Source organism: Rattus norvegicus, chromosome Y, assembly GCF_021556685.1.
Source record: "Rattus norvegicus strain SHRSP/BbbUtx chromosome Y, alternate assembly SHRSP_T2T, whole genome shotgun sequence".
Lineage (NCBI taxonomy): Eukaryota > Metazoa > Chordata > Mammalia > Rodentia > Muridae > Rattus > Rattus norvegicus.
This window is the reverse complement of record NC_141555.1, coordinates 6,679,918-6,752,006: the sequence shown is the minus strand read 5'-3', so window position 1 is coordinate 6,752,006 and position 72,089 is coordinate 6,679,918. Positions and strand designations below refer to the sequence as shown.

The 72,089-nt window shown below is 38.2% G+C and overlaps 1 long non-coding RNA gene and 1 pseudogene across 1 annotated transcript; both read left to right on the top strand.

The window, feature by feature from the left end:
* Window positions 6,955-9,441, top strand: LOC108353378 (glutaredoxin-1 pseudogene; annotated as a pseudogene).
* Window positions 23,847-38,394, top strand: LOC147997951 (uncharacterized). Its single transcript, XR_015647408.1, has 3 exons — window positions 23,847-23,985; window positions 37,493-37,638; window positions 38,005-38,394. It is a non-coding gene; the product is annotated as an uncharacterized LOC147997951 (long non-coding RNA).
* The last annotated feature ends 33,695 nt before the right edge of the window (window positions 38,395-72,089 follow it).

The window sequence follows — 72,089 nt, the reverse complement described above, 5'->3', positions numbered from 1 at the left end:
TCTCTCTTAGTTACTAGTATTTATAGGTAGTCCTTCATACCTTGCTTCTAGATTCAAAAATTATTTTTAGCTTCATATACACAAGGCATATTCTTTCATGATCTCTCTGGGTATGTGTCTTTCTCTGTCTCTCTGTCTCATCTCTCTTTCTCTGTCTGTCTGCCTCTCTGTCCTATTTTTACTATTTGCTACAGCAGTCTTTAGTAATAATAACATAATTCATGCCAGTTTATGCACTTTCTTATCTCATAAACCCCAGTGTGATCTGAACTTGGTGTCCTCTGGAGTACCACAATTAGAAATAGAGTTGACATCCAACTCTATTAGGCTAGAACTTTAAGAACTGAGAAGATGTAAAATATTCAACAATTCCCAAAAAGGCTAGGGTTTAATAAGCATGTATGGAAAGTAAATTTTCAGAGATCCAAGAAATGCATGGCATGCTGACCATGGGCTGGCTTCTCTTTGCTGAGACTGCCAGCATCAGTAGAAATATAACATGGGGATTTAATAAACCTGTATAGTTTAAGAAAATTTAGTCTCTACTCTTACTTTACCATTCCCTGTCTGTATGTTCCTAATGGATGTTGTCCAGAAATGTAGTAGTGACTGTGCCTTTCAAGCATATAGAAGTTGCCACATGTGGCACCCAACAGAAGAATTTGACTTTTTATCCCTGGTTGAAGATCCTTACCAAAGATCTACAACATCTTTTCCCCTATGACTGCTGCTTTGTGGTGTGTGTGTGTGTGTGTGTGTGTGTGTGTGTGTGTGTGTGTGTGTGTGTGTGTCTTTCTGCCTCTCTGTGTGTCTTTCTGTCTTTGTCTTGGACTGTCTGTTTCCTCCACATGATTCCTCTCTATACTTCAGCTTGACTTCTTAATTGCTCATTCCAAGATTGGCCCATCATGCTTTCTGTGAGTGTTTGGTTTTGATGACTCAAATTGTACCTGTAGTCAGAACTGTGAACAGCTGATCACATCACTAACACCCTCATGGATAAATTAAGTTATTTTTGAGGCTCTGAGAGAAGTTTTTATCAGAATTTATGGAAGATTTCTTTATGTTTTACTCCCCCATACAAACTGTACTACTCTGCGGAACTTACTCAAGTCTTTGCCTAATTGTATTTATTCATGTACCTGGCCTGGTGGGAAGGCAACATCACAACCCTCCAATATCAACTATCAGGATCAATGGATGAGGAATTAGAAGAAATTGGACATTTAGCTTCAGAAGATGTCCCCTGAGATGGATTAACTGTGTGGAAGCATTGCCTCACTGACAATCATCCTGACCTAAGTTGTCAGATTCCTTTCTGCCTTGTCATTTTGTGTGTGCTACATAAGGTGGGGAGGAACCATTTCTGGGGTGGTTTTGAAAATTGAGTCTTCAATATTCAGGCATGAGGTTGGAAAATTTTCAATAAATCAGTGATATCTCTTGGTTAGAAGAGAGAGTGATTGAAAGTCTTCCCTTGTGTCGCAGGCAAAGCTTTTGGAAATGGCAACTTTGCTTGTTGATTTGGAGAAGATCTAGTTATTGGGTAGTTATGTGCTGTTGAAGGGGATACTCTAATGTATGCTCCAATTTCCATGGTATTCTCTGTGATGTCACTAATGTTACAGAAATAGAAACTGCCCTTGTGGCATTTAGCTAGTGCTTAATGGTTTCCCCAGAGACAATGTTTCAGGGTGATCAAGCTATTAACAGAGAAAACAGAGAGCATGGAGAGAAGAGAGAGAGAGAGGAAGAAGAAACTGGGATTTCTTTTTTGTTATAAAAGTGCAAAAAAATGATCTGGTGGAAAGCAGAGTGAGTAAGTCCTGTGCTGGTACTGGGGAGCTTCCTGGAGGAGGTGGTCTAGGCTCAGGACTTCTAGGAGTAGAATTTTTGATCTGAAGCCTCTGCTTCCTAAAGAAGAAATCCAGAGACAAGAATATCTGATGAATGTTTGTCAGAGAGCAGTTGGACTAGTATGAACTCTTCAATTTCATTCTGAATGAGAAAGAATACCAATAAGATCATTAAATTTCATCTTCAGAGGATTCCTGGATATGTGATTGGAATTTTTTGACAAGAACTGAGAGGGCTACTCCCCTGGACATTTTTCAAGGTCTCTGACTCTTTGTCTTGAAAATACATTATTAAGGTTTGTGATCCTGAGCACTATGGACCCCAGGACTTATCTGCATCACATCAGATAGGAACTGAAAATGTCCTCCATTTCTTCATGTCTTGGCCAGCTCTTGCTGTTTAGGGCCAGGGGGACTACAGAAATGAGTAAGGCATATGTCTACCAATCATGGTGAGTAGCAGGAAAATAGCTAATAGATCCAGGTTGAAGAGAGCTTTCCTCCTCTTTCAATGCCTCAAAGTGTCTGTAGATTTCCCCTTTCATCCTGCTTTATTGGGGGACTCAGCATATTCTCTCCTGTGCCTGGGCCATTACTATGCATCGTCCCTTGTGTTTATCTACAGGATCTGCTGGGAAGGCATCATCCCAACCGGCCACCATCAGTGAGCTAGTACAGCCGACTTAGAAATTGTAGAAACTGACTAATGAGCTCCAGAAATGACCTGTGTTTTGGGTAAACTCTCAGGAATACTGACCAATTGTACCAACAGGATTTGAACAAAAGATAGTTATTATGCCCAGTTCTTTGTTGGCTGTCTTGACCCCACTGTGTTAACCCGTTTTCTCACATCAAAAGAAACAGCATTTCCAATGTCCCCATGCATAATTTAATTTTATCATGTGCCTCTCAGTGGAAGAACATGAAGACAGGATAGGAGTGTGATGGGAAACTATTTCATTTCTCAGAATAGCAGAAGCTATGGTTTGAATAGCAGTCTTTAGATATGGCAAGTAGTTTGTGAGCTCTTGTCATCGATTTAAATAAACATAGAATGCATTTTCTGTCCTCAGAGGAACAAAGAAAGCAGGTCAGAAACAGTAGTACAGTAACTTAGTCTTAGATAGGTAAAGTTTTATTTATTTATTTTTATCTATTTATTTATTTACTTTAAAGTTTATTTTATTTACTTAATATGAGAATATTGTAGCTGTCAAACACACCAGAAGTGGGCATCAGATGCCATTATAGACGGTTGTATGCCACGATGTTTTTGCTGGGAATTAAACTCATGACCTATGGAAAAGCAGTCAGTGCTATTAAATGCTGAGTCATCTTACCAGTCTAAATTACTTTTGATGGTGATGGTGATTGTATTGATGATGATGATGGTGATGATGGTGATGATGATGATGATGATTACTATTATTATTATTATTATTATTATTATTATTATTATTATTATTATTATTATTCTGCAGCCCTAAACAAATCAAGACTTATCCTTCTCCAATGCTCTTCCCCCTCCCCTGTCTCAAGAAGTACTTACAATAAAGAAGACACCATCAGAGCTGCTCTTCCCTCAACACTAAAAGAGAGAAAAGTTTTACTTTGTTTTGGTTATGGAGATTTTTCTTGTTGACTGGACTCATGGCTTCAGAGTTGAAGCCAGGTAGACTATGGAAATGTGTACTCCTTTTGGAGAAATCTGCTTACCTTGGAGGAACTGGGAAACAGTGAACAAGGGTAAGATGTTGGTTCATCACTTTATCCCTTGTTGAGAACAAAGTCTCCTCTTCACAGACTGGGTATGCAAGGTAAGCAGGCACGGCTAACAACTCAAACCAGGTGGGTAAACATTTGTCCATTAGGTATACAGGGGGAACATTTCATTGACTAAGCTGAATGTATATCCTGTCCACGATGTTCTAAAACCATGCAAGGAAATTTTGTGGATTTTGTCTATCCTGTGGGCCAACAAGTGTGTTTCACATTCTTTGTGCAGTTTCTTCATTGATATGAACCTTAAGATAATGGAGGGAGCCACGGAAAGTCACACCAATGTCATTCTACATTCTGGAAGATCAAGGACTTCTCATAAAAAAAATCCTTGTAGCTGTGAATTCAGAAGTGAGGTAAATTGTAACCAACCTCTGGTCACGCCGCTGATATCTGGTACACAGACCTGTTGACTAAATATTGTGTTGGGGAAAAAAGCATCAAAATTAGCATTTGATAAAAAAAACTTAAAAATGAGTCAGAACTCTGTCACCTAGCAGTAAGTGGTCCCAGTGAGGGTGACAAATAACATGAAGGGTATTTTGTTGAGCAAAACCTACTATGCTGGAGTACTCAGATGTTCATATGTACTTGAAAATCTGTCGCTGGAGACTGTATCGATATCATACTCTAGTCCAGGCAGATAATACCCAAAAGTATATTATTCCTTCTGCACTAAAGTGGTGAAACTACTTCACATCACACATTTTCATATGAGACTGAAATTAATATTCTACATAGATGAAAGCATTGCCTCAATTCTTGTCTTAGTAATTTTTTTTAATTTGAAAAATGTTTGTGTGTTCTTCAGTTCCACACCTGAACTGAAGTGACTGCTTCTCACAATCTATACATAGAAGACAATGAGTAGAAGTTGACATTTTTAGCCAGGGTAGTCTCCACATGGGTCTGTTTGGGCCTGAATAAGCATGCATAAACATACTTTAGCTAAGGGAATCATGTAGTAGCCGAAACATTACAGAATCAATGTGCTGTAAATATTTTTCTTTTACACAGTCCAAGGACTGTGTTTCAAAGTCTGTGTATAAAAAGGTTGTACATATTGCACCATCCATAGATGATAATATATAAAGAAGACGCCCTTAGGGCTACACAAATTGATCAAGGAACTCCTAGACAATTCTAAGCCAGGAGGGACAAGAAATCACTTTGCTTGGAAACTTACAATAATATGATGCTGTGGAGCTATGTGGAGTGTTGATAGATAATGGGAAACCACCTAAAAAGCACATGCATTTATAAAAGATGCTATTCAAAAATTATCCAGTGGCAGTTTGGAAACCTACTTAAAGCACAAAGAGATTGATTCCCCTCTTCACAGATTCTGATCAGATCCATTGAGAATTAAGAAAACTACATGAGAACTCACTTGTGTATCACATGTCTGTATAACTAGGGAGTCACAGCATACATGACATTCAGGATGCATAACCTGAACTTGTCAACAGTGGAGGGAGAGCACATAGTGGATGAAATTTTGGCATGAAACTCAAAAGTCCAAAGTACCAGTTAGATTTGAGTTTAGAGGACAATAAATACTTAATTGAGATTTTCGGTAAATATATGAATCTAAAGACGCCAAACATTATATATCATTCAGCTCTGTATACCTATGTAGAGATTAATGGTGGATATTATGAGTTTAATCTGTACCTCAGAGGTATAAATAAATGTTGCAATTTGAAGTGATTAGATATGTTAAGGAGGCTTTCAAAACTAAGGAGGCCACGGTATCCTTGAACAAGTGTGCTTCTTCAAAACGTAGCATGAGTTACTGTGGAATGACCTAGAAACACACACACACACACACACACACACACACACACACACACATATCCTACAAATAATTGACTTGCTCTGTGCTGTGTGTGGCATGCTGGATTTATCCAAGTTATGAGGTGTATACTCCGCAAGTAAGTTAAATCAAATGTCAAAAAATTCAGAATTCCTCTTCTTTCTTGAGATAGCATTCTGTGCATGAGTCATGCTTACATTTTAAATTTAAGGGGATGACTTGAAAAAACTGAATCCTACTTTTAAAACAGCATTTGAAAGATGTCTAGGGGTTGGGGATTTAGCTCAGCGGTAGAGCGCTTGCCTAGCGAGCGCAAGGCCCTGGGTTCGGTCCCCAGCTCCGAAAAAAAAAAAAAAAAAAAAAAAAGGAAAGATGTCTAGTGATTCAATTTTGATTTTATGGACCTGTAGTTGCTCAGTTCTCATGATTGTAGGATTGAACCAGGTCATTACTAGACATATCTGTGTAGGGACAGTAAGAACTTTCACAATTCATCAAGTTGAAAACCTAAGAAACCATACTGGCAACAGCTTAATTCAAAATGGAGAAACTTGTGCTTGGGTAAAGTCCAGTACCTAAGACTGAGCAGCTGGTTCAAAGCCAAGGAGAAACATTGTGTCTAAACAAGCACTACTGGGTACAGAACGTGTTACTAAAATGAAGAAAGCTAAGGGCTTCAGGAAATAAGCATGAGGAAGACTTTGAATGGTCGATAATATATGCTATAAATGTAGTGGTTCACATGAGAGTATGAATTGTAAAAATGATTATCTCCTTAGGAGTTTGAATACTCAGGCTGAGTAAATGATGCAGCCTAGGTAGAAAAGTGAAGTGAGTTTCCGTTCAGACACTGGAATTCCCTTCATGCTTAGCATGAACATGGGAGGGTTTCAAAGAAGTACTGAAGGAAACCAAGAGCTGCTGTCTATCCAGGAGGAGTGTCAGAGGATTAATTCGTTCTTGTTATGAGGGATTTCCAAATTTCTTATTGGAAATAACTCAAGAGAAATTTAAAGCCTTGAAACCAAATTCTGTACATCCTCATCTTAGCTTTGGAAGACCTTGACCTGTAAAGGCCCCAAAGACGGATAGCTTGATTCATCTTTAAATCTGTATTACACTTGGTGACTGACTGCCTTCCCGCTATGTAGCCAAAGCCAGCCACAGGGTAAGACTGTGGTCCTAAACCTTCAGCAAGAGAATGCTGAGTAGCTTAATTACTGTGTTTTGTTTCTGGTTTGAGTTTTGTTTTCTTCAGGTATTAGATTTGTTCAGTTTGGTTGCAACTTTTCTTATTGATTCTTTAATTTTTGTTCTTGTGGATTTGCAGTACGGTTAAGGTCATGAACTTTATATTATGATTGTATCATTTAAGGACTTTTTCAAACAAGTTAATATATATTTTTAAGAATAAATTGTGTTTTTCAACTCTTAAGAAACTTGTTTTTTTTTTGTTTTGTTTTTTTTTAATGTGTGCTGTAGCCATCCTGTAACCCCAGAAACCATGTGCAAAAATAGAGCACTGAAACTTACAGGGGGCTTGGGATTGATAATTTGTTCACAGAAAGCCAGAGGTAATGTGGATGGGACTTTGAATGCGCCTAATGTGGCCTAATGTGGATACCAAGTTCATGATTGGAAAGGTATTCATGATGCATCCGTGTGGTCATATATTTAGGTACTCCTAAAATGTAGTACTCTAGGGATGATCATATAGAACAAACTAGTGTGAAACTCAATAGTTTTGCTCTAAAGACTCTCAGGAAATGAAAACATTCACCAATGGAGTAAAAATAAAAATCAGGAAAATCAGACCTAATCTGTCTCTGGTTTCTTGAAATATAGTCTCAGTGGGAACCACACAGAAGAGATAATGTATTCCACATTTATAAAAACCTTTTTTTATACTCAGTTTTTATGTTGTGGGCCTTGAATATGGTGCCTTTTTGGATACTTTGTTTCAGTTTATTATCATTATCATTATTATTACTATTATTTCTTTTAAATATGTGTTTTGCTTGATGTAATTGCTATGCACCACATACATGTAATTCCCACAGAATCCATTCAAGGTCAGTGAAATCCACCTGAAACTGGGTTATCTTTTTGTTTCTATGTTAAGCAAATGCGAAAAATGAAGGAGCTATCTCTCTAGCCCCTTCCTATGACTTTATCCTTCCTTTTATTCTGTATCAGTTTAACGGAACAAACTCAACCAAAGAAAGAAGTTTTGTGAGAATGAATGGAAAACATATATCGGATAGGCATTCTTAATGTCTAAACTGCCAGTCATCCATGAGGGCATTAGTGGATACAGCATCATACCTCAGCATCTCTTATTGTAAGGGTTGGAGCAGAACTATCAAATCTCATCCTGTGTTAAGATGTAGATTAGACTCATCAGATTAAATTAAGAATTGAAAAACTCTCATGGGGTTGAAAGTGGTAAGAAAATCATGCTGATGTATCATACATGCAGTGCTAAAAGCAGGATTCAAACTAGTCTGGGGGGATGAAGCCTGCAGCAGGGACCACAGATCTTTGGTGGAGAATGATTCAGTTCAAAACTTGGAAGGGAGAAGGATGGTTGATATTGATCTAGTAGATCTCACAACATTTAAAAATTGTTTCTTCCAGATCAATGAATGATTCTTGTAAAGCAACTCCTGGAATGAACTTCTGAGACTAACTATCAGGCTGAGAATTAATGTGTGAAAGAAGAAATTCTGTGTCTCTCAAAACTGTTGCTTTCAAAGCAAGAGCCAAAAGTGCCCATCCTATGAATGATACATATATGTACACATTATAGCAGGATGGATACAGAGTTTCTTCAGGTTCATGAATGACGTATTCAGCAGGTGACCTCGCTCAGAAATTAAGGAAATTTGTGCGAACTCTTGAGACCTGAGCTCCTTCCCTCTGAGCCCCATGATTGAAGAAAAAACAAACTTGAGACAACTTGTCTCAGATTTTTATGTAGTTAGGCTTTCCAGGTCTTGGTCCACAGAAGGAAAGAAATCAAGTTTTCCAATTCTTGTTTATCCTATAATTCTTCCTGATGCACTCATGGAAATATATTACTGTGCATCTCATTGATAGGTTACATTTGCTATTTGAATTCTGTTGCCAATAACTGTAGGAAATAAAAGCAGTAAATCAAAGGATCATATGAAAATCATGCTAAGGGAATGGGGCCATTGGTAATTTGTAACTGAGCTGAAACTCATACTAGACACAAACTGCTGTAAAAGGTCTTCTCTAGATCCCTGGTGTAGAAGCCGCTGTTCCCTAACAGAGATTAGAGGATGAATCTCTTTGTACAGAGTAAAAGGATTTATCACAATGATCACAGGCTATGGACCACATAATTTAACAATGGATGGATATTTGGAAAGTCCAAGAATCCAGTAGTTGATCAGTCCACAAGCCTAGATGTCTCATCTGGTAATTATATGGTTAAATCCTCAGTAAGAAGGTTCTATTTTCTGTGAGGGTTTGGTAGCTATATGAGTGCAAGCTAGAAAAAGTAAAAGCTTCTCTCTTCCATGTTTTCTATGGGCTTCAAGTAAAATGCATTGTTAAGAATACATAGAGATTGCCATTTTTCAATAGACTAGTACCTTAAACTGAACGTTCTTTTCAGGGAAACTGCAGCCTCACAGCACGGCTCAGGAGTATGGGAACTGCAAGACCGAGTCTGGGAAGATGTTCTTGTTCATCGAGCCCACCTTCCAGTATTGCAGAAATACCCAAGAAATCCTCAACCAACTCCCTTTCAAACATGATCTTCTGGGATTTGTAGACATCACAGCCACTAACAACACCAATTCAATTCAAGATTACTTACAACAGCTCACTGGAATGAGAATAGTTCCTTGGGTCTTTATAGGTAATCAAAGACTTCATAGGCAGACGCAGTGATCTAATCTTCCTGCAACAGAACGGGGAGCTGAAGACGTGTCTGTAGCTGATTGGAGCTCTGCTTTTATGAAAAGGGTGGCAGTAAATCCCATACTGACAGCTGTCATCCAGGCATGCTGAAGGCCAGCGCACCTGAGAGTTGCTGTGCGGCATGCGGAGGACAGTATTTTCTTCTGACTTGGATTTTTAAAAATTGGCTTTTATTCTATTCCTCAGTGCTTAAATATGATGCTTTTTTCATGAAACCATGGGGTATGGAAGCTTAACAGGTAACACAGAATTGATTATCCATACTTCATGTACTGACATGTCTCTACCTCTAAGCCCATATTTAAGAATCCAGTGCATCTAAGTCTCCAGTGAATCAGTTACTGTTTTTCTACCATGCTGATCTGCTGATGCATTTTGCAGAAGTCCACTGGATAATGATTATTAAAACAATGAATATTGTGATCTACACACAGGCCTTTCCCACTTCTGCATTTACAGCTCTCAAATGGTGTTTTCAAAATTTTTCTCCAACACCAACAGAAGTTCACAATGGTATGAGGATGCTGTTTGAAAAATCAGATGAAATGTTTTAGCATAGTTGTTCCTCACTGTAGCAATATTAACGTAGATGGAAGAGCATATGATGAATTCAGCTCTGTTCACAAACAGGTTAATTGCCAAGAAAATCCCAAAAAGTTGTGAGGAGATTCTAGAATCAGTCCCAGAAAACTCATATATGAGATACAAGATTTCAGAGCTGTCCTTCAAAGACTGTCTATGAAAGAAGTTGCTTGCAAAACACTGTCATAAAATATTTATTCCATTCAAACTTTTACATTTTGCTTCGATATTTTGCAATGAAGTTTATTAATCATGGAACTTCAGGTCTCTTTTCTGTTTTCTAGATCAGATTAGAAGTAGATATGACATATATATATATATATATATATATATATATATATATATATATACATACATACATACATATATATATGTGCATGTGTGTGTTTGTTTGTGTGTGTGTGTTAAATCAGACTTGTATATCTGTATTTTGAAATGCTAACCTGGTTGAAGATTATTTTTAATGTCGTCTTGAAACTGTTCACAAGGATTTTATTGAGAATATGTGTGTATTGGTGTAAATTAGTAATACTCAGTCTTCCTCTCTTTCTGTCAGTCTTCTGTAATTCTTTCTCCCTCTCTCTGTACCTTTCTGTTCACCTCATTTTTCCCCCTACCTCACTCTCTCTCTTTTGTTTTCTGTCAATTGTTGGATAATACCAGATTCAAAATAGAATTTTAATATATTCAATCCTTTTTTCTATTTTATGAAATAGTCTAAGAATATTTCAAAGCTTTTTAAAAGTATAATAAAAAATTTTCAACTAAAAGTCATCAAAAAAGATAAGGAAGGACACTTCATATTCATCAAAGGAAAAATCCACCAAGATGAACTATCAATCCTAAATATCTATGCCCCAAATACAAGGGCACATACATATGTAAAAGAAACCTTACTAAAGCTCAAAACACACATTGCAGCTCACACAATAATAGTGGGAGATTTCAACATCCCACTCTCATCAATGGACAGATCATGGAAACAGAAATTAAACAGAGATGTAGACAGACTAAGAGAAGTCATGAGCCAAGTGGACTTAACGGATATTTATACAACATTCTATCCTAAAGCAAAAGGATATACCTTCTTCTCAGCTCCTCATGGTACTTTCTCCAACATTGACCATATAATTGGTCAAAAAATGGGCCTCAAAAGGTACAGAAAGATAGAAATAATCCCATGCGTGCTATCGCACCACCACGGCCTAAAACTGGTCTTCAATAACAATCAAGGGAGAATGCCCACATATACTTGGAAATTGAACAATGCTCTACTCAATGATAACCTGGTCAAGGAAGAAATAAGGAAAGAAATTCAAAACTTTTTAGAATTTAATGAAAATGAAGGTACAACATACCCAAACTTATGGGACACAATGAAAGCTGTGCGAAGAGGAAAACTCATAGCGCCGAGTGCCTGCAGAAAGAAACAGGAAAGAGCATATGTCAGCAGCTTGACAGCACACCTAAAAGATCTAGAACAAAAAGAAGCAAATACACCCAGGAGGAGTAGAAGGCAGGAAATAATCAAACTCAGAGCGGAAATCAACCAAGTAGAAACAAAAAGGACTATAGAAAGAATCAAAAGAACCAAAAGTTGGTTCTTTGAGAAAATCAACAAGATAGATAAACCCTCAGCCAGACTAACGAGAGGACACAGAGAGTGCGTCCAAATTAACAAAATCAGAAATGAAAAGGGAGACATAACAACAGAATCAGAGGAAATTCAAAAAATCAACAGATCTTACTATAAAAACCTATATTCAACAAAACTTGAAAATCTTCAGGAAATGGACAATTTCCTAGACCAGATACCAGGTACCGAATTTAAATCAGGAACAGATAAACCAGTTAAACAACCCCATAACTCCTAAGGAAATAGAAGCAGTCATTAAAGGTCTCCCAACCAAAAAGAGCCCAGGTCCAGACGGGTTTAGTGCAGAATTCTATCAAACCTTCATAGAAGACCTCATACCAATATTATCCAAACTATTTCACAAAATTGAAACAGATGGATCACTACCGAATACCTTCTACGAAGCCACAATTACTCTTATACCTAAACCACACAAAGACACAACAAAGAAAGAGAACTTCAGACCAATTTCCCTTATGAATATCGACGAAAAAATACTCAACAAAATTCTGGCAAACCGAATCCAAGAGCACATCAAAACAATCATCCACCATGACCAAGTTGGCTTCATCCCAGGCATGCAGTGATGGTTTAATATACGGAAAACCATCAACGTGATCCATTATATAAACCAACTGAAAGAACAAAACCACATGATCATTCCATTAGACGCTGAGAAAGCATTTCACAAAAATCAACACCCCTTCATGATAAAAGTCCTGGAAAGAATAGGAATTCAAGGCCCATACCTAAACGTAGTAAAAGCCATATACAGCAAACCAGTTGCTAACATTAAACTAAATGGAGAGAAACGTGAAGCAATCCCACTAAAATCAGGGACTAGACAAGGCTGCCCACTCTCTCCCTACTTATTCAATATAGTTCTTGAATTTCTAGCCAGAGCAATCAGACAACAAAAGGAGGTCAAGGGGATACAGATCGGAAAAGAAAAAGTCAAAATATCACTATTTGCAGATGATATGATAGTATATTTAAGTGATCCAAAAAGTTCCACCAGAGAACTACTAAAGCTGATAAACAACTTCAGCAAAGTGGCTGGGTATAAAATTAAATTAAATAAATAAGTTGCCTTCCTCTATAAAAAGGAGAAACAAGCCGAGAAAGAAATTAGGGAAACGACACGGTTCATAATAGACCCAAATAATGTAAAGTACCTCGGTGTGACTTTAACAAAGCAAGTAAAAGATCTGTACAATAAGAACTTCAAGACACTTAAGAAGGAAATTGAAGAAGACCTGAGAAGATAGAAAGATCTCCCATGCTCATGGATTGGCAGGATTAATATAGTAAAAATGGCCATTTTACCAAAAGCAATCTACAGATTCAATGCAATCCCCATCAAAATACCAATCCAATTCTTCAAAGAGTTAGACAGAACAATTTGCAAATTCATCTGGAATAACAAAAAACCCAGGATAGCTAAAGCTATCCTCAACAATAAAAGGACTTCAGGGGGAATCACTATCCCTGAACTCAAGCAGTATTACAGAGCAATAGTGATAAAAACTGCATGGTATTGGTACAGAGACAGACAGATAGACCAATGGAATAGAATTGAAGACCCAGAAATGAACCCACACACCTATGGTCACTTGATTTTTGACAAAGGGGCCAAAAACAACAAGTGGAAAAAAGATAGCATTTTCAGCAAATGGTGTTGGTTCAACTGGAGGTCAACATGTAGAAGAATGCAGGTCAATCCATGCTTATCACCCTGTACAAAACTAAAGTCCAAGTGGATCAAGGACCTCCACATCAAACCAGACACACTCAAACTAATAGAAGAAAAACTAGGGAAGCATCTGGAACACATGGGCACTGGAAAAATTTCCTAAACAAAATACCAATGGCTTACGCTCTAACATAAAGAATCGACAAATATGATCTCATAAAACTGCAAAGCTTCTGTAAGGCAAAGGACACTGTGGTTAGGACAAAATGGCAACCAACAGATTGGGAAAAGATCTTTACCAATCCTACAACAGATAGAGGCCTTATATCCAAAATATACAAAGAACTCAAGAAGTTAGACCACAAGGAAACAAATAACACTATTAAAAATGGGGTTCAGAGCTAAAGAAAAATTCACAGCTGAGGAATGCCAAATGGCTGAGAAACACCTAAAGAAATGTTCAACATCTTTAGTCATAAGGGAAATGCAAATCAAAAGAACACTGAGATTTCACCTCACACCAGTGAGAATGGCTAAGATCAAAAACTCAGGGGACAACAGATGCTGGCGAGGATGTGGAGAAAGAGGAACCCTCCTCCATTGTTGGTGGGATTGTAAACTGGTACAACCGTTCTGGAAATCAGTCTGGAGGATCCTCAGAAAATTGGACATTGAACTGCCTGAGGATCCAGCTATACCTCTCTTGGGCATATACCCAAAAGATGCCCCAACATATAAAAAAGACACGTGCTCCACTATGTTCATTGCAGCCTTATTTATAATAGCCAGAAGCTGGAAAGAATCCAGATTCCTTCAACAGAGGAATGGACACAGAAAATGTGGTACATCTACACAATGGAATATTACTCAGCTATCAAAAACAATGAGTTTATGAAATTCGTAGGCAAATGGTTGGAACTGGAAAACATCATCCTGAGTGCGCTTACCCAATCACAGAAAGACATACATGGTATGTACTCATTGATAAGTGGCTATTAGCCCAAATGCTTGAATTACCCTAGATGTTAGAACAAATGAAACTCAAGACGGATGATCAAAATGTGAATGCTTCACTCCTTCTTAAAAAGGGGAACAAGAATACCCTTGGCAGGGAAGGGAGAGGCAAAGATTAAAACAGAGACTGAAGGAACACCCATTCAGAGCCTGCCCCACATGTGGCCCATACATATACAGCCATCCAATTAGACAAGATGGATGAAGCAAAGAAGTGCAGACCGACAGGAGCTGGATGTAGATCGCTCCTGAGAGGCACAGCCAGAATACAGCAAATACAGAGGTGATTGCCAGCAGCAAACCACTGAACTTATAATAGGACCCCCGTTGAAGGAATCAGAGAAAGAACTGAAAGAGCTTGAAGGGGCTCGAGACCCCATATGTACAACAATGCCAAACAACCGGAGCTTCCAGGGACTAAGCCACTACCTAAAGACTATACATGGACTGACCCTGGACTCTGACCTCATAGGTAGCAATGAATATCCTAGTAAGAGCACCAGTGGAAGGGGAAGCACTGGGTCCTGCTAAGACTGAACCCCCAGTGAACTAGTCTGGTGGGGGTAGGGCGGCAATGGGGGGAGGGTTAGGAGGGGAACATCCATAAGGAAGGGGAGGGGGAAGGGTGATGTTTGCCCGGATACCGGGAAAGGGAATAACACTCGAAATGTATATAAGAAATACTCAAGTTAATAAAAAAAAATGTAAATAAGAAATACTCAAGTTATTAAAAAAAAGACATGTTAACTTAGGAAAAAAAACAAATCCTGTAGGAAAGTCACTGAAAAAAAAAGTTAAACTGAATAGATATGGTACTATGATATTTTAGGAAGGATATATTAAAAGCCCGACTCTGTATCATTTTTCAGCATAGTGCTGTTTAAATTATGCATATTGATGTGATTTAATTTTGGTATATCCAATATCCAGTAAATCATTAATGGATAAAAAAAAATTCTATATTTGGGACTGTAAATATAAAAAGTGTTTCCTGCACCTCTCATCTCTTATCTTTAATTTTGTAAATTATACAGTTTCTTTAACTAACTTGGCCAGAGGCTTAGACAATCTTGTTAATACTTTCCACGAATGAACTCTTCCTTTCATTGATTATATTGTTGTCCTCATTTTATTGTTTTCAGCCATGATGAGTTGGATATACATGTTATACCCCTTCCACACGGCTCAAAGGACACCCTGAAATAAGGTGCAAAAAGACTGTAGTTGCTCAAAATGTGGGGGTGATCATAGGGAAATTGTGTCTTCAGGATACACAGAGTGCTCACCTCATGACACAAAGCAGCTGTGGTTCCCTGCACAGCTTCAAGCCAGTCAACAATCCAGAAGGCTGTGTAAATGCCTGAAAGCTGTTACTCCTAACTGACACACTATGGACAGTTAGTGTCTTCTGTTGGAGGGTTGAACGGTTTTTGTAAGGGATCATCATGTGATTATTAGGCAGTATTTTAATGTAGAAGATATACAAAGGTAGGATTCAAAGAAATATAGTGATGCAGGTAAAATAAATGGGAAAATTATCATCGAAACATTTTGGTGGAAATTCGCAAAAAAAAAATAAATCAATTAAAGTATATTCCTCAATATTATGTACATAGAAAATCTTTCATAAAATGACCTTAATGAATTCTGTTAGTAACAACAGATCTGCCAATTCTGTGAGTTTTTTTCTGCATATTATATGATTTGACCTTAGTAAAATTTAAGTGGCTATTTTCAAATATAGTAAGCGTTTTTTCCATGTACACGTACAACAATGGGCTTCTATAAATCATAATGAAAAGACTAAAACACTGTACATCCAGATAAAATAATTAATTGGGAACATATCTCAAAAAATATTCACAATTGAAGAAACTAAAATGACGAAGAATCTAATGCAAAATATACATCATCCTTATACATTATAGAAATGCAAATCAAAATTATTCTGACATTTTTTATCCCTCTCAGAAATAATAGTTTAATAACAAATGAGTCAACTTATCTTTACTGTGTTATGGAGAGAGGAGAACATTGCTATTCTCCTGGTGTGAATGCAAACTTCTACATCAACTTTAGAAATAAGTATGATGTTTCTTCAAGAATGTAGAAAAGGATACGTCTAAAGATAAAACTCGAGGACATACATCCATTTGTTGATTTATTCTAGTACAGAGACCCTTGATAATTTGCAAATATTCAAGTTGTTCTTTAACAAATGAATGCATAAAGAAAATGTGGTGCATTGACAAATAAGAAAATTAGAAAAAGGAAAGCATGTAATTTTCATGACAGTGAATGCATTTTGTGAAAGTCATCATAGATGACTTAACCCAGATAAAAAATGGAAAATTGGATACTTATTTTCTTTAATCTGAATGTTAATTCAGCAAACTGTGTATCTGTATGATCAGTTCAGTGTGTGCTGTCCTCATTTTGGGAAGTACAAGTGTACTTATGAATTGCTGAGGGACACTGTCAGGAACAGGAATGTCAAATGTGAAGAGACAGGGAAGAGGGTGACAATGGGGGGAATATAGAGATGTACAGCTAAAACTGAGTGAAATTTCAGTCATAGAATGGATACTTAATGGAGTAGAAACCCTTTTATAAATTTTTATCAAGGCTATAACGATTTTAATAGGTACAGGGACAGAAGATAAAATATTGATTGGGTTTATCTATGTACATTTTCAATAAATACATCTAAAAAATTATGGGTTTCAGCTTGCAGTAAACCTGTAGAACAGATAATGACTGTATAGTCCTTAAGGAGTGAGTTGTGAATGTCTCTGTTGAAAACATAAATGTATTATATTATAAACATTATATGTGTACAATTATCTATTCCTTTGTTTACATTTCAAATGTCATTTCCCCAATTTGTCTTTCTTTCTTGATTCACCCAAGCCATTCTGATCCTCTTTCTTTCTAAGATGGTGCTCCCCCATCTCCATGCCCACTCCAATTTAGTCCTCTACCATCCCCCTTCTCTGTGATATGACGTCTCCACAGGACCAATTGACTCCCTTCTCAGAGATGGAGGATGAGGCAGTGGTCTTCTCCTTATGCTCTACGTTTTAAGAGGCAGAAGCCTTGGACTGGTCCCAGTATATACTTGTTTGTGGTAAATTTCCTGAGCCTCTGAAGGGTAAACTTAATTGATAGTGTTTTTCTTCATATTGGGCTCCAATCCCCTTCAGATCCTTCAGGCAATTCCCTAACCATCCTTTTCTGGCTCTCAGTTTCTGTCAAATGGTTGTCTGTATGTGAATCTGTCACAGTCAGGTGATGGCAGAGCCCCTCAGATGACAGACTTATTGGGGTCTTATCTGCAAGCACATCTTGACATCAGGAATCGTCTGAGGATTTGGAGTCTGTGGATGAAATTGTTCTTATGGTCGGGTGGTCTCTGGATTGCCTTTCCTTCAGTCTCTGCTCATTTTTTGTCTTTGCATTTTTTTTAGACTTTGGACATTTATAGGTTAAAGATTTTGAACTGTGTGGGCATCACCTGCTCTTCACAGGTAGGCATGTGTAGCTACAGAAGGCAGATTCTTGTGGTTCTATCTCTTTGCTGCTTAGTATTTCAACTACCATCATCCCAGGAAATTTATGGGACTCTCTTGCATCCCTGGCATCTGCGACTTTCCTGGGGATACCCAAGTTCACCATCCACCACTGATGCTTATTGTTATTTTTTCCACTTTTCCTCTAGATTTCTCTTTCTCTTTATATTGTTTCTACTCCCCCCATTTTGTCCATCCTTCTCTACTTGTAGCAAGGTCCCTCCATCCGTCTATCTTCCATTATCATTTTGTGCTCACTTCTAAGTGGATTGCAAGAATATACATTTTGGCTTTCTAAAATTTTACCCTCCATGTGATAAAACATTTTTGTATTGGGTATACTGATCTTTGGGTTCAATATCCACTTCTCACTAAGTACATCCCATGTTATGTCCTTTTCAATCTCTGTTACTTCACTAATTTCCAGGTCCATCCCTTTGCCTACAAAGTTCGTGGTTTCCTCATTTTTAATACCTGAGTACTATTTCTTTGTTTAAATATAGCACACTTTCTGTATTTATTCCTCAGTTGAGTTGACATATATCATGGTTGTTTCCAGCATTTGACTAATATAAGTATGGCTGCCATGAACATGTTCAATCACATGTCACTGTTATCTGTGGATCATGTTTGAGTATTTGCGTTGAAGTGAGTGATATTCCTTCAGTACCTCTACTTTACTAATTGACCTCTAATTAAGAGCAAACATCAATTTGGGAGGGTGAAGATATCAGAAATGGGGAGAATGAAGGAAGCTGGCCTTCTGTCTTTGTATAAAAAAAGGAAGAAATATGTGTTCTTTGATACAGCTCAGTGAGTACTTGTTAGGGATTTAGTGGGATTCCTAAAGGGATAGCCTTAATCTGAGCCTCCCACCTACAGAAATCAGGAGCTGGTAGCCTCTCAGGAGCAACTGGACTTCCCTGTTCTTATGGTTCCTGGAAATCTGAGAGTTTATATCATTAATTTCTTTATTCCAAAAGCCAAGTGTTGAGAAGGGCACATTTGTTTTCCAGAGAGCTCATAGCCTTTACTCTTTTTGACAAGAAGAAAAAGGTCCTAAGGAAAATGGGAGATACAGGTATTGTGTCCCTAGCTCAGAGAAAACTCCTCCATGTTTTGGATATCTATAGTGCAGTCTGGAAAGCAGCAGTGCTATGAGGTAACTTCATCATCTCAGTCTTTCCATTAATATTTCCACTGACTACCACTTTATTTTTCTGAGTCAATAGTTATGAATAGCTGTTACTTTTCTCTTTTATTTCTTTCATTTTTTATGTTTTAGCAATTTTTATTGCTTTTTTTAACTTGATGTTTCTATATTTACATTTAATGTTATTTTGTTTCCCATTTTCCTGCCTATAAGATTCCTACCCATATCCTTGCCCTTCTTCTCTAACACCCCTAGACTGCCTTCACATTCCCTTGAAGTGGGAGACAGTCATAGAGAGGACCAATAGCTTCTGCTTCCATTCGAGATGAACAAGGTCATCCTCTGACTCCTGGAGTTTGAGCCATAGCTCTGTCTGTGTACATTCATTGAATATTGGTCTGGTACCAGAAAACTCTGGTTCATTGACATAATTTTTCTTATGGGACTGAAAGCTCTTTCAGCTCTTGTAATCCTTTCTCAAAATCTGCCAAAAGAGATCTGTTTCGGTTCACTGGTTTGTTCTAGCATTCATTTCTGTAGTTGACATGATCTACCTGTGTCTCTCAGGAAATATGTATAGTCGGTTGCTGGCAGAATACACTTTAATTATATAAATCTTATCTAGTTTTTTTGGCTGAATATATATATATATATATATATATATATATATATATATATATATATATATATACTTTTGGTGGTTCCTACAGCTTTGTGGTTAGATGGAATGGTAACATAGATTCTGAGCAACTAGGTCAAGAATGTAGAGTTCAGAAATGACAATGCCAAATACACTCCCTCCTGTTCTTATAAACCTATTGAAGTTGAGGTTTTACTGGTCCTCAAACCATTCTTCTTTCTGCCCATCCTCCAGTATCTTATGTTTGTCATTCAGAGAGAATCATGATAAAACGTACGACCCACAAATCTAGCAATGTTAACACAGGAAGGTAGAAAGTGTAGTACTGATATCAAATAGGACTAGAGAACTGAATTTATAGTCATTTTGTCCTTTGCTTTTCTGAAAATGGAATTGGAAACAGAATTTTTGAGTACAAATACAGGAATATTAATAAAGTCTCTTATCAAGGAATGTACAATGATAAAATGAAATACAAGATTCATTCAATTAAGGACAGTGTGCAAAATACTGGCCTTTGGGAAATAGAGAAAACCTGGGATATTGAACTGTTTGTCACAGGAATGTACCTGGGAATGATATTATCTAAAAGAATCTCCTCCACTCTATGTTCCTAAATCTTTTCTATCCATGCTAAGCTTCTGACTAACTTTGTCTATTCAGAGCATGTATCCACTAAGGAAGGAAAGTGAAGTCTCTAGCTTTAGAGAGGTTTAATATGTAAAGGTTTCCACTGTGTCACAGGAGACGCTCCTGGAAATGGCACCCTCCAATCTGTTCAATGTAAAAAAAGCTGTTTAGCAGGTAGGCCATGGCAGTTCTCAGTGACATCATCCTTAGACCTCCCTGAAAAATCTCTTTTATCCTGGAGATCCCTATCTTCTTCTGTGATGTCAGAAGTGTTGTCCTGACTGCAACTGCCTCTCAGATATTCCATCAGTACCTCTAGGGTTTACTAATTGGCCTCTAATTTATTGAAAACCACCATTTGGGAGGGAGAACACAGAAGATGATGTGATCAGACATGGGGAGTAGGAAGCTTGATGCGCCCACCTCGACAAGCAAGGAAGAAGCAACACTGTTGGGTTCTTCTTAACAGCTTTAATTGCAGGAACACCTCATTCTTGATACGGGGGACCCCGGGGAACAAAGGTACTCACCTTAAGTACAAAACAGACAGTGGCTGTAAACTTGTCCTCTGGGGATTGGTGGAGTGAGAGATACCTTATTAACATCTTTATCACCCTGGCCTTGTAAATGCCAGAATGCCAGGGGCACGACTATGATGGTTGTGTGCCGCAACGATTACTAGATATCAGTGCCATCTTTAGCCGCTTCCAACAGAAGCTGACATTCTGTTTTGGTATAAAAAAGGAAGAAATAGGGGCTGGGGATTTAGCTCAGTGGTAGAGCACTTACCTGGGAAGCGCAAGTCCCTGGGTTCAGTCCCAAGCTCCGAAAAAAGAACCAAAAAAAAAAAAAAGGAAGAAATGTATGGTCAATGGGAAAGCTCTTTGAGCCTTGCGTAGGGGTTGGGTAGGTTCACTGAAGAGGTAGCCTTGATCTGAGCCTTCCACATATGGGAATCACGAGCTGGGAGCCTCTCAGAAACATCTGTACTTCCCTGCTCGTTATTTTTCTTGGAAGTCAAATAGTTTAAGTAATTCATTACTTTATCCCAAAATTCAGGTGTTGTAAGGACACTATAGTTTTTCCTGAGAGCTCATAGCTTTTATCCTTTTACCAAGAAGGAAAAGGTCCTAAGGAAGAAAGGTAAGGCAAGTATTGTGTCCTCAGCACAGAGTACACTCCTCCATGCATTGGATTGTAGCAATGCAGTTTGTGTCTGACACAGATATCTGGGAGGGAGAAGTGCTTCTAGATGACACTTCATCATATCAGTCTTTCTACAAATATTACTGACTACAATTCCCTGATAGTGACCACTTAAATTCTGAGTCAATAGGTGTGATTAGCTGGCAGATTTCTTGTCTTTTATTTATTTCATTTAAAAAAAATAACAAATTTTATTGCATTTTTAATTGGAAATTTCTAAACTTACATTTAAAATATTATTTCCTTTCCCATTTTCCTGACAATAACATCTCTTATCAGTCCCCTTACTCTTCTCCTATAACAACCCTTACTGCTCCAGGATATTCACTTGAACTGGGAGTCAAACCTAGGCAGTATCAAGGGTTCTCCTTCTATTATTACCCAACAAGGCCATCCTCTGCAACATATGAAGTTGGAGCCATAGGTGTGTTAATGTACATTCTTTGAATATTGGTCTACTACCAGGAAGCTTTGTTTCATTGGCATTGTTGTTCTTATGGGGTTGAAAGCACTTTCACCTCTTCTAATCCTTTCTCAAAATCTACCAAGAAGAAGTCCCTTTCTCAGTTCACTGGTTTGCCACTAGAGTTCTTGTTGTGGTTTGCCCTGAAATTATCTGTGTTTGATGCTTATACCACTGCTGCAAGTTCAGCTGCATAGTCCTGTACTCAGAACTCAGGTGACATCACCAGAACCACCTCCTCATTGAATTTGTAAAGTATATGTGAATGGCAGAAATAGGATACAGGAGGGTTATCATGGGAGGAGAAGCAAGACTGGGTGGGAGAGAAGTTTGAAGGAAGAGGGGCAGACTAGAGGAAAAAAAATAGAAAGGAAGATTACAGAGTGAGAAGCCATGGTAGGTGAATTTAAGATTCTGCTGTGTAGTTGCATGTCAATATTAATATTCCTAAGGGATAGATGGTACCCGGCTTTGTATGTTTAAGTGGGCAATTATATCTAATCAACTGGATCAAAGATTATTGTGTTATGTATTCTTTATGTGACAGTTTGTGTATACAAAAGTGTGGTCGACACGAAACATTGGGAAGTCGAGGAGTTTAATGTGTTTCTGAAAACATATCTAGCAGAGAAATTGAGACACTTCAGTGCCAGAGTTAGCAGGGTAAAAGACAACTTTCCTTTTTTTTATTTTTATATTCTTACAATGACATATTCATTTCTGTATTTGATATGCTCCAGCTGTGTCTCTCAAGAAATATCTATATCCTTTTTTCTGGCAGAATGCACTTCTTAGCTTCACCAATCATATAGTTTTGGTGATATATATATATATATATATATATATATATATATATATATATATATATATACATGGGTGGCTCCTACAGCTTTGAGGATAGGTGGAATTTTCACATGGTTTCTGTGAAAGAAGTCAAGAATGGAGAATCCACAAATGACAATGCCAAAGATTCCCTCCTGTTCTTATGAACATAATGAAGTTGAGGTTTCACTGCACCTCAAGCCATTCCTCTCCCTGTCCTTCCTCCTGTATCGTATTATTCCCCCAGAAAGAATCATGGTAAAACCCCAAAACCCTCAAGCCTGGCCCTGGGAACACAGTGTGGTTGATAATGCAGAACTGATATCAAATGTGACTAGAGAACTGAATTCTATAGTCCATGTTGTTGTTTGGTTTACTGATGCCTGGTAATTTTTACCTAAAATAAGTACTTGGGACTTTATCTTTTCAAGTAGGTACACAATATTTAGACTGTTATATTCACTCTATAGCTGGGCCACATTTGTTGCCAAAATTATTGCAGAAAATGGAATTGGAAAACAGAATTTTTGAGTACTCATTAAGCAAGATTTATAATGTCATGTATCGAGAAATTTACAATAAGAAAGTGAAATACAATATTCATTCAATTTAAGGTCTGTAGGGAAAATAATCTCCTTTGGTAAACACAGAAAACCTACAAAATTGAACTGTGTTTCATGAAATGTACCTGAGAGTAAAATTATTATCCAGAAGAATCTCCTCCAATCCATGTTACAAGATCTTTTCTACCCATTCCAAGCCCTTGACTACATTTTTCAATTCAGAGCATGTAACCACTAATGAAGCAATGAGGTCTCTAGCTTTAGAGAGATGGAATATGTAAAGGTTTCCACTGTGTTACTGGAGACATACCAGGAAAGTGCAACCTCGAATCTTGTCTATGTAAGGAATGCTGTTTTCTGGTAGGCTATGTCAGGTCTCAGTAACATCATCATTAAGCCCTCTCTGAAAAATCTCATGTAACCCGGAGATTACTAGCTTCTTCTGTGATGTCACAAGTGTTGTCATGACTGCACCTGCCTCTCAGATATTCCTTCAGTACTTCTAGGGTATACTAATTGGGATCTAATTAAGAGTAAACAGCCATTTCGGAAGGAGAACATAGAGGATGAAGAGATCAGAGATGGGGATAAAGAAGCTGTCCTTCTGTCTTGGTATTAAAATGGAAGAAATATGTGGTCCTTGGGAAAGCTCAGTGAGTCCATGGTAGGGTTGAGTGGTATCACTGAACAGATAGCACTGATCTGAGCCTTCCACATATGGGAATCAGTAGCTGGGACCCTCTCAGAAGCATCTGGACTTCCCCATTCTTATGCTTCCTGGATGTCAGAGAGTTTATATCATTCATTTCTTCATTTCAAAAGCCAAGTGATGAGAAGGGAGCAGTTGTTTTCCTGAGACCGCATGGCCTTTATTCTTTTTGAGAAGAAGAAAATGGACCTAAAGAAGATGGGTTGGACAAGTATTGTATCCCTAGCTCTGAGTAAACCTCTCCATGCTTTGGATATCTATAGTGCAGTTTGTGTCTGACACTGATATCTGGTAGAGAGAAGTGCATTTATCTTAGACAGCACCATCTCAGTTTCTCAATTATTATTTCTTTGACTACCATCCCCGTATAGTGACTCATGAGATTTCTTAGTCAAAAGCTGTGCTTAGCTAGTATTTTTCTTTTCTTTTATTTCTTTTATTTTTATTTTTTACAAATTTTATTTCTTTTAAAATTTATATTTCTATATTTACATTTAAAATATTGTTTACTTTAAGAATTTCCTCCCATAAGATCCCTTACAGGTCCCTCTCCACTTCTTCTATAAACACCCCCTCCTTACTGTCCCATTCACATTTCCTTCAAATGCGAGTCAAACCAAGAGGGGACCAAGGGCTTCTCCTTCCATTGGTGTCCAACAAGGCCATCCTCTACTACATATGCATTTGGAGCCATAGGTCTTTCCATTTTCTGTCTTTGAATATTGGTCTCATTCCAGAAAGCTCTGGTTCATTGGCATTGGTGTTCTTATGGGTTGAAATCCTCTTCAGCTCTTATTATCCTTTCTCAGAATCTACCAACATGAAATCCATTTCCAATTTACTGGTTTGCCACTAGCATTCATTTTGCATTTGCCATTCTCTAGCTGTATCTCTCAGGAAATATCTATATCTGTTTCCTGGCAGAATGCACTTCTTAACTTCATCACTCGTATCCAATTTCTGTGGTTGAATATATATATATATATATATATATATATATATATATATATATATATATATATATGTATATATATATATATGTGTGTGTGTGTGTGTGTGTGTGTGTGTGTGTGTGTGTATACACTTTGGTGCTTCCTACACCTATGAAGTTAGGTGGAATATTTACATGGATTCTGCACAACTAGGTCAAGAATGTAGAATTTACAAACGACAATATGAAATAGATTCCCTCCTGTACTTATGAAGGTATTGAAGTTGAAGTTACACTGTTCCTCAAGCCTTTTTTCGCCCTGCCCATCCTCCTGTTTCTTATATTTGGCGTCAAGAAAGAATCATGGTAAAACATCTAAAACCTCAAGTCTGGCCATGGGAACACAGGAAGGTAGATACTGTAGTACGGATATCAAATGTAACTATATAACTGAATGTAAACTCCATGTGGTCCTTTGCTTTATTGATGTCTGGTAATGTTTGGATAACATAAGGATTTAGGAGTTTATATTTGAAGTAGGTACACAATATTTACACTGTTATACTCAGTCTGTAGATGGGCCCACTTTGTTTCCAAAAACATTGTAGAAAATGGAATTGGAAAAGAGAATTTTTGAGTACATATTCAGGAATATTTATAAAGTCCCCTATCAAGGAATGTACAATAAGAAAGTGAAATACAATATTCATTCAATGAAAGGTCTGTAGATAAAATACGGGCTTTTAAGAAAACCTAGAAAATTGAACTGTATGTCACAGGAATGGATCTGGGAATAAAAATATTATCCAGAAGAATCTTCCCAACACCAAATTCGTGAATCATTTCTACCCATGACAAGCCCCTGACTAATTTTGTCCATTCAGAAGTCGCTAGCTTTAGAGAGATGTAGAACGGAAAGGTTTCCTCTGTGTCACAGGAGTAATACCTGGAAATGGCACCCTCAAAACTGGTTAATGTAAGGAAAGTTGTTTAGATGTAGGCCATGGCAGTTCTCAGGGAAATCATCATTAGGCCTTCCTCAAAAAACTCTTGTATACTGAAGAGCCCTAGCTTCTTCTGTGATGTCACAAGTGTTGTCGTGTCTGCAAAGGCCTCCCAGATATTCCTTCAGTACCTGTAGGGTTTACTAATTGACCTTAAATTCAGAGTAAAGAGTCATTTGGGAAGGAGAACAAAGTGGATGAAGAGATCAGAGATGGGGAGAACAAAGCTGACAAACAAAGGAACAAAGGAAGAAATATGTCATCCCGGGGAAATCTCACTGATCCCTTGTTAGGAGTGGAGTAGGTATGTTGAAGAGATAGAATTGATCTGAACCTTCCACACATGGGATCAGTAGGTGGGAGCCTCTCAGAAGCATCTGGACCTCCCTGCTTCTAATGGTTCCTGGAAGTCAGAGAGTTTATATCATTAATATCTTTATCCCAAAGGCCAGGTGTTGGGAAGGACACCGTTCTTTTCCTTAGAACTCAAGGTTTTTATTTTTTTGCCCAGAAGAAAATGGTCCTAAGGAAGAAGTTAAAGACAAGTATTGTGTCCTCAGCTCAGAGTAAACTCCTCAACTATTTGGCTACCTATAGTGCAGTAGGTGTCTGATACTGGTATTTGGGGGAGAGAAGTGCTCCAAATTGGGACTTCATCATCTCAATTTTTCCACCAGTATTATTCTGACTATAATTCCGTGACAGGGAGCCTTTGGATTACTGAGTAAATAGGTCTGATTAGCTGCTAATTTTCTTTTGTTTTGTTTCTTTCCTTTTTTAGCAAATTTTATAGCTTTTTTATTGGATATTTCTATATTTACATTTCACATGTTATTTCCTTTCCCATTTTCCTGTCCATAAGATTCCTAACTGGTCCGCTTACCCTTCTTCTATAACCCCTTTACTCTGCCTTGACATTCCCTTGAACTAGCAGTAAATACTTGGGAGAACCAAGGGCTTATCCTAACATTGTTGCCCAATATCACCCTACTCTGCCACCTATGCAGTTGGAGCCATAGGTCTGTCCATGAACAATCTTTTAATATTGGTTTATTACCAGAAAGGTCTGGATAGTTGAACTTGTTGTTCTTATGGGGTTGAAAGCTCATTCAGCTCTAGTAATCCTTTCTAAATATCTACAATGAAGGGGTCTGTTTTCAGTTCTCTGGTTAGCCAATAGCAATCACTTCTGTATTTGACATGCTTTAGCTGTGTCTCTAATGAAATATCTTTAACAGTTTATTGGCAGAATGCACATCTTAGCTTCATCAATCTTATCTAGTTTTGGTGCCTGATATATATATATATATATATAACACACACACACACATACACTTTCAGTGGCTCCTACAAATATGAATTTTGGTGGAATATTTACATGGATTCTGGGTAACTAGGTCAAGAATATAGGATCCACAAATGACAATGCCAAATAGATTCCCTCCTGTTCTTATGAACCTGTTGAAGTTGAGGTTTCACTGGACCTCAAGCCATTCCTCTCACTGCACATCCCCCTGTAACTGATGTTTAGACTGAAGAAAGAATCATGGTAAAATATCCAAAACTCTCATGTCTTGCCCTGGGAACACAGGAAGGTATATATTAGAGAACTGTTATCTAATAGAACTACAGAACTGCATTCTATAGTCCATGTTGTCCTTTGCTAAACTGATGTCTGGTAATTTTTGGATAAAATAAGGATTTGGGATTTGATCTTTTGAAGTATGTACACAATATTTACACTGTTTATTCACTCTATAGCTGGGCCAAGTTTGTTGCTGAATTCATTGCAAAAAAAATGGAATTGGAAAAATGAAATTTTTGAGTACACATGCAGGAATACATATAATGTATCCCGTCAATGAGTGTATAATCAGAAAATGTAAAACAATATTCACTCAATTAAAGGTCTGTAGGGAAAATACTGGCATAGGAAAACTGAGGAAACCTAGGGAATTGAACTGAATGTCAAAGTATTGGACCTGGGAATACAATAAATCGCCAGAAGAATCTCCTTCACTCCTTGTTCTTATATCTTTTCTACCCTTGCCAAGCCCCTGACGAACTTTATCCATTCAGAACATGTAATCACTAATGAAGCAGAGAGAAATCCCTAGCTTATAGAGATGTAGCATATAAAGGTTTCCACTGTGTCACAGGAGACTCTCCAGGAACGGGCACCTCCAAATCTGGTCAATGTAAGGAAATCTGTTCAGCAGGTAGGCCATGGCAGTATCCTCGAGAGTCCTAGCTTCTTCTGTGCTGTCACAAGTGTTACTGTGAATGCAACTGCCTCTCAGATATTTCTCCAGTACCTCTACGGTTTACTAATTGGCCTCTAATTCAGAGTAAATATCCATTTGAGAGGGAGAACAAAGACCATGAAGAGATCAGTGATGGGCAAAGGATGCTGGCCTTCTGTCTTGTATAAAGAAAGGAAGAAAGATGTGGTGTATGGGAAAGCTCAGTGAGACATGGGTAGGCATTGAGTGGGATCATTGAAGAGATAGCCTTGGTCTGAGCCTTCCACATATGGGATTCAGGAGCAGGGAGCTTCCCAGAAGCATCTCGACTTCCCTGCTTGTTATTTTTCTTCGAAGTCAGATAGTTTATATCATTAATTTCCATATCCAAAAAGCCAAGTGTTGGAAAGGAAAAAGTTGTTTTCCTCAGAGCTCATGGCCTTTATCCTTTTGGGCCAGGAGGAAAAGTTCCTTAGGAAGAAGGGAAAAACAAGTATTGTGTCCTGAGCTCAGAGTAAACTCCTCCATGGTTTGGATTCTTATCCTGCAGTTTGTGTCTGACACTGATATCTGGGAGAGAGAAGTGCTTCTACCTGAGACTTCATCATCTCAGTCTTTCAACTAGTATTACTCTACCATTCCCTGACAATGACCTTTTAGATTTCTGAGTCAATAGTTGTGATTAGCTGACAGATTTCTCTTCTTTTATTTATTTCATTTTTTTATTTTTTAGCAAATTACATTGCTCTTTTAATTGGATATTTCTATATTTACATTTAAAATATTATTTCTTTTCCCTATTTGTTGCCCATATGATCCTTACCGGTCCCCCTCTCCTTCTTCAATAGCCCCCCTTTACTGCATCTTTACATTCCCTTTAACTGGGATCAAACCTAGGGAGGACCAAGGGCTTCTCCTTCCATTGGTGCCCAACAAGGCCATCTTTTGCTACATATGTATTTGGAGCCATAGGTCTGTCCACGAACAGTCTATCATTATTGTTTTAGTACCAGAATGCTCTGGTTCATAGGCATTGTTGTTCTTATGGGGTTGATTGCATCATCAGCTCTTGTAAGCCTTTCTCAAAATCTACCAACAAAATGTTCATTTTCAGTTCACTGGTTTGCCACTAGTATTCACTTTTCTATTTGACATGCTCTAGCTGTGTCTGCCAGGAAAATCTATATCAGGTTCCTGGCAGCATGCACTACTTCTTAGCTTCATCAATCTTATCTTGTTTTGTGGTGCATATATATTCTCTTGTACAGCTCTGACTTTCATTCCCTGACAATGACCCTTTAGATTTCTGAGTCAATAGATATGATTAGCTGGCAGTTTTCTATTCAGGTATATCATCATAGGCAAGCTATGGAAGAGGCTTTGATGAGGGACAAGCTCAGCTACACATCTCCTCCCAGCCCATGTAAGGATATTTTTGTCCATCAGTCAAATAAGGCCAACATTCTTTTCTGCCTACTATCCTGAAGCTTTTGCTGAAAAATCAAGAAAGTTTCAACCCTGTGTGCTAACCTGGACAGTCAATGATGGGTAAGAGAGTGATATATTCATGAATAAAGGGCCAAAGACATGGTGCTGGGGTGTGCCATTAGTTGCTGCCTTATCCCATGATGGACCATGGCTAAAAGATTCTATTGGCCATGTGACAAATATCACTCCAACCTAAGACAGACAAAGTTCTCACGGGGTTCGGTCCAGGACAAGCATGGCAATTTGACACATATTCATTTGACTATAAGGAAGGGGGAGATTTCGGGAGTGATGCCATTGAAGACCTATGTTGTTGATATTATTATTAAGATTTGAATTAAGTATGAGTGGGTTCATGGAAAATCCCCAGCCAGGTGCAGGAGCCTATTACAAATCTGGTGGTCAAGAAAAACAATAATATGATAAAGTTGTCCTGATGACTAATAATATGACAAATCTGTGAACTTTCTGACATCCTGTCAATATCGGCCGATTTTCTGACCACACGAATATTGTGTCCTTGGCCTCCATAAATGTTTCTTACTTCCCCCTCCCTGTGTTACCCCTGTTATGCTATAAATTCAGCCATGGAGAAAAAATAAAATTGACGCATGGTTCAGACTCTTGTCTTGGGGTCCTTCTTCGCAGGTACCCTCAGATCCTTCACTTACACAGCTCATGCAATCCTTTCTCAAAATCTACCAACAAGAGGTGCATTTAAAGGTCACTGTTTTGCCACTATCACTCATTTCTGTATTTGACATGCTCTAACTGTTCTCTTAGGGAAGATCTATATAAAGTTCCAGGCAGGATGCACTACTTAGCTTCATCAATCATACCTGGTTTATATATATATATATATATATATATATATATATATATATATATATGTATGTATGTATGTATGTATGTATGTATGTATGTATATTTGTTGGCTTCTACAGCTTTGATTTTAGGTGTAATTATAACATGGATCCTGAGCAACTAGGTGAGGAATGTAGAATCCACAAATGACTGTCCCAAATAAACTTACTCCTTTTCTGATGAAACTATTGATCTTGAGGTTTCCCTGGACCTCAAGGCATTCCTCTACCTGACCTACTCCTATATCTTATGTTTGGCCAGAAGAAAGAATTATGGTAAAACATATAAAACCCTCAAGTCTGGCCATGGGAACACATGAAGGTACATATTAGAGAACTGATATCTAGTGGGAATACAGAACCGCACTCTGTAATCCATGTTGTTCTTTTCTTAACTGATGTCTGGTAATTGTTGGATAAAATAAGGTTTTGGGAGTTTATCATTTGTAGGAGGTACCCAATATTTACACTGTTATATTAACTCTATACCTGAGCCCCCTTTGTTGTAACAATCATTGCAAAAACGTGAATTGGAAAACAAAATTTTTGAATACACATTCAGAAATATATATATATAAAGTCCCATATAAAGGAAAGTACAATAAGAAAATGTAAAAAAAAAATTCACCCAATTAAAGGTCTGTAGTGGAAACACTAGCTTTTGGGAAACAGAGAAAACCTAAGAAATTGAATCATATGTCACAGGGAATGGTCCACTGAATAAAATTATTATCCAGAAGAATCTCCTCCACTCCACATTCCTAGAAGATATCTACCCATGCCAAGCCCCTGACTGACATTCTCCATTCAGAGCATGAAACCAGTAATGAAGGAAAAAGAAGTTTCTAGCTTTAGAGAGATGGAGTACATAATGGTTTCCCATGTGTTACAAGAGACATATATGGAAAAGGCACTCTCTAAACTGGTCACTGTAAGGAAAGCTGTTAGGCCATGTCAGCTCTCAGAGACATCATAATTAGGCCCTTCCTGAAAAATCTCTAGTAACCTGAAGAGCCCTATCTTCTATGAGATCACAAGTGCTGATGTGACTGCAACTGCCTCTCAGATATTCCTTCAGCACCTCTAGGGTTTACTAATTGGCCTCTAATTCATAGTAAACAGCCATTTGGGAGGGAGTACAAAGAGGATGAAGATATCAGAGATGGGGAGAAGGAAGCTGCCCTTCTGCCTTGGTATAAAAAAAGGAAGAAATATGTGGTCCTTGCTAATACTCAGTGAATCCTGGGTAGGGGATTAGTGGTTCCACTGAAGAGATAGCCTTGATCTGAGCCTTCCACATACGGGAATTGGGAGCTGTCATATTCTTAGAAGCATCTGGACTTTGCTCGTTGTAATGGTTCCTAAAATTCAGAGAGTTTAAATCATTAATTTCTTTATTCCAAAAACAAGGGGTTGGGATGGACACAGTTGTTTTCCGGAAAGCTCATGGCTTTTATTATTTTTGCCCTGAAGAAGAAGGTGCTAAGGAAGAAGGCAAAGACAAGTAGTGTGTCTGCAGTTCAGTGTAAACTCCTCCATGGTTTGGATTCCTATAGTACAGTTTTTTTCTGACACTGACATCTGGGAGAGAGAAGTGCTTTTAGTTGAGACTTCATCATCTCAGTCTTTCCACTAGTCCTACTATGATTACCATTCCCTGAAAGTGAGCCTTTAGATTTCTGAGTCAATATGTGTAATTAGCTGGCAGATTTCTTTTCTTTATTTTTTTCATTTTTTTAAAATTTTTAGCAAATTTTATTGCTTTTTAATTTGATATATCTATATTTGCATTTCAAATTTTATTTTCATTCCCAGTTTCCTGTCCATAAAAGACCTAAGTGGTCCCCCTACCCTTCTTTTATAACCTCCCTTAGTGCACCTTGATATTCCCTTGAACTGAGAGTTAAACATAGTTTGGACCAGGAACTTCTCCTTCCATTGGTTCCCAACAAGGCCATCCTCTGCTACATATGCATTTGGAGCCATAGGTCTCTCCATGTACAGTCTTTGAATATTGGTCTAGTACCAGAATGGTCTGGTTCATTGGGATTGTTGTTCTTATAGGGTTGAAAGCCCCTTCACCTCTTGTACTCCTTTCTCAACATCTACCAACAAGAGGTCAGTTTTCAGTTCACTGCTCTGCCACAAGCATTCACTTTTGTATTTGACAGATTCTAGCTGTGTCTCTTGTGAAAGATCTATATTTGGTTCCTGGCAGCATGCACTTCTTAGCAACTTCAATTTTATCTGATTTTTGTGGCATATATATATATATATATATATATATATATATATATATATATTATATATATAATTTTCCATGTGGACGTAATGCTCGGGAATGGGATTCCTTCAGTTTCTGCTCTAAATTCATAGATATTTTTATTCGCCCTTTTAAAAAGGAGTGAAGCATGCACATTTTGGGTGTCCTTTTTGGGCTTCCAGTGGTCTGTAGTCTGCAACTTCTGTAATTTGAGCTTTTGTGGCAATATCTATTTTCGGTGCTGTGGTTGTGTTACCTCAGTTAGCATTATATTTTCTAGTTCAATCCATTTGTCTATGAATTTCTTGAAATCATTGCTTTTGATAGCCGAATAGTACAACATTGTGTAGATGTACTACATTTTCTGTATCCATTCCTCTGATGAGTGCCATCAGGCTTTTTCTAGCTCCTGGTATCATGAATAAAGCTGCTATGAACATGGTTTAGCATGTGTCTTATTTGCATGTTGGAGCATCCTTGGTTATATGTCCAGGATAGGTATATCTGGGACCTCAGGTAGTGCAATTTCCAATTTTCTGAGGAATCTCCAGACTCATTTCCAAAATGGTTGAACCAGTTTGTAATCCCACCAACGAAGGATGTACTTAGTCTATTTAGTCTTGAAATCTACTCTACTACATTTCTTAGTCTTGAATTCTACTCTTCCTTGAAATCTTTATCAACATCTGGTGTCTCCTGAGTTTTTTATTTCAGACATTCTTACATGTGTGGAGTGGAACTTCAGGGTTGTTTTCATTTACACTTCCTTGATGACTAAGTATTTTGAACATTTCTGTAGATGCTTCTCAGATATTTGATTTTCCTCAGTTGAGAAATCTTTGTTTAGGTCTGGAACATAATTTTAATAGGGTTATTTGTCTCTATGGAGTCTAACTTCTTGAGTTCTTTGAATATATTGGTAATAGCCCACTATCACATGGAGAATTGGTATAGACCTTTTCAAAATCTGTTCCTTGCTGTTTTGTCCTAACAGTGTCCTTTGGCAGGCAGTTTTCTAATACAGTGAAGAACTGTCAGTTTGTAAACTAGAACAGAAACTGGCTCCTCCCTGAATTCCCCACGATTTCTGAACAGTAATTGGGGAAACTAAACAACCATGTTATACCCCTACAAGACATGCCTATCTATAGTCGTGGATCCAGAGAGACCTATCAGCGATTCTGGGCATCTGTCAAAGAAATGTAGGCTGGTGGAGTTTGCAGTTTTCATCCTGGCTTCTGTAATTACAGGCTATGGTGTTGTGAAGCCAAGATACACCATGTGCAGCTGTGAATAAGCCTGAGAAGGCTGACTCCTTGGATTTTTGAAGCATTGCTAAGGGATCTAGAGGAAATCAGCACCCCTGCTCAGCAGAGCTCTAGGAATCCTGGCACTCTTACTTCAGTTCTATATGAAGCTAGGTCAAAAGATCACCTGTCAGGAACATTATTGAATATCCTTCAATGTGAGAGCATTGGAGTATAATGAAATAATATGCAGGAGAGGTGTGAGAAACACCTGAACTCTTCCATTAGAGATCAGAGAGATGAGCTGTGTTCACATTCAACTGACTGTGTATGTTCCTGGTCTTTGGCTTTGATCATACAGATCTATTGTCTCATGCTTCATTGTTCATGTGGCCAAGTTGTGGGGGAAGCATGACTCACAATTCTTTCCCATCTTCCCATCCTCCATTCTAGGGTAGTAGATTTTAGTGAAAACCTTAACATTTTATATTGTAGACCAACTGACATAACTTTTCTTCAATAAGCTCTTCTCTATTTCCCATACACCGTGTGTGTGTGTGTGTGTGTGTGTGTGTGTGTGTGTGTGTGTGTTTCTGCTTGTGTGTTTAAATGGTTAGTTTGTGTGCAACTTTACAGAAACCTTGTCACTGAAAGGAGTCTATGTAAGAAATCTATAAACTGTGGATGGGGCAGCATCCAAATATTCTCCCACAACATGACCTTCTAGAAAGAGTAGCATAATCTGCAATAATATAGTACACTTGAAAGTATACCTTAGAGGAAATGCCATGGCATGGCTACATTATCACTATTAACTGTGACATTTTCTCTTGGTTTCTGTTGCCAGACATGAAGGGTCTGAAGCAAAGTTGCATCCTGTTGATCTGTGAATAAGCTGAAGGGGGCTATCAATTTCGTCACATGAAGCATATGAAATGTGTGACAAGACAGCATCAGACCATTTTGACACTGCCCTGCCATTGGAAACATGGGATTGTTGACAATCACAGAGTGGGGTCTCATTTCTGAACTTTGACACCCAGCTAGGCAAAGTGTAACCTGTCAGTTAGCTTCCTGAGTACCATCCACAAGCCAAGGGTAGACACAGATGAAGCACCATTGAAGATAGCTGTTATTCCTTTTGAGCTACATTTAAGGGTATGTGGAAGACCATTCAGCCTCTTGTGACATGGGAGATCAGAGTAATGAGAGGCAGATGGAGGGGACTAATGTGTGTTTTTTTTTTCTCTTGACCACCATAACTACATTTTCCAGGAGAAGGATTTGCTCATGGAAGTCTAGTGTCTCTTATTGTTATAGACCCATCTGTATGAAGTCTCAATATCACAACTGGCTCAAGGCTTCTATCTTAGTTACTGGGACTTACAGTCATTTATACCATGGCTTGTAGATTCACAAATTATTTTCTGGCTTCATATACACAAGGTATTGAATTCTATCACTCTCTCTCTCTTTTTATGTGTCTTTCTCTGTCTCTCAGTCTCATCTCTCTTTCTCTGTCTTTCTGCCTCTCTGTCCTATTTTTTAGCTTTCCTACAGCAGTCTTTACTAATGATAATATATTTCATGTCAGTTTATGCACTTGCTTCTCTCATAAGCCCCCGTGTGATCTGAACTTGCTCTCTACTGTAGAACCACAATTAAAAATAGAATTGAAGTCCAAATCTACTAGACTAGAACTTTAACAACTGGGAAGAAGTAGAATATTCAAAAACTCCCAACAAGGCAAGGGGCCAAGGGTCATATATGGAAGGAAAATATTCAGAGATCAAAGAAATGCATGCCAGGCTGACCATGGACTGGCTTCTCTTTACAGGGACAGCCATCATCAGGAGAAAGTTAACATGGAGCTTTAATAAACATTCATGATGTAATAATACCTAGTCTCTTCTGTTACGTTACCCTTCCTTGTTTGTATTTTCCTAATGTATTTTGTACATAAATGTAGTAGTGACTGCCTTTCAGGAGAATAGACGTTGTCACATGTGGCACCCAAATGAAGAATTTGACTTTTCTTCCCAGGCTGAAGCTCCTTACCAATGATCTACAACATCATTTTCCCTATGACTGCTGCTTTCTTGTGTGTGTGTGTGTGTGTGTGTGTGTGTGTGTGTGTTTATCTGTCTTTCTGTCTGTCTTTCTGTCTTTGTCTCTGTCTGTCAGTTTATTCCAGATGATACCTCTATATACTTCAGATTCACTTCTTAATTGCTCATTCCAAGATTGACCCATCATGCTTTGTCTGAATGTTTGCTTTTGATGACTCAAATTAAACCTGTGTTAATCAATGCACCTGTAGCCAGAACTGTGTACCACTGATCATATCAAATCCAGCCTCATGGCTAAAACATGTAATGTTTGAGGCTCTGAGGGAAGTTTTTATCAGAATTTAAAAGTTTTCTGTATTTTTTACTCCCATATCCAAACTGTTGTAGTCTGTGGATCTTCCCCAAGTCTTTGCTTAAATTTATTTATGTATGTACCTGGCCTATTGGGAAGACATCATCCCAACCCTCCAATATTACTTAGCAGGAGGAATAGATGAAGAATTTGGAGAAATTGGTCATTTAGCTACAGAAGATGTCCCCTGAGATGGACTAAATGTGTCGAATCAACGCATCACTGACAACCATTCTGAACAATGTTCTCAGTTTATTTTCTTCTTTGTCATTTTGAGTGTGCTACCTATGGTAGGGAGGACCATTTGTGGGTTGTGTTTGAAAACTGAGTCTTCACTGTTTATGCATGAAGATGATATAATTATACAGTAGATCAGTGATATCTCTTTGTTAGAAAGGATAGTGATAGAAAGTCTTACCTTGTGTCTCAGGCAAAGATCCTGGAAAGAGCAACTTGGCTTGTTTATTTGGATAAGATCTAGTTAATGGGTAGTTATGTGCTGTTGAAGGGGACTCTCTTCTGGATACTCTAATGCATGCTGGAATTTCCATGGTATTCTCTGTGATGTCACTAGTGTTATGAAAACAGAAAGTGCCCTTGTGGCATTTAGTTAGTACTTATTTGTTTACCCACACAAATGTTTATCAGGATGATCAAGCTATTTACAGAGAAAACAGAGAGCATGGAGAGACAAAAGAGAGAGGAAGAAGAAATTAAGAATCTTTCTTGTTATAGAAGTGAAAACATCCGTGGGCTGGTTATGAGGAACTTCCTAGTGGAGGTGGTCTTGGCTCAGGCCTTCTATGAGTAGGAGTTATAACCTGAAGGCTCTGGATTCCTAAAGAAGAGACCCAGTTTCAGGAATATCTGATGAATTTTTGGCAGAGAGACAGGAATTGTCAATCATGCATTTTGTCTACTATGCATTCCTTAATTTCATTCTGAATTAGGAAGAAAACCAAGAAGAGCCACAGGGATAAAAGCTTTGACTCTCAGGGTAGAGTATTGAATTTTACCTTCAGAGGATTCCTGGACATGCCATTGGAATTTTATGACAAGAATGGACACAGGGCTATTCCCCTGGACATACATCAAGGTATCTTACTCTTTGTCTTGAACATACATGATTAAGGCTTGGTGGTCCTAAACACTACGGACTCCAGGACTTACCTGCATCACATCAAATATGAACTGAAAATGCCCTCCATTTCTTCATGTCTTGGCCAGATTTTGTTGTTAAGGGCCTGGGGGACTGCAGAAGGGAGGGAGGCATATGTCTAGCAATCATGGTTGGGAGAAAGAATATAGCTAATTGTTCTAGCTTGAAGAGAGCTTTCCTCCATTTTCAGTGCATCCAAGTGTCTGTAGATTTCCCCGTTCATCATGCTTCATTTGGGGGACTAGCATTTTCTCTCCTGTATCTGGGCCATTACTATGCATGTTCACTTGTGTTTATCTACAGGGTCTGCTGGGAAGGCACCACCCCAACCTTCCACCAATAGTGAGAAACTACAACAGATTAAGAAGGTGGAGACATTGACTAATGAGCTCTAGAAGATGACCTGTGAGTTGGGTAAACTCCCAGTAATGCTGTCCCATTGCACCAACAGCATTTGGACAAAAGATAGCCATTATGCCCACTACTTTGTTGACTGTCCTGACACCTCTGTTTTAACCTCAGTTTTCTCACACCCCAGGAAAATGCAACTGTAATGTCCTCATGTAAAAACTCATTTTCTTATGTGCCTCTCAGAGGCAGGGCATGAAGAAAGGATAGAAGTGTGATAAGAAGTTATTTAATTACTCAGAAAAACAGAGGCTGTGTTTTGAATAAAGTTTTGGGATATGGCAAGTAATGTGTGAGCTCTCATCATGGATTTTAATAGACAGAGAATGCATTTTCTTTCCTCAGAGGAATACAAAAATCTGGTCAGTTACAGAAGCAGAGTAATTTAAACATAGATAAATAAACTATTATTTATTTATTTATTTATTTATTTTAAAGATTTATTTTTTTTTGTTTTTGTATGAGTATTATGTAACTGTCAGACACAACAGAAGTGGGCATCAGATGCCATTATACATGGTTGTATGCCACGATGATTTTTCTGGGAATTAAACTCATGACCTATGGAAAAGCAGTCAGTGCTCTTAAATGCTGAATCATCTTACCAGGCTAAATTACTTTTGATCGTTTTGGTGATGGTATTGATGATGGTGATAGTATTGATGACGATGATGAAGTATGCACTCATTGATAATTGGATATCAGCCCAAATGCTCTAATTACCTATGATACAATGCACAGACCACATGAAACTCAGAAGGAGGGATAAAATGTAGATGTATCACTCCTTCCATAACAGGTAAATAAAATATCCATAAGAGGGGTAGGGAGGCATTGTTTTTAGGAGACTGAAGGAATGGCCATTCAGAGTCTGCTGGACATGTGTCACATACACACACACACACACACACACACACACACACACATATATATATATATATATATATATATATATATATATATATACATATATATATATAAACTATTTTGGAGAATATAAGTATTTGAGAGTTTATCATTTGAAGTAGGTACACAATATTAACACTGTTATATTCACTCTATAGCTGGGCCCTCTTTGTTTCCAAAATCATTGCAAAAAAATGGAATTGTAAAACAGAATTTTTGAGTACACATTAAGGAATATTTATAAAGTCCCCTATCAAGGAATGTACAATAAGAAAGTGAAATAAAATATTCATTCAATTAAATATCTGTAGGGAGAATACTGGCCTTTGGGAAACAGAGCAAACCTAGAAAATTGAACTATATCACAGGAATGTACCTGGGAATAAAAATATTATCCAGAAGAATCTCCTCCACTTCAAGTTTCTAGATCATTTCTACCCAAGACACTTAATAACTTTCTCCATTCAGAGCACGTAACCACTATTGAAGCAAAGAGAAGTCTCTAGCCTTAGAGAGATGGAATACATAAAGGTTTCCCCTTTGTCATCGGAGACCTACCTGAAAAAAGCACTCTCGAAACTGGTCAATAAAAGGAAAGCTGTTTAGATGTAGGCCATGACAATTGTCAGTTAGATCATCATTAGACCCTCCATGAAAAATCTCTTGTATCCTAGAGAGCCCTAGCTTTTCCTGTGATGTCACAAGTGTTTTTCTGTCTGCAAATGCCTCTCACATATTACTTCCTTACCTATAGGGCTTACTAACTGACCTCTAGTTGAGATGAAACATCAATTTGGGATTGAGAATGAAGGGGATGAAAAGCTCAGACTTGGGGAGAATGAAGATGGCCTTCTGTCTTGGTATAAAAACAAAGGAAGAAGTATGTGGACACTGGGAAATCTCACTGAGTACTTTTTAGGAGTTGAGAAGGTACGTTGAAGAGATAGAAATGATCTGATATTTCTAGACATGGGATCATGAGCTAGTAGCCTCTCAGAAGCATCTGGACTTCTCTGCTTCTAATGGTTCCTGTAAGTCAGAGATTATATCATTAATATCTTAATTCTAAAAGCAAGGTGTTGGGAAGGGCACTGTTCTTTTCCTTAGAGCTCATGACTTTTATTTTTTTTGCCCGGAAGAAAAAGGTCCTAAGGAAGAAGTGAAAGACAAGTATTGTGTCCTCATTTCAGAGTAAACTCCTTGATTATTTGGACACCTATAGTGCAGTTTGTGTCTGATACTGGTATTTGGGAGAGAGATGTGTTTCTAGTTCATCAAATCAATTTTTCCACTAGTATTACTCTGACACCCATTGCCTGATTGTGACCCTTTAGATTTCTCAGTCAATAGGTTTGATTAGATGGCCGTTTTCTTATCTTTAATGAATTTGTTTTATTAATTAAATAATGAATAATTAATTATTTATTAATTATAATTAAATGATAAATAATAAATAATTAATTATTTAATAATTATAATTAAATGATAAATAATTAAATAATTGATTATCTAATAATTATAATTAAATAATAAATAGGTAAATGATTAATTAATTAAAAGTTTTATTTAATTTGTTTTATTTTTAGCAATTTTTTTTGCTTTTTTATTTTATTTTTCCATATTTACATTTCATATATCTTTGCCTTTCCCAGTTTCCTATCCATTAGATCCCTAACTGGTCCCCCTACTCTTCTTTTATAATCCCCCTTATTGCCCTTTGACATTCCCTTGAATTAGTAGTAAAACCGAGTTTAGACCAAGGGCATCTTCTTCCATTGGTGCCCAACAAGGCCATTCTCTACTACAGATGCAATTGGAGCTATAGTTCTATCCATGTACAATCTTTCAATATTAATTTAGTACCAGAAAGCTCTGTTTTTTTGGTGTTGTTTTTCTTATCAGATTAAAAGCTCCATCAGCTCTTGTTATATTTCCCCAAAATCTACCAACAAGAGATCTGTTTTCAATTCACTGCTTTGCCACTACCATTCACTTCTGTATTTGACATGCTCTGCTGTGTTTCTCAGGAAATACCTATATCCGTTTCTTCTAATCATGGAATTCTAAGATTCATCAATCTTATCTAGATTTGGTGGCTGATATATCTATCTCTATCTCTATCTGTATCTATTTCTATATCTATCTATATATCTATATTTCTCTCTTATTATATATATATATATATTTATTTATATATTTATGTAAACTATTATATTTATGTAAACTATAGCTATGAAGTTAGATGGAATTATAACATGGATTCTGGGATACCATTCTGGGAAAGTGGAATCCACAAATGACAGTGCCAAATAGACTCTCCATTTCTTATGAACCTAATGAAGCTGAGGTTTCACTGGACCACACTCTATTCCTCACACTGCACATCCTCCTGAATCTTATGTTTGGCCTGAAGAAAGAATCATAATAAAAAATCCAAAACCCTCAAGTCTCTTCCTGGGAACACAGTAAGGTAGATAATGCAGAACTGATATCAAATGGGACTAGAGATGAAATACTATAGTCCATGATGTCCTTTACTTTAATGATGTCTGGTAATTTTTCAACAAAATAAGAATTTGGCAGTTTATCATTTGAAGAAGTTACACAGTATTTACACTGTTATACTCATTCTATAGCTGTGCCCCCTTTCTTGCCAAAATTACTGCAGAAAATGGAATTGGAAAACAGAATTTTTGAGTACAAATACAGGAATGTGTGTATATATATATATATATATATATATATATATATATATATATATATATATATATATATATATACATATATACCCCTCTCAAGGAATGTAGACAAAAAATTAATACAATATTCATTCAATTTAAGGTCTGTAGGGAAAATACTTGCCTTTGACAAACAGAGAAAACCTAGGAAATTGAAGAGTATGTCACAGGAATGGACCTGGGAATAAAATTTTTATCCAGAATAATCACTTCCACTCCGTGTTCCAAGACCTTTTCTACCTTTGCCAAGCCTCTGACTAACTTTCTCCATTCAGAACATGTAACCACTAATAAAACAAACAGAAGTACTTAACTTTAGAGAGATGTAGTATGTAAAGGTTTCCACTGTGTCACAGGAGACACTTATGGAAAGGACACACTCGAAATTGATCAATGTAAGGAAAGCTGTTTAGCAGGTAGGCCATGGCATTTCTCAGTGACATCATCATTAGGACCTGCCTGAAAAATTCTTGTATCCTGGAGAGACCTAGCTTCTTCTGTGAAGTTTCTAGTGTTGTCCTGACAGCAACTGCCTCTCGGTATTCCTTCAGTACCACTAGGGTGTACTAATTGGCCCCTAATTCAGAGTAAACAGTCATTTGGGAGGGAAAAGAAAGAGAGTAAAGAGAACAGAGATGAGGAGAAGGAAGCTGGCCTTCTGTATTTGTATAAAAAAGGAAGAAATACATGTTCCATTGGAAAGCTCAGTGAGTCCTGGTTAGGGGTTGACTGGGTTTGCTGAAAGACAGCCTTTATCTGAGCCTTCAACATATGGGAATCAGGAGCTGAGAGCCTCCCAGAAGAATCTGGACATCCCTACTTGTTATAGTTTCTTGAAGTCTGAGAGTTTATATCATTAATTTCATTATTCCAAAGCCAAGTGTTGGAAAGGGCCCAGTTGTCTTCCTGAGAGCTCATGGCTTAGATTATGTTTCGCAAAAGAGAAAGGTGCTAAGGAAGAAGGGTAAGACAATTATTCTTTCCTCAGCTCAGTGTAAACTACTCCATGATTTGGATTCCCATAATGCAGTTTGTGTATGAGACTGATATCTGGAAAAGAGAATTGCTTCAAATTTGACCTTCATCATCTCAGTCTTTCCACCAGTATTATTCTGACTACAATTCCCTGACAGGGACTCGTTAGATTTCTAGGTCAATAGGTCTGGTTAGCTGCCATTTTTTTTTCTTTATTTCCTTTTTTTATTTTTTTTTGCAAATTTCATAGCTTTTTTTAATTGGATATTTCTATATTTACATTTAAAATGTTATTTCCTTTCCCAGGTTCCTGTCCATAAGATTCCTAACTGGTCCTCTTACCCTTCTTTTATAACAATCCTTACTGTCCCTGGACATTCCCTTAAACTAGCAGCAAATCTAGGGAGAACCAAGGGCTTCTCGTTCTATTGATGCCGAAAATCGCCTCCTCGGCCACATATACATTTGGAGCCATAGGTCTGTCCATACATAGTCTTTGAATATTGATTTCATACCAGAAAGTTCTGGTTAGTTGAAGTTGTTGTTCTTATTGGTTTGAAAGCCCATTCAGCTCATGTAATCCGTTCTCAACATCTACAAACAAGAGGTCCATTTTCAGTTCACTGGTTTGCCACTAGCATTCACTTCTGTATTTGACATGCTCTACCTGTGTCTCTCATGAAAGATCTATATCCAGTTCCTGGCAGCATGCACTTCTTAGCTTCAACAATCTTCTATAGTTTTGGTGCCTGATATATCTGTATCTATATCATCTATATCTATGTCTATATCTTTATTTATCTCTCTCTCTCTACAAATATATATATATATATATATATATATATATATATATATATATATATTATATGTCTCCGACAACTATGAATTTTGGTGGAATATTTACATGAATTCTGGGTCAAGAATATAGGATCCACAAATGACAATGCCAAATAGACTCCATCCTGTGTTTATAACCTATTGAAGTTGAGGTTTCCCTGGACCTCAAGCCATGCCTCTTGCTGCCAATCACCCAGGAACTGATGTTTGGCCTGAAGAAAGAATCATGGTAATACATCCAAAACCCTCAAGTCTTTCCCTGGTAACACAGTAATGTAAATATTAGAGAACTGATATCTAATAGAACTTCAGAACCAAATTCTATAGTCCATGTTGTCCTTTGCTTTACTGATGTCTGGTAATTTATGGATAAAATAAGGATATTGGAGTTGATCACTGAATTAGATACACAATATTTACACTCTTATATACACTCTATAGCTGCTCACCGTTTGTTACCAAATGCATTGCAAAAAAATGAAATTGGAAAAATGAAATTTTGAGTACACATGCAGGAACATATATAATGCCCCCTGTCAATGAATTTACAATCAGAAAATGTAGCACAATATTCACGCAATTAAAAGTCTGTTGGGAAAATACTGGGACATGGGAAACAGAGAAAACCTACAGAATTGAACCTTATTTCACAGGATTGGACTTGGGAATAAAATTAATCTCCAAAAGAATTTCTTTCCTTCTGTTTTCCTAGATCTTTTCTACCCATGACAAGACCCTGACTAACTTTCTTCATTAACAGCATGTAATCACTAATGAAGCAGAGAGAAGTCCCTAGCTTTAGAAAGATGTAGCATGTAAAGGTTTCTACTGTGTCACAGGATACTCTCCGAGGAAGGGCACCTCCAAACTTGGCCAATGAAAGAATTGGTGTTTATAAGTAAGCTATAGCAATTCTCAGTGACATCATCATTAGGCACTCCATGAAAAATCTCTTGTATCCTGCAGAGCCCTACCTTCTTCTGTGACATCACAAGTGTTGTCTTGACAACAACTGCCTCTCAGGTATTCCTTCCATATATCTATGGTTTACTAATTGGCCTCTAATTCAGAGTAAAGAGCCATTTGGGAGGGAGAACAAATAAAATGAAGAGATCTGTGATGGGGAGAAGGAAGCTGGCCCTCTCTCTTGGTATAAAAGAAAAGGAGAAATATGTGGTTTTGGGAAACACCATTGGCAGATGGCTCTAGTTCTTTGTTCTCTGGGTTAACCGAGCTCTTTGAGTAGTTGCTGAACATCCTAAAAACCTTTGGGCAAATGGTAAAGTTTTGAGATACACCTTTTTAGATTTCGATGGTTCTGGGGATTGTTTGGCTGATGGTAAATGTTTCCAAGGAAGAGTGCTAGAGCCAGATTGATTTTTAGATGCTTTAGAAAACATGGAGTTTTTCTGATATACTTGGGCTAATGGCACAAGGTCTAAATAATTTTTTTTGATGTGGACTTTCCCTCACACCTTTGGAAATATAAAAAAATTTTGTGTTTTTGAAGTCTAATTTTCACAATGACAAATCACTTTGAGCATGGTGAACACTTTCTGGAGCCCTAGAGAGGGGAGAAGATATTCCCTGAAATCCTAGGGAAGGTGGTGAACATGCCTTTTTGGTAGAAGGAGTTACTTGAGCATCATGGTACAATATGTAATATCCAGGATGCCCTTCTTAGGATTGGCAACTTTCCACAATTCCTTCGTCATTATTGGAAAATTCCAAATCCCTTTGGACAGATGAAGAAGGTGTGGGACAAACCTGCGGAGTTGTTGTAGCATTTGGTGTCTCTTTGACAGCAGAAGATGTTACAAGATCCCTTTTGGCAGAAGGTGGATGTTGAAACTGCCTTCCTTTGAGGAGAAAGTTCTTAAGACTCCATCAGAAGGATCAAATCTTCACCCTCTGTTTCTAGAAACTGCGTGCCTGTTGTCCACTTTGGTAGAGGGAGAATGTCAACTATTTCTCCCCAGAGTGGACATGTGAAATAAATCAACTTTTGTAGATGGTGATAGTTGTAAAGCATGCTGTTCATATATACTATATCCTAAGACATCCTTCTCAGATGAGGAAGGTCTTAATGTACTGTGTATATGTGTGAATATCCTGACTGTGATGTCAGAATGGGGCTAGGTATTAGAGCTAACTCTGAAGATGTGACCTTTCCTATAGCATCATGGACATATGTGAGAGGTCTGAGAGCCTCATGAGCAGATAAGGATGTTTCTAGATATCATTGTGAAATTGTGGAAGTTCCAAGAAAAATTTCTTCTGCTGTAGAAGTGAAAACAGAATTTCAAATAGAAGTGTCAGGTTCCCTAGCTTGATTAGTAAGCAAAACAGGTTCAAAGGCCCTTTAAGAAGATAAGGTATAACCCAGAGCCTTTCAGGTATTTGCAGATGTTCTGGGTCTGCTTGTGGGTATAAAGAAGGACTGGCAACCGTTTGTACATATTTGGAAAAGTGTGTAGCATCTTCTGTAGTTGGGGAAGATGGTTCATCTTGAGGAGATAATGAAGTTCTTACAGCCTGCTGTGAGTTTGTGGAGGTCGTATGCATTCTTTTGCACAAATGGAGACCAAGGAATCCCTTTCCTCAGATGTCGAGGATGCTACAGACACTGGTGTTTGCATATCATGTTCCCCCAATCCTCATTCACATATGGTTGGATCCATAACCTTCTCTACAGATGGAATATGTCCTAGAACATCTTTTGTATATGAGTCACATCCACAAGAACTTTCTAAAGATGTTGCTCTGGGTAAAACTCCTTTTTTAGATGTTATTTTTCCCACAGTCTCTTTATGAGATAGAGTAACACTCAGAGAGTCCTGCTCAGTTTTGGGAAATTATAAGATCTCTGATGTATATGTGGAAAATTTTGGGGCTTCTCATTTCAGGACAAAATGACCTAGGGTCCCCTGAGGATGTAGGGTATGTTTTATCTACACTGCACCTTCTAAAAATATGGAGTCTGCACGACTCATTGACTGCGTGTTGTGATAAACTTTGATATTTTGGGACTGATAACAAGGTAGGAGGGTCCTTTTCAGTGGTAGAGAATATTTGAATAATTCTCTGTTGCATAGGGGCTGTGGAAGTACTGGGGGAGATGTTGTGTGTGCTAGATCACATTATTTATCTGCAGGAGGCACAAAAGTCCTTGGGTGGACTCAGAATTTTCTACCACATCTTGCATGGGTGTGAAACTCTTAAGAGCCCCTTCAGAAACTGTCAATAGGTCTGATCTAATGGTGTACATGCAAAAAGTTTTGTCTCAGCTTGGGCTGGTATGTGTGTTATGAGGTTCACTTGGAGATTTGTGACTGCATTTTGTCTCCCTTCGACCATAAGTGATGATTTAAGCCCATTTTTAATAGTGGAGTACTTTAAAGGTCCTCTTAGTTTTGTAGAGAAGTTCTGAAATCCCCTTTGTCAGCAGTATCAGGTTTCAAGTGCATTTTACCCAAAGCAGATTGCATAAGGCAGTTTGGTGGAGATGGGGGACATCTTTGACTGTCTTTTTGAGTGGATATAGCTCTCTGCCCTGTTTTGGCAGCTGGACAAGGTATTAAAGTCACATGTAGAGAAGGTACAGGACTTAATCCATTTGTGGAATATGAGAAATCACTGAGATTACCTAAGAGAAGATGTTTTGCAGCCATCATTGTCTGATGGGGACTGCTGTACCTCCCCTTGAACAGAGGGGTCTTCTCCAACACACTTTGGAGGATAATTGAAAGACTGGAGACCTGTAGGATAGGGAATGAACATTTGAATCTCCTTTCAAAACCCTGTGGGACAGAGAGCTGATCACCCAGAAGAGTGGGCAATACTGAGACCTCATGGAAGGAGAGACTGCTACTTTTGCCCATCTGTGCCCACATACCTAGTCCAAGAGGAAACTGCATAGTGCCTCTGGACACAAGCATATAGGAGCAGTCAAGCTGTACGAGCCCTGCAGTCCAAATTGCACCTGGATCTGAACTGGTCCAAACAGCATCCTACACCCAAATCTCATGTGTGGTGGGGAAGTTTTAGACCATCATAGGGACGGAAACCCCTGAGAACTCTGCTCACATTCCTGATTTAAGAAAAAAAAAAAAACACCTAGCTCCATTTAGGCCTCCTGTGCATAGGGACATAGGAGAAGTAGGGACTGGACATTTCTGGTTGGGCCTTTCATAGAGAGCTGAAAGTCAGCCCGAGGAGCATCTTCAGCCCTGATAACAGAGGTGACTCCAACTTTTTTGCTTTAAGTGAGCTGAATGGTGGACTCAGGACACACAAAGGCAGATCTCCCCTGGGACCAGGCACTTCCAGTTTCTAGCTGGCTCCTGAACATTGCTGATCCCGGCCTAGAACTCCCTGCTCCTAGAGTCCATGGGAGAGAGAGCTGATCACCCAGGAATGTGGGCAATACTGAGCCTACAAGGCACAGAGACTGCCACTTCTGGCCCAAGACAGTGCCTCTGGACCAGGAATATAGGAGGAGTAAACTGCAGGAGCACCATGTTCCAGACTGTGCCTGGGTCTGAACAGAAATGGTCAAACTGCTCCCTGTACACAAATTCTGAGGGTGGGGGAACTAGATCTTCAGATGAGCCGATACTCCTGGGAAGCCAGAGGAGACTACTCTCTGCCCATATTCATGACTCAAGAGGAAAACAACTTGTGCCTTCTGTGACCCCTCTACACCAGAAGGACCTAGGAGAAGTATGGGAATTACCTTCTGGTTCCTGCCCACAGCGACAGCTGAAATCCAGTGGACAGGATCAACTGCAGGCATGAGAGCAGAATACTCTGTTCCCATAACTGGGAAAAAAAGAAAAAACAACAACAACAACAAAAAAAAAACCAGGAAAACAGGTCTACAGCTGTCCTGCCCCTTGAGTCTACAGGACAGTCAAGCCACTGTCAGAAAGAGCAAGACAAGATAACTCCAGAGACAACATGATCCCTTGACGCAAGGACAGGAGTGCAAACAACAGAAATAAAGACTACTTGGGCACATCAGAGCAAAAAATCTCCCACCAAAGCAAACACTAGATATCTAAACACATAAGAAAAGCAAGATCTAGATTTAAGTTCACATTTTATCATTATGATGGAGAATGTTAAGAAGGTCTTAAATAAATTCCTTAAGATAATACAGGACACCTGATAATACAAAAGTAAATAAGTAGAATCCCATAAAGAGGTAACACAAAAGTACCTAAAAGAACTAATGGAAAAACAATAAAGCAGCAGAAGTAAATGAAACAAACCATCCAGGAGTTAAAAATAGAAATAGAAACAATAAAGCACAAAGGAAGACAGCCCTGGAGATGGAAAACCTAGGAAAGAGACCAGGAGTCATAGATATGAGAATCACCAAGAGGATAAAAGAGATAGATGACATAATCTAAGGAGCAGAAGATTCCATAGAAAACATTGACACAACTGTCAAAGATAATGTAAAACAAAAAAAGTTCCCAACTCAAAACATACAGGAAATCCAGGACACAATGAGAAGATCAAAACTAAGGATAACAGGTATAGAAGAGAGTAAAGACTGTCAACATCAAGGGACAGTAATATCTTCAACAAAATTATAAAGTAAAACTTCCCTAATCTATGGAAAGAGAAGCCAATAAACATACACAAAGCCTACAGAACTCCAAATAGATTGGACCAGAAAAGGAAATCCTCCCATCACATAATAGTTAAAACACCAAATGCGAAAAACAAATAAAATATTAAAAGCAGTAAGGGAAAAGGTCAAGTAACATGTAAAGGCAAACCTATCAGAATTAAATCAGAATTCTCTCCAGAGACTATGAAAGACAGAAGATCCTTGACAGATGTCATACGGACACTAAGAGAATAAAAATGCCATCCCAGGCTACTGTGTCCAGCAAAACTCTTAATTAACATAGACAGAGAAACCAAGATATTTCATGACAAAACCAAATTTACACAATATCTGTCTACATATCCAGTCCTACAAAGGAAACTAACTGGCAAACCCAACAAAGGAGGAAAGTAAAACCAGAGATAAAGCAAGAAATTAATCTTTTCACAACAAAACAAAGAGACGAGAAGCATACTGACATAAACTAACCTCTAATTATGAAAATAAAAGAAAGTGACCATTACTATTCCTTAATATCTCTCAACACCAATGGTCTCAATTCCCCACTAAAAATACACAGATTGACATAGGATATGTAATGAGGACACAAAGTTTTGCACTACAGGAAACACACATCCGAGACAAATAGAGACACTACCTCAGAGTAAAAGGCTGGATAAAAAATTTCCAAGCAAATGGTCTGAAGAAGCAAGCTGGAGTAGCCATTCTAACATCACAAAAAATCTACTTTCAACCAAAAGTCATCAAGAAGCATAAGGAAGGACACTTCAAATACATCAAAGGAAAAATCCACCAAGAAGAACTCGAAATCATAGATATCTATGCCCAAACCTACATACTTATAAGAAACCTTACTAAACCTCAATGAACATATTGCACCGCAAATAATAATAGCAGGAGACTTCAACTCCCTACTCTCATCCCTAGAGAGATCATGGAAACAGAAATTAAACAGAGACATAGACTTAATAACAGAAGGTATAAACCAAATGGACTTAACAGATATTTTAGAACGTTCTATCATAAAACAACAGGATATAACTTCTTCTCACAACTTCATAGCACTTTCTCCAAAATTGATCATATAATCAGTCAAAAAGCAGCCCTCAAAGGATATAGAAAGATAAAAATAATCCAATATATCCTATCAGACCACCATGGGCTACGGCTGTTCTTCAATAACAATTAGGAAAGAACACCCACATATACATGGATGTTGAACAATGCTCTACTCAATAATAACTTGGTCAATGAAGTAATGAAGAAAGAAATTAAAGACTTCTTAGAATTCTATGAAAATGAAGGTACAATATATCCAAACTTTTGTACACAATGAAAGCTGTGTTAAAAGGAAAACTCATAGCTCTAAGTGCCTTCATAAAGAAACAGGAGAGAGCATATACCAGCAGCTTGACAGCACACCTAAAAGCTCTAGAACAAAAAGAAGCAAATATGCACTGGAGTAGTAAAAGGCAGGAAAAAATCAAACACCAAGCTGAAATCAACCAAATAGAGAAAATGGGACCATACAAAGAATGAACAGAACTAAAAGCTGGTTCTTTGAGAAAATCAACAGGATACATTAACCCATAGTCAGACAAACCAGAAGGCCCACAGAGTGTGTCCAAATTAGCAAAATAAGAAATGAAAAGGGAGACATAACAGCAGAATCAGAGCAAATTAAAAAAGTCATCAGATCGTCCTACAAAAGCCTATATTCAACAAAACTTAAAAATTTGGAGAAAAATGACAATTTTCTAGACAAATGCCAGGTAACAAACCTAAATCAGGAACAGAAAAACCGTTTCAACAACCAAAAACTGCTAAAGAAATACAAGCAATCATTAAAAACCTCCCTACCAAAAAAAGTCAAGGATCAGATGGGTTTTGTGTAAAAATCTATCCAAAATTCATAGAAAATTTCATACCAATACTGTCCAAACTATTCCACAAAATTGAAACAGATGGACCAGTACCTAATTCCTTTTATGAAGCCACAATTATTCTAATACCCAAACCACAAAGACCCAACAAAAAAAGAGGACTTCAGCCTATTTCCCTTATGAATATCGATGGAAAAATACTAGATAAAAGTCTTGCAAACCGAGTCCAAGAACACATCAAAACAATTATCCCTCATGATCAAGTATGTTATATCCCAGGCATGCAAGGATTTTTTTTTCTTTTTTTTCAGAGCTGGGGACCAAACCCAGGGCCTTGTGCTTCCTAGGCAAGCACTCTATCACTGAGCTAAATCCCCAACCCTCAGGGATGGTTTGTATGCAGAAACCATCAATGTAATCCATTATATAATCACACTCAAAGATAAAAACCCAATGATCCTCTCATTAGACTCTGAGAAAGCATTTGACAAAATTCAACACCCCTTCATGATAAAAGTCCTGGAAGTACAGGAATTTAAGGCCCATACCTAAACATATACAGCATATCTGTAGCTAGCATTAAACTAAGCGGAGAGAAAACTAAATCAATCACACTGAAATCAGGGACTACTCAAGGCTCCCCACTATCTCACAACTTATTCAATATAGTTCTAGACATCTTAGCTAGAGCAAGCAGAGACTGAAGCAGGTCAAAGTGATATAGATTGGAAAGGAAGAAGTCCAAATAGCACTGTTTGTAGATTATTTGATAATATACTTAGTGACCTCAAAATTACCACCAGAGAATTACTAACCCTGATAAACAATTTCAGCAATGTGGCTGGGTATAAAAATAACACTGCACAAAAGCTAAACAAGCAGAGAAAGAAACTAGGGTAATGACACCCTTACCAATTTCCCCAAATAATATAAAATATCTCTGGGAGACTTTATCCAAGAAAGTAAAAGATGTGTACGAGAAGAACTTCAAGTCTTGAAGGAACTGAAGGAGATTTCAGAAGATGGAAAGATCTCCCATGTTAATGAACTAGCAGGATTAGTACAGTAAAAAATGGCCATTATACCAAGAATGATCTACAGATTCATTCCAATCCCCATCAAAATTCCCATCCAATTCTTCATAGAGTTAGACAGAACAATTTATCAATTCATCTGGAATAACAAAAAAACACAGAATAGTTAAAACTGTCCTCAAAAATAAAATTACTTCCCTGGGAATCACTATCCCTGAACTCAAGCAGTATTGCAGAGCAACAGTGATAATAACTGTATGGCATTGAGACAGAGGCAGGCAAATAAATCATTGGAATAGAATTGAAGACCCAGACATGAACCCATACACCAATGGTCACTTAATTTTTGAGAAAGGAACCAAAACCATCCAATGGAAAAAGGTAGCATTTTCAGCAAATGGTGCTGGTTCAACTGGAAGTCAGCATGTAGAAGAAGCCAAATTGATCCACTCTTACTGCCATGTACAAACCTTTAGTCCACCTGGATCAAGGACCTCCACATCAAACCAAATACATTCAAACTAATAGAATAAAATTGGGGAAGCATCTCAAACACATTTGCACTTGAGAAAATTTCCAGAAGGAAACTATAATGGCTCATGCTCTAAAATCAAGAATCGACAAATGCGAACTCATAAAACTACAAAGCTTCTGTAAGGCAGAGGACACTGTTGTTAGGACAAAATGGCAACCAACAGATTGGAAAAAGATCTTTACCAATGCTACAACTGATAGAGAGCTTTTATCCAAGATATACAAAGAACTCATGAAGTTAGACTGCATGAGAAAAATAACCCTATTGAAAAATGGGGTTCAGAGCAAAACAAAGAATTCACAGCTGAAGAATATTGAATGGAAGAGAAACACCTAAAGAAATGTTCAACATCTTTAGTCATAAGGGAAATGCAAATGAAAACAACCCTGAGGTTCCACCTAACACCAGTCATAATGGCTAAGATGAAATCTCGGGTGATATAAGATGTTGGTGAGGATGTGGAGAAAGAGGAATACTCATCCATTGTTGGTGGGATTGCAGACTGGTAAAACCATTCTGGAAATCAGTCTGGCGGTTCCTCAGAAATTTGGACATTGAGCTACCTGAGGGTCCAGCTATACCTCTCTTAGGCATATACCCAAAAGATGCCCCAGCATATAAAAAAGACACGTGATCCACTATGTTCAAAGCAGCCTTATTTATAATAGGCAGAAGCAGGAAAGAATCCAGATTCCCTTCAACAGAGGAATGGATACAGAAAATGTGGTACATCTACACAATGGAATATTACTCAGCTATCAGAAAAATGACTTTATAAAATTCGTAGGCAAATGGATGGACCTGGAAAATATCATCCTGAGTGAGGTAACCCAATCACAGAAAAACATACATGGTATGCACTCATTGATAAGTAGCTATTAGCCCAAATGCTTGAATTACCCTGGATGCACAGAACACATGAAACTCAAGAGGGATAATCAAAATGTGAATGCTTCACTCCTTCTTTAAAAGGGGAACAAGAGTACCCTTGGCAGGGAATAGGGAGGCAAAATTTAGAACAAAGGGAGAAGGAACAACCATTCAGAGGCTGCCCCACATGAGGCCCATACATATACAGCCACCCAATTAGAGACGATGGATGAAGCAAAGAAGTGCAAGCAAACAGGAGCTGGATACAGATCTCTCCTGTGAGACACAGCCAGAATACAGCAAATTCATATGCAAATGTCAGCAACAAACCACTGAACTGAGATTGGGACCCTTGTTGAAGGAATCGCAGAAAGATCTGGAAGAGATTGAAGGGGCTTGAGACCTCATATGAACAACAATGCCAAGGAACCAGAGTTTCCAGGAACTAAGCCACTTCCCAAAGACTATACATGGACTGACCCTGGGCTGCAACCTCATAGGTAGCCATGGGCATCCAAGTAAGAGCACCAATGGAAGGGGAAGCCCTTGGTCCTGCCAAGACTGAACCCCCAGTGAACGTGATTGTTGGGCGGGAGGGTGATAATGGGGGGAGGTTTGGTAGGGGAAGACCATATAGAAGGGTAGGGTGACGCGTTAGGGGGATGTTGGCTCTGAAACTTGGAATGGGAATAATATTAGAAATGTAAATAAGAAATACTCAAGAAAACAAAGATTTAAAACAGAAAAAGATTTAATGCCAGTAATGAAATAGACCTGCTAGCAAGACACAGTAACCAGGATAAAAGAAAAAACTTATTTCTTCCATGTCATTATATAGGCTTCCAGTAGGAGGAATTGACCACATTGTAACTGGATTAAATACCTGGATTCAAGGACTGTTTTTGTATTTCAAGAATTCAGACTAGAAGTAGATCTTCTCACTTTGAATGAAAGTGGAGTTCCTCAAAGGTAGGCCCATTATTTTATGGTTTTAGATAATTCCAGTTGTAGTCAAGTAGGCAACCAAAAATAGCCATCACAAGTCTATTTCTTGTCAACTTAAAACAACATCACATTTCCTTATGTCGTGAATAAATTGCAAATGGTAATAATAACCAGATTATAATGGTGCCTTGATAAAATGTAATGATCCTACATACAAATAGAAATGCAAAATATATTTAACAATATCATAGATATACTGAAGTGATATAATCATCAATTCTACAATCTCAAAAACGTCACATACTTAGAATCGTTGGAAATACGTTCTATGGCACATTCTTTTAGTATCTCAAATTTGAAATGAATATGAAAACCATTGGTATTGTCTTAATTGGTATTATATTGTTTGATAAAGAGATTGATGAAAGAAAACACAAAAATCTATAGAAAAATTTTGTTAACAAAATACAAAGGAATTATTGATTTCAATTATTAATCATTTTTCTACAACTGGTTATGGTTATAAAGATAACCATGTGTAAATACCTTCTTCACTACCCTGTCCTATTTTCTTCACCATAAGAAGCGCCTCATTAGATACCAATCTCCATGTCTGATGGATTTGCACCCTTTGTCATTCTGCATGGCTTTAGTTATTTTCTTTTTACAGTGAGTATATGGGCTAAAATTTCTCCATCTTTTCCCACATGAAGCTATCTCTGGTTTCTACTTCTTGTCCTGAAAAGTTTTTTGGGAGAGCACACAACTCTCTTTTAGAAAATGAGTGTCAATATTACCTAGCTGACTGCATGTTCTTTACTCTTGTTAAACTGCATTCTTGTTTCCCCTTGCATCAGTCAACCAGGATATTTTTTTTCTATACATTGTCTTTAAAATGAAATCTGGTAATTTGCATTTACAGTTAGTCTATTGAAAATGTTTCCCTCCAAGCCTTGGTCTTATTGAGTGGTCTTTCGATTTTTACCCTATAATATTGTGAAGCCACAACATCATCTATTTGAAAGACTAACCAGTTTGAGTAACTTGTACATTTCATTATGGACTTTGACCCTGATGTGTGTAGATATCTTTCAAGAGTGCAACCTGAGGCATTCCACCACGAACAAAGCAAAGAAACTCAACTCAGCGGTTGAGGCCCCTGTGATACCCTGGTCTAAATTTCCTATAAAATTGCTAACTATTTTGTCTCTTCCAGAAGCAATACTGGATGTAGCACCTTCTGTTTGAACTCATAGTGATGGTCAATTTTTGCTGTTGGTAAGAGACATCAAGGTTCTAGTGAGATGTCACCAAATGACGCTTGACCCAAGTTTATGACATTGTTGTAGCCACCATTAATTTGTCTCTTATATTCATTTATTTGTTCAAGTATTGTCCATATCTGTCTCTCCTGATCATTCTGCTATTTGTCATTGTGAATTGAGAATTATGGATTAAATCTAATAAGCAGCTCACTCCTTTGCCATATTATCTTTACTATTTCCTGAAGACCTATAAAGACAAGGAATTGTGTATGGATTCTATATGTTAGAATGGTCTTTTTTTGACGTTGAATGGCTGAGTGCAGGGACATAAAACCACTGGTAAAGAGGAGAAGTATTGATGGATGTCATAAGCACTCCTGGCCATTCTAATTAGTTTCCTTAAATAAACGTGTCCTTAGGTGGATAATGACAGGTTCCTCTCTGGCTTGCACCTGTTTCCTTAAAATTATATCTGTGATAACTTTAAAAATAACCTTCAGCCAGGAAATATTAGGGACCAAACCACTAACGCAAGGTTACACAGAGATTAACCCATGACTCTTGCCACCTATGTAGCAGAGGATGTACTTGTCAGGCATCAATGGGGGGAGAGGTCTTTTTTCCTGTCAAGGCTCAATATCTCATAGTAGGGAATGTCAGGGAATGGAGGTGGGAGGGAGTGGGTGGATAAGTGTATAAGTAGCACCCTCATGGAAGCGGGGGATAAGGGATAAGATAGTTGGTTCCAGAAGGTGAAACAGGGAAAGGGAGGAACAATTAACATGTAAATAAAAATAAATAAATTATATCAGTCTGGCAGTAACCAAGCCTCAAGTGAAAAAAATCAAAAATTCTACACATCTATTAAGATGAGGAAGAACTAACTTATCCTCCTTCTCTTTAGGATTGGTGACTTCATGCTGCGCTTCAACCATGCCCAAGTACCCTTTCCTCTTCTTCTCCTGAAGGGTCTCCTTGCATACCTACAGTTAATACAACTATGCTCCTTGTGGACTGAACACATGAATATGGCTTAAATCTGTGCAGTTCCTGCAATTATTTGCCTCAGGTTAGCCTCTGATCTTTCTCATTTGGGAACAAAAGATCTGAGTAAGGAGGCCCTACCCTGATTTATGACATGTATTTCCTTCAGGACAAGTGATCAATACTACTAGAGCACACAGAAACCCAATTTCTCTGAGAAAATTCAGACACTCATCTCTATCTTAGAAAATTTCTTTTTCTGTTCATCAGCAGAACGATAATGATTGCCAACACTTACTGGCCACCCTTTTCATATCAGAAGAGAGGGACTGAAAAATGTTGGAAAGTAAAAACATGGTACTGCATCCATATATGGATCTATGACTGATAACAATAATTGTATTGAGAGTCTGTTTCAATTCCACACATCTCCCTTAGGATTTTGACCTTGACCCATGTACTGTGGTGCTGGTCATCTATTTCTAGACTTTCTGGCTGGGCTCCACGCAGCAGCTCAGAGGCCAGAAAACCTGTAAAAGTAAGTGAGTTCATACAGGGTACCTTAGAACAACATTCTTTTGTAATATAGTTTCTATGGACTTATCATATATCTACACTAATAGTCTCAGAGGCCCTGGACATAGGCAGATGTTCAAAAGTGCTTTTGTCACTCAGTTGGCACCAGATATTTGATTTAAAAAGATTAGAGGGATGTGCAGGTATGGATGATCTCAGTGGTTAGTGATAGCTTAAAATGAGTGGGAAAATAGAGACTTGATTGAGAGCCAGGAGCACAAGAGACTTACCAAAGCCATTAGTGGCAATCCAAACAGTAAATCTGAATGATGAACTAGTTTTGTGAAACAAACAAGAAAAGGGACAGGAGACTACCAAGCAACCATTGGAGAAAGACAAACATGCCTCCTGCAAATAAAGTGTACATTGAAAAAATAAGTCTTGTAACTGGAAGTAAAAGGTAAATTGAATACTACAGTTAGAAGAGTAATGGGGCCCAGGCTACTATACTCCAGGAGCCTATGGTAAAACTTAAAATTGTGGAAAAGCAATTGAGTTCTTACTTGTCACTGTATTGACATATTCAGTCCCCAATAATCTACTATGACAATTACCTGATAAGAAGATAACATTCATAGTAGCAAAAGGAAAACTCCCTTAATGTCTCTGAAGCAGCAAACATTCCATTAACATTGGCAAGGGGATAATAACTCACCTGTTATTGATCATGTCAGATTGTCTCCACTTCTTTCTGTTCCCTTCTGGCATGAGAACTCTTGCATAAACTGAAAGCAACCATCATATTTTCTAAGAATGAGACACAGTTAGACTTCCAGACACTAAAAAAGAAAGCATTGTTTACCAAAAGAATATCTCCTTTGTGAAAGTCCTGCTCCCTATACAATAGATATTTGGACTATCTTTCAGATTTGTAGGAAGAATCCTAGGTGTATTGACAGAAGCTATCCTCCCAGGCCTGGTCCTAAAACAAAATCCCATAATTTTTCAACTAACCCATTCATTTGTGCTTATGCAGATTAAATAATCCACAGTCTGAAGCAAAGGGAGAGTTACAGACTATAATACCCAGCTGAAAAAGTTGGGCATCCTGATATCCTGCCAGTCTCACTGGAGGATGTTGTCATTTCCTGAGAAGAAACTGGGAACATTAATTATATAAACAATCCGAGATCTGAGGGACTTGCATTAGAGTGTAGAGGATACTTACTTCCTATCTCATACACACTCAGAAATCTGAATCCTCCAGGGAAAATATGTAGACTGTCTTGTACTTGAAAGATATATTCTTCAGGTTCCCTTTGGCAGAGGAGATAAAAGTCAATTTTGAATGAGAGTTACAGAGGGATGTAAAAGTGAGCAAATAATTTAGACCCTATTCAGCCAAGGATTTCAAAATTCTCCAGTCAGGTCTGTGGCTGGCCTCAGAAGTTTCCCAGGTCGACACTCTTACAAGATATAGATAATATCCTCCTCTCTCCTGAAACTCAAAATAATTGAACAAGGGAAACTGAGGAACTGGTCCAAGAGTTATAATCACTGAGCTAGCAAGGGTAAGCTAGGAAAGTTCACCTTTTTATATTAAGACGACACCAATCTTGTCAAAAATCTGTGGGAGGCAGAAAAAACCTGTATCACAGAATGTTGCTCTTATCCCACTATCCAATATCCAAAGGTTACGAGACAGGTTTGGGAGATTCTTGGTGTGGGTGGGTATTGATTTGCCTGGATACCAGGGTTTTGGAGAAATAGCAAAGCCTCAATTCCCCATAACACATGAAGGTACTAGGATGACTCTGCGTGGAGACAGATGGTATGGAGTTTGACACTTGATACATTTGTTTTGGTTACAGCCAAACATTTCAAGGTTCTTGAGAATGTTTTTATCTGTTTGTCCATGAAACAGATGAAAAGATACTGCATGAGGGATTTACAAAAACACTTTAGGGCCGTGAAGTCACCTTGTGTGCACCGGTCCAAACAACTGGACCCTGTAGCCTTAGGATGGATCACTTGTCTAAAGGCTAAATTAGCTGCCCCTACTCTGTGAAAGAAGCAGAGAAATTAATTCTGAGTCAGCATTTATACTCCTATCATCCCAAGAGAGGTGAAGCCTTTCTACAAGGAACACCAGAACCTGGCTTCTATTTTTTTCATCTTTATTAACTTGAGTATTTCTTATTTACATTTCAATTGTTATTCTCCTTCTGGGTTTCCAGGCTAACATCTTCCTAACCCTTCCCCCTCCCGTTCTATACTTGTGTTCTCCTCCCCATCCTCCCCCCATTATCTCCCTCCCCGCAACAATCACCTTCACTGGGGGTTCAGTCTTGGCAGAACCAAGGGCTTCCCCTTCCACTGGTGCTCTTACTCATCTATTCATTGCTACCTATGAGGTTGGATCCCAGGGTCAGTCCATGTATAGTCTTTGGGTAGTGGCTTAGTCCCTGGAAGCTCTGGTTGATTGGCATTGTTGTTCATATGGGGTCTCGAGCCCCTTCAAGTTCTTTCAGTCCGTTTTCTGATTCCTTCAACAGGGGTACCATTCTCAGGACAGTGGTTTGCTCCTGGCATTCGCCTCTGTATTTGCTGTATTCTGGCTATGTCTCTCAGGAGAGATCTACATCCGGTTCCTGTCAGACTGCACATCTTTGCTGCTTCATCTTATCTAGTTTGGTGGCTGTATGAGTATGGGCCACATGTGTGGCAGGCTCTGAATGGGTGTTCCTTTTGCCTCTATTCTAAATTTTGCCTGTGTATTCCCTCCCAAGTGTATTCTTGAGAACCTGGCTTTCATATGTCCCTTTTGCACACTAACAGATACTCTTACTGTACCATCCTGGAGTGTAGTTAGAAAAAAGCATTTGACATAAATCCTGTTACCCTGCTTTGTGCTGTAGACTTCAGATGCTCTTCCCTGACTGTCCTAAGGTAACAACAATGGTCCAAATTATGTGGACAGACTTAATGTACTACTGCCAAACCCCATCCCATGAAAGACTCTAATGCAATAGTCAACACAGTTGGGAGTATTTTCATTAAACATGGAGTGAGATACCAAGGATCTTCAATAGTTACTGTAATTGAAATTATTTTTACGCAAGTCTTAGAGCCAAGTACGTAGGACCAGAGGACACAACTGATTCATCAGTCTGTCTCGGATGATCAAATGGGGAAAAGGGAAGCCTGTCATCTTGTACATGCACAGACATTATGCTAGGATACTCCACATGTCTATGGTATAATACAGTGACAAAAATTGTCCTTGTTGCTGAGGAAAGGACATTAAGAACAAAGGGAAATTCTTGGCTCTCCAGAGGGTATTTGGATTCCCCTATGATTTGCTAAGCTTCACTGCTATGGACATCAAAGAGATGTCTGCCTTGAAACTAAAGGTAACAAGATCACTGACCTGGATGCCCAACAAGAGTCCCTAAGACATGTGATCCCAATGACCTCCTGGTGACATACGCGACCCATTGCTACCTAAGACTTCATGGTATAAATAAGATGTGAGAATCCAAAAGAATCAAATGGCTACCTTGAATCTACAGGTTGGTAGTGAACAAAATAAGGAAAGATCATTCTTTCAAAACATTGGCAGTTTTCTGATAATTCATCTTTACCACGCTACCTGTCTTGGGTCCACAGAACTCTATGAATTGCCAGTACCAATGTATGTTATAACTACCTACATTGGACAGCATGGCAGGATATGTCTGAGCCAGAAATCAGGTTTATACAGTACATAAAATAATCTAGAACATTACAACATTAATGTATATTGTACATTAGTTTATATTCCCATAGCATATAAGCATGTAATTTAAATTAATGAATTAAGACATAAAACCCAACTTTAACTTCAATCCATATTAACATGAATATTCTCAAATACATTAAAATAATGCTTTACGGACATATCTGTGTTATCAGACATACACCATAAAAGTCGTAAACCTTTCTTTTCCATATGACTATCACCTAACCCAATTGGTTCCTATTTCTACCATCCTCTGTGAAATCAACAACCTGCCCACTAGTCCCCCTCTTCTCGCTCTGGGCCCATACAACATGGGTGTGAATAACGTGAAAGTTTACCAGGCATCTGGTTCTTAATTCAGAGTCATTTACTGCTTTATCATCCATACATTCTCCTGAAATAAGACATCTTTATAGTAACGGGTTTAATCAATCCATGGTCATCACAACTGTGATGTCATACATTTAGTATTTATTAATTTTCGGATGCCTTCAGTCAACATAGCTGCTGAATCTGTTCAGCAGATAGGCCATGGCAGGTCTCAGTGACATCATCATTAGGCCCTCCTTGAAAAATCTCTTGTGTCCTGGAGAGCACTAGCTCCTTCTGTGACATCACATGTGTTGTCATGAAAGCAACTGCCTCTCAGATATTCCTTCTGTACCTCTAGGGTTTATTAATTGGCCTCTGATTCAGAGCAAACAGACATTTGGGAGGGAGAACAAAAAGAATGAAGATATCAGAGATGGGGAGAAGGAAGCTGGCCTTCTGTCTTGGAATAAAAAAAGGAAGAAATATGTTGTCCATGGGAGAGCTCAGTGAGTCTTGTGAAGGGGCTTAGTAGGTTTGCTGAAGACATAACATTGATCTGAGCCTTCCTCATATGGGAATCAGGAGCTGGGAACCTCCCAGAAACATCTGGACTTCCCTGCTTGTTATGGTTCCTGGATGTCAGAGAGTTTATATCATTAACTTCTTTTTCCCAAAGCTAAGTGTTGGGAAGGGTACAGTTGTTTTCTTGAGAGCTCATGGCTTTTTTTTCTTTTTGCTCAGAAGAATATGTCCTAAGGAATAAGGGAAAGAAAAGTATTGTGTCCTCAGCTCGGTATAAACTGCTCCATGCTTTGGATTCCAATAGTGCAGTTTGTAAAGTCTGACACTGGTATCTGGGAGCAAATTTAGCAAATTTTATTGCTTTTCCAACTGGATGATTCTATATTTACATTTAAAATGTTTTTTTTTCCTTTCGCATTTCCTGCCCGTAAGATCCATACATGTTCCCTTCCCCTTTTTCCTTAATTTCCTTTAAGGCCAGTTCGCTTGCCCTTGAACTTGGAGAGAATCCTAGGGAGGACCAAGGGCTCCTCCTTCCATTGGTGCACAACAAGGCCATCCTCAGCCACATATGCATTTGGAGCCATAGGTCTGTCAATGCACATTCTTTGAATATTGGTCTAGTACCAGAAAGATCTAGTTCATTGGCATTGCTGTTTTCTTGGTGTTGAAAGCACCTTCAGCTCTTGTAATCCTTTCTGAAAATCTTCCAACAAGAGGTCCGTTTTCAGTTCACTGGTTTGACACTACCATTCATGTATATAGTTGACCTGCACTAGCTGCGTCTCTCAGGAAATATCTACATCAGGTTCCTTGCAGAATGCACTTCTTAGCTTCATCAATCTTCTCTAGTTTTGGTGGCTGTGTATATATATACATACATATATACATACATACACTGTGGTGTCTCCAACAACTATGAGGGTAGGTGAAATGTTAACATGGATTCTGCATAACTTTGTCAAGAATGTAGAATCCACAAATGACAATACCAAATAGACTACCTCCTGTTCTTATGAACCTATTGAAGTAGAGGTTTCACTAGACCTCAAGCCATTCCTCTCCCTGCACATCCTCCTGAATTTTATCTTTGGCCTGAAGAAAGATCATGGTAGAACATACAAAACCCTCAAGTCTGGTTATGGGAACACAGGAAGGTAGATATTTGAGAACTGATATCTAATGGGACTACAGAATGGTAGTCCATGTTGTCCTTTGCTCAACTGATGTCTGATACATATTGTATTAAATGAGGATTTGAGAATTTATCATTTGGAGAAGGTACACAATATTAAACTTATATTCACTGTATAGCTGGGCCTTCTTTGTTGCCAAAATCATTGCAAAAAATTGAATTGGAAACAGAATTTTTGAGTTCACATTCAGGAATATATGTAAAGTCCACTATCAAGGAATGTACAGTAAGAAAATGTCATACAATATTCTTTCAATTAAAGGTCTGTTGGGAAAATACTGCCCTTTGAGAAACAGAAAACACCTAGGAAATTGATCTGTATTTCACAGGAATGATACAGTGAATAAAATTATTATCCAGAAGATTCTCCTCCACTCCAAGTTCCTAGATATTTCTACCCATGCCAAGCCCCTAAATAACTTTCGCCATTCAGATCCTGTAACCACTAATGATGCAAAGAGAAGTCTCTTTATGGAGATGGAGTATGTAATCTTTTCCATTGTGTAAAAGGACACACTCCTGGAAAGGGCACCCTCTAATCTTGGCAATGTAAGGAAAGGTGTTCTGCAGGTAGGCCATGGCAGTTCTCAGTGAAATCATCATTAGGCTTTCCCTAAAAAATCTCTTTATCCTGGAGAGTCTTAGGTTCTTCTGTGATGTCACAAGTGTTGTCCTGACAGCAACTGCCTCTCAGATATTCCTTCAGTACCTCTAGGGTTTATTAATTGGCTTCTAATTCACAGTAAAGAGCCATTTGGGAGGAAGAACATAGAGGAAGAAGAGATCAGAGATGGGGAGAACGAAGTTGGCCTTCTGTTTTAGTTTAAAAAAATGACAAAATATGTAGTCCATGGGAAAGCTCACTGGGTGCTCTCTCGTAATTGTGATGGTTCACTGAAGAGATAGTGTTGATCTCAGCCTTCCACACGTGGGAATCAGGAGCCTGGATCCGCTCAGTACCATCTAGATTTACTTGCTGGCTATGGAAATCAGGAACCATAGATATTATATCATTAATATCTATTTTCCAAATATCAGGTGCTGGGATGGGCACAGTTAATTTTCTCAGAGCTCATGGATTCTATTCTTTTTGCCCAGAAGGAAAAGGTCCTAAGAAGATGGGAACAAGTATTGGATCCTCAGCTCAAAGTAAACTCCTCAAGGATTTGGATTCCTAGAGTGCAGTTTGTGTCTGATACTGATATCTGGGAGAGAAAAGTGCTTCTAGTTGAGACTTGATTACATCAGTCTTTCGACTAGTATTACTCTGACTACCATTCCCTGACAGTGACCCTTTAGATTTCTGAGTCAATAGGTGTGATTAGCTGGCACTTTTCTTTTTTTTTTTTCTTTCATTCTTTCCTTATTTTTTAAGCAAATTTTATTCTTTTCTTATTGGACATTTCTATATTTACATTTCCAATATTATTTCCTTTTTCAATTTCCTGGCTATAAAATCCCTTACCCATTCCCCTCCCCTTGTTCTATTACCCCACTTACTGCCCCTTGACATTCCCATGAACAGGCAGTCAATCCCAGGGAAGACCAATGGCTTCTCCTTCCATTGGTGCCCAATAAGTCCATCCTCTGCTACATGCGCTTTTGGAGTCATAGGTCTATCCATGTACAGTCTTTGAATATTGGTTTAGTACCAGAAAGCTCTGATTCATTGGCATTGTTGTTCTTATAGAATTGAAAGCCCCTTCAGCTTTTGTAATCCTTTCTCAAAATCTACCAAATGAGGTCTGTTTTCAGTTCACTGGTTTGCCACTTGCATTCAATTCTGTATTTGACATGCTCTAGCTGGGTCACTCTGTAAAGTTCTATACCTGGTTCGTCTCAGCATGCACTTCTAAGCTTAATCAATCTTATCTAGTTTTGGTGGCTGACATATATGCTCCTGAAGGAAGTTATAGCTATGAGGTTATGTGGAAATTTAACATGGAATGTGTAGATCTAAGTCAAGAATATATAATTCAAAAATTACAGTGTCAAATAGACTCCCTCCTGTTCTTATGAACATATTGAAGTTGATATTTCCATGGACCTAAAGCCATTCCTCTTCTTGCTCATCTTCCTGCATCTTAGGGTTGGACTGAAGAAAGAATCATGGTAAAATATATAAAACCCTCAAGTCGGTCCCTGGAAACACAGGAAAGTAGATATTAGAGAACTGATATCTAGTGGGACTAAAGAAACACATTCTATACTCCATGTTGTCCATTGCTTTCCTGATGTCTGGTTATTTTTGGATAAAATGAGGTATTGGGAGTTTATCATTGAAATAGAAACACAATACTTACACTGTTATAATGACTCTATATCTGGGCCCCTTTTGGTGTCAAAATAATGCAAAATAATGAAATCAGAAAATGGAATTTTTGAGTACACATTCAGAAATATATATATATATATATATATATATATATATATATATATATATATAAAGTTCACCATCAAGGAATGTACAATTGGAAAATGTAGTAAAATATTCATTCAATTAAAGGACTGTAGGAAAAATACTGGCCATAGGAAACATAGAAAAACTAGAAAATTGATCTGTATGTCACAGAAATGGACTGGGAATAAAAATATTATCATGAAGAATCTCCTCCCCTCCATTTTCCTAAATTTATCTACCAGTAACAAGCCCCTGACTAACTTTCTCTATTCAGAATATGTAACCAGTAATGAAGCAAAGAGAAGTCTCTAGCTTTAGAGAGATGTAGTATGTTAAGGTTTCCACTGTGTCACAGGAGACACTCCTGGAAAGGGCACCCTCTAATTTGGTCAATGTAAGGAAAGCTGTTTACCAGGTAGGATATGGCAGTTCTCAGTCACATCATCATTAGGCCCTCCATGAAAAATCTCTTGTAACCTGGAGAGCAGTAGCTTCTTCTGTGATGTCACAAGTGTTGTCGTGACATTAACTGCCTCTCAGATATACCTTAAGTACCTTTAGGGTTTACTAAATGGCCTCTAATTCAGAGTAAACAGCCATTTGTGAGAGAGAAGAGCAAGGAGCAGGGATAGGGAGAAGGAACCTGGCCTTCTGTCTTGATATAAAAAGAAGAAATATGTGCTGCATGGGAAAGCTCAGTGAGTTCTGTTTAGGGGTTGAGTGGGTTCATCAAAGGGATAGACTAAATCTTAGCCTTCCATATATAGGAATCAGTAGCTGGGAGCCTCTCAAAGAATGTAGACTTCCCTGCTTGTTATGGTTCCTGGAAGTCATAGAGTTTATATCATTAATTTCTTTATTCCAAAAGCTAAGTTTTGAGAAGGACAAAGTAGTTTTCCTGAGAGCTCAAGGCATTTTTTTCTTTTTGCCCAGAAGAAAAAGGTGATAAGGAAGAAGGCAAAGGCAAGTATTGTTTCTTCAGCTCAGTGTAAACTCCTCCATGCTTTGGATTCCTATAGTGCAGTTTGTGTCTGACACTGATATCTGGGAGGGAGAATTGCTTCTAGTTGAGACTTCATCATCTCACTCTTTTCACTACTATTACTCTGACTACCATTCCCTGACAGTTAACCTTAAGATTTCTGAGTCAGTAGGTGTAATTAGCTGGCAGTTTTCATTTCTTTTCTTTCCTTCATTTTTTATTTTTTTCAGGAAATTTTATTGTGTTTTTAATTGGATATTTCCATATTTACATTTCAAATGTTATTTCATTTCCCAAGTTCTTGTCCAAAGAGCCTAAAAAGTCTCCTCCCCTTTTTCTATAAACCCCCCTTACTGCCCCTTGTCATTCTCTTTAACTGGGAGTCAAACCCAAGGAGGACAAACGGCTTGTCCTTACATTGGTGCCCATCAAGGCCATCCTCTTCCACATATGCAGTTGGATCTATAGGTCTTACCATGTACAGTCTTTGAATATTGGTTTGGTACCAGAAAGCTCTGGATCATTGGCATTGTAGTTCTTAAGGGGCTGAAATCTCCTTCAGCTCTTGTAAACCTTTCTCAAAATCTACCAACAGTCGGTCTGTTTTCAGTGCACTGGTTTGAGACTGGCGTTCACTTCTGTATTTCACATGCTCTAGCTATGTCTCTCAGGAAGATCTAAATCTGGTTCCTGTCAGCATGCACTTCTTAGCTTCATCAATGTTATCTAGTTTTGGTATATATATATATATATATATATATATATATATATATATATATATATATATATATAATACCAAATATATACATATATATATGCCTCAAAAATATACATATATATATATATATGCCTCATGAACTGCATTCTATGAATTGCATTCCTTCAGTCTCTGCTGTAAACTCATAGATATTTTCCCCCTTCTAAAAAGGACTGAAGCAAGCATATGTTGAGTTTCCTGTTCTTGACCTTCTAGTGGTCTGTGGATGGTATCATGAGAAATTTGAGCTTTTGGGCCAATACACATGTTTGGTGATTGCATACCATGTGTGTTTTTCTGTGATTTGTTTGCCTTACACAGGATGACATTTTCTTGTTCCATCAATTTGTCTACGATTTTCTTGTAATCATTGTTTTTATAGCTGATTATTAGACCATTGTGTAGACCTACCACATTTTCTGTATCCATTTTCTGATGAATGCCATCTGGGTTCTTTCCAGCTTATGGTTATTTTAAATAAGGCTGCTATGAACATTGTTCTGTATGTTTCTTTTTTGTATGTCTTCTTTTCGGTATATGCCCAGGAGAGGTATGGCTTGGACTTCAGTTACTGCAATGTCCTATTTTCTAAGGATCCTGAAGACTGATTTCCAGAGTGTTTGAACCAGTTTGTAATCCAACCATTAATGAAGGAGTGTCCCTCTTTCTTCACATCCTTATCATCATCTTCTTTCTCCTGAGGTATTTATTTCAGTCATTCTGACTTTTGTGAGGTGGAATCTCAGAGTTGTTTTCATTTACATTTCCTGAGAACTAAGTATGAAGAACATTTCTTTAGGTTCTTCTCAGATACTTGATTTCCGTCAGTTCAGAAATCTTTGTTTAGTTCTGGAACATAATTTTAATAGGGTTATTTGTCTCTCTCAAGTCTAACTTTTGAGTTATTAGTATGTATTGGTTATAGCCTCTATCAGATGGAGGATTGGTATAGACCTTTTCCAAATCTGTTCCTGCTGTTTTGTCCTAACAGTGTCCATTGGCAGACAGTTTTCTAATACAGTGAAGAACTGTCAGTTAGTAAACTAGAACAAGGACTGGCTCCTTCCTGGCTTCCCTACATGTTCTGAACAGTAGATGGGGAAACTAAACAACCATGCTATACGATACAAGGCATGGCTATCTATGGTCATGGGTCTAGAGAGACCTATCAGCGATTTTGGGCATCTGTCAAAGAAATGTAGGCTGGTGGAGTTTGCAGTTTTCATCCTGGTTTCTCTATCTACAGGCTATGATGTTGTGAAGCCAAGATACCCCATGAGCAGCTGTGAATAAGTCTGAGAAGGCTGACTCCTCGGATTTCTGAAACATTACTAAGTGATCCAGAGGAAATCAGCACCCCCTGCTCAGCAGAGTACTGGGAATGCTCACACTCTTGCTTCATCTCTATATTAAGCTAGGTCAAAAGATCAACTGTCAGGTATTTTCTTGAATATCCTTCAGTGTGCTAGTATTGGAGTGCAATGAAATACTATTGAGGAGAGGTGTGGGAAACACCTGAACTCTTCCATTAGAGATCAGAGAGATGAGCTGTATTCACATTCAATTGACTGTGTATGCTCCTGGTCTTTGGTTTTGATCATGCAAATCGATTGTCTCTTACATGATTGTTCATGTGGCCAAGTTGCGGGGCAAGCACGACTCACAATTCTTTCCCATTTTCCCATCCTCCATTCTAGGTTAATAGATTTTTAGTGAAACCCTTCACATTTTATATTGTAGACCAACTGACCTAACTTTTCTTCAATAAGCTCTTCTCTATTATCTGTACACCGTGTTTGTGTTAGTGTGTGTGTGTGTGTGTGTGTGTGTGCGTGTGTGTGTGTGTGTGTTTCAGTTTGTGTGCTTAAATGGTCAGTATGTATGCAAGTTTAGAGAAACCTTGTCACTGAAAGGAGTCTATGTAAGAAATCTCTATACTGTGGATGGGGCAGCACCCAAATGTTCTCCCACATCATGACCTTCTAGAAAGAGTAGCATAATCTGCAAAAAATAATACACTTGAAAGTAAAACTTGGAGGAAATGCCCTGGCATGGCTACATTATCACTGTTGACTGTGACATTTTTCTCTTGGCTTCTGTGGCCAGACATGAAGGCTCTGAAGCAAAGTTGCATCCTGTTGAATAAGCTGAAGAAGGCTATCTACTGGGTCACATGAAGCATATGAAAGGCGTGGCAAGACATTATCAAGGCACTGTGACACTGGCCTCCCATTGGAAACATGGAAGTGTTGACAATCACAGAGTGGGGTTGCATGTCTGAACTTGGACACACAGCTAAGCAAAGTGTAACCTGTCATTTAGCTTCCTGAGTACCATCCATAAGCCAAGGGGAGGCTCAGTTGAATCACCATTGAAGATAGCTTCTATTTCTTGTGAGCTACTTTTCAGGGTATATGGAAGACCATTCATCCTCTTTTGACATGGGAGATCAGAGTAATGAGAGGCAGACAGACGGGACAAATCTGTGGGTTTTTTTCCGGACCACCATAACTACATTTTCCAATCTAAGGATTTCATCGAAGTCTAGTGTCTCACATTGGTATAGGCCAATGTGTATGAATTCTCAATAGCACAACTGGCTCCAGGGTTCTTTCTTAGTTACTGGGATTTACAGGCAGGCATTTATACCTTGTCTTTGAGATTCACAAATTATTTTCTGGCTTCATATACCCAAGGCATATTCTTTCACTCTCTCTCTGTGTATGTGTCTTTCTCTGTCTCTCAGTCTCATCTCTCTTTCTGTGTTTGCCTCTCTGTCCTATTTTTCAGCTTTCCTACAACAGTCTTTACTAATGATAACATATTTCATGTTAGTTTATCACTTTATTCTCTCATTAACCCCAGTGTGATCGGAAGTTGCTGACTACTGGAGAACCACAATTAAAAATAGAATTGATGTCCAAATCTACTAGACTAGAACTTTAACAACTGAGAAAACGTAGAATATTCAACAACTCCCAACAATCCTAGGGGCCAAGGATCATGTATGGAAGGAAAATTTTCAGAGATCAAAAAAATGCATGCCAGGCTGACCATGGACTAGCTTCTCTTTACAGGGACTGACATCCTCAGGAGAAAGGTAGCATGGGGCTTTAACAAACATGCATCTTGTAACAATACCTAGTCTCTTCCCTTACATTACCCTTCCCTGTTTGTATTTTCCTAATGGATGTTGTACATAAATGTAGTAGTGACTGCTGTTGAGGAGTACAGTGGTTGTCACATGTGGCCCCCAAATGAAGAATTTGACTTTTCTTCCCTGGCTGAAGCTCCTTGCCAATGATCTCTAAAATCTTCTTCCCTATGACTGCTGCTTTGTTTTTTGAGTGTGAGTGTGTGTGTGTTTGTGTGTATGTGTGTGTGTTTATCTGTCTGTCCGTCTTTCTGTCTTTGTCTCTGTCTGTCTGTTTCTTCCAGATGATACCTCTCTATACTTCAGTTTGTCTTCTTAATTATTCATTCCAAGATTGACCAATCATGCTTTCTCTGATTGTTTGCTCTTGATGACTCAAATTACACGTGTGTTAATCAGTGTACCTGTAGCCAGAACTGTGTACCACTGATCACATCACAACCAGCCTCATGATTAAAATAAGTTATCTTTGAGTCTCTCAGGGAAGTTTTTATCAGAATTTATATGTTTTCTGTATTTTTGACTCCCCTATCCATACTGTTGTAGTCTGTGGATATTCCACAAGTCTTTGCATAATTGTATTTATCTATGTACCTGGCCTACTGGGAAGACATCATTCCAACCCTCCAATGTTATTTAGCAGGCGGAATAGATGAAAAATTTGGAGAATTTGGACATTACCTATAGAAGATGTCACCTGAGATGGATTAACTGTGTCGAATTATTGCATCACTGACAATCATTCTGAACTATGTTTTCAGTATATTTACTTTTTTGTCATTTTGAGTGTGCTACCTAAGGTGGGGAGGACCATTTGTGGGCTGTGTTTGAAAATTGAGTCTTCACTATTCATGCATGAAGGTGGTAAAATAGATACATGATCGGTGTAAAATACATACAATAGATCGGTGATATCTCTGGGTTAGAAGGGATAGTGATAGAAAGTCTTACCTTGTGTCTCAGGCAAAGATCCTTGAAAGGGAAACTTAGCTTGTTTATTTGGATAACATCTAGTTAATGGGTAGTTATGTGCTGATGAACGGGACTATCTTCTGGATACTCTAATGTATGCTGAAATTTCCATGGTATTCTCTGTGATGTCACTAGTGTTATGAAAACAGAAAGTGCCCTTGTGGCATTTAGTTAGTAGTTATTGGTTTACCCACACAAATGTTTTTTTTAAGATGATCAAGCTATTTACAGAGAAAACAGAGAGCATGGTGAGACAAAAGAGAGAGAAAGAAGAAATTAAGATACTTTCTTGTTATAGAAGTGAAAACATAAATAATCTGGTGGAAAAGGTCGAGTGAGAGCAGTGGGCTGGCTCTGAGGAGGTTCCCAGAGCAGGTGGTCTTGGCTCAGGCCTTCTAGGAGAAGGACTTATGACCTGAAGGCTCTGGATTCCTAATGAAGAGACCCAGTTTCAGGAGTATCTGATGAATTTTTGGCAGAGAGCCAGGAACTGTCAATCATGCATTTTGTCTACTATTTGTTCCTTAATTTCATTCTGAATGAGGAAGATTACCAAGAAGAGCCACAGGGATAAAAGCTTTGACTCTCAGGGTAGAGTATTGAATTTTATCTTCAGTGGATTCCTGGACATACTAATGGAATTTTATGATAAGAATGGAGACAGGGCTACTCCCTTGGACATGCATTAAGTTCTCTTACTCTTTGTCTTCAACACACATGATTAAGGCTTAGTGGTTCTAAACACTGCTGACTCCAGGACTTACCTGCATCCCAT